The sequence below is a fragment of the Panthera pardus genome, unplaced genomic scaffold (genome assembly GCF_024362965.1).
Source record: "Panthera pardus isolate Hobbes unplaced genomic scaffold, ASM2436296v1 HiC_scaffold_20, whole genome shotgun sequence".
Taxonomy (NCBI): Eukaryota; Metazoa; Chordata; class Mammalia; order Carnivora; family Felidae; genus Panthera; species Panthera pardus.
Window position 1 is genome coordinate 2,971,383 of NW_026526766.1, and position 60,948 is coordinate 3,032,330.

Below are 60,948 nucleotides of genomic sequence, written 5' to 3' on the forward strand. Positions count from 1 at the left end.
AATCGTACTGAGTTTTTTTAAATGTCTTACTTCCAAATGATTTCAAATTTATGGGAAAAGTCGCAGTAATGATTCAGAGAACGCTCTCACAACCTTCATCGCTGATTGACCAATATTTTACATACTGCACCATTCACTTTATCGTTTCCTCCCTGCCTCTCTCTTTCTCTGTACACTCACAGGCACGTGTATTGGAACGGCCTCGTCCGAGGACATACTGTGTGTGTGTGTGTGTGTGCGCACACGTAGCGATTTTTAATATGTGATGACTCAGCGCCTGTGAGGACCACGGACACGTACACGCTGTTCCTTCACCCTTCACACCCAAGCGTGTACTTGGTAAGAATGCGGACACTCTCACCCAGCCGCGGTGCGCTTAGCAAATTCAGGAAATTTCACACTGACATTTCATCCAATCCGCCGTCCCCTGGATGTCTCAAAAAATGTCTTCCGTGTCCTTTATAAATGTCGTCTTCTGGGTGCTTCGGATTCTGTGTAACTGCATTTAGTTACATCCCCGTGGCCTCCTTCAATGGGGAGTTGTCCCTCAGCCTTTGTCTTTCCTGTTAATAGACTACTCCTCTTCTCCAATGTTGCCTCGCGGTGAGATTGACGTTACACATTCGCGGCTTAAGTGGTGGTATGGCTTCTCAGGGTCGCATCTGAAGGCACAGGACTGTCGTCTGCCCCACAGGGGCCACGTGAATTTTCATCACTTGGTTCAGGTGTCGTCCGGTTTTCCTCTTTACGATTTTTCCCTTTTGTAATCCATTAACTTATCTGTCCGGGAAATTGTCATACATCCTACTGAACTATCAGAAGAAGGTGAAGACATTCTCTGCAAGTGATTTGGCATACAAAAACTACTTCCCAAAATATTTAACAGGATCAGGACTGGGGACATCATGGCACTCCACGGTCATATGAGGTTATATTGTTGCATCCACACGACTCCTGAAACAGAATGCTACGGGCACCAGTGACAGTTACAACAAAGTTTATTACAATGAAAGGCAAGGCCGACCGATCCGGACCAACACCCTTGATAAGAGGGCGGCCCGGAACAGCCAGGGTACAGAGTTTTTATAACCGATCACATCGTTTTATCATCACCTGGGAACAGAACAAAGAAACAGTTTCCAGGTGAGTTAGAAACAGTTGCCTAATGAGGTGTTTACTTTAGACTTTCTGCCTCTAAGTTGCAACCAGTGGATCTCCTTGACCCTGCCTCTGATGCTCTTTTCTTTGAACTTTTGTTTCCTTAATTGGTGAAGCCTGATTTACAAGAGTATGAGGCCTAGTTTACAAGAGCAAAGCAAGGCTGCTATCTCTTAGCCTTCAGTGTCAACACAAAGCTGTTATTTTTCAAGCTAAGCATTAGCCCTACACTACAATTTAACCCTTACAATGTGACAGAGGTCCGTCGCTCGGGGCCCCAGGATTAAGTCTTGTGTTTTTGAGGCTGTATGCTGATCCAGAATTTTCATCCTGTTTGGCAGATTCCCTCCCTTTCCTTGAGAATCTCCAGACATGCAGACACTTCCTCCATGGAATCTTCTTCAGGCAGGCCTCTCTCTCCTCCAGTGAAATTGATGTACTCCCTCTTTCCCCCTAAAAATCTGAGCCTCTGTCCATGGTGTGGTGCATTTTAGCGGTGAGCTCGTAGCAAAATGATGAAATGGAGTCAGTTCCTCAAGCTTCCAGCATCTGCGTTCTGCTAAAACTTTACTTTTCACCAAATAAACCTCTGAATGTTAGGCCTCTGGGTGAAATTTGTCCCCTTCAGGGGAAGGATTGTGTGACGTGTGGTGGAGGCAGCCGGGCCTCTGCACCCCTCCAGGGGGCGCTGCCCACCTGGACCTAAGGATGCCCCGTGGCTGCCCGGGCTGCACCCGCCAGTCCAGAGAGTTCCAAACAGATGTGTACAGATCACTTAAAGGGAAGTACGTCTCTCAGATCAGTTCAGTTCTGATTTTATATCCAATCCCCGCATTTTTATCATAATGTCACTTATAATAACGGAATAAGGTTTATCTCTTTTAAACAATTAAAAACAATAAAAAATATTAATTAGACACAAGCTAACTTTCAGTTTAAATACAAACTAAATTGGGGGTGCCTGGGCAGCTCAGTCAGTTAGGTGACTTCGACTTAGGTCATGATTTCGCAGTCCGCGGGTTTGAGCCCCGCGTGGGGATCTGTGCTGACAGCTCAGAGCCTGGAGCCTGCTTCGGATTCTGTGTCTCCCTCTTTCTCTGCCCCTCCCCTGCTAATGCTCTCTCTCTCTCTCTCTCTCTCTCTCTCTCCCTCTGAAAAATAAACATTAAAAAATTTAAATACAAACTAAATTGACTTAAATTTAATGTGATGGGCAATGTTGCTTTGCTGAAACCAGTCATAACCATCAACAGACATGTGGTAGAGTCTTAAGGGTGGGCTCTTTGGAGGCTGGCATGACTTACCATCACCTTTGGGCTTATTGATTGTTCAAATTGTGATATTGTGATTTACAATAAAAAAAAAAAATACATGCTTGGTCTAACCTAGTCCCAGCACAGAGCTCCAAAAATTCTGGGAATTTCCAAAGTGCAGAGAATGGAGAAGGTGTCTCTTGTTATGTTAATGAGGCACTTTTTGGAATGCCCCTGGGTCACCCGAGGGCGGGGGCTGGTTGCCCGGAGGACCAACCACGTGATTGGAGAGTCGGAACCTTCAGTCCCACCCCCTGACCTTTGGGTCAATGATTTAATCCTTAGGGCCTGAGTAAGGAAGCCTCGGTAAACCCACAAGAACTGGGTGTGGAGGGCTTCAGGGGTGGTGAACGTTTGGAGGTTTGGAGGGAGCCGTGCGCCCAGAGAGGGCGGGGAAGCTGGGCGTCCTTCCCCGTTGCTGGCTCTCCTTCTGGCTGTTCCTGACTTCTGTCCTTCTACGATAAACTGGTGACCTAGTAAGTAACCCGTTTCCCTGAGCTCTGGGAGCCGCTCTAGCAAACAGATGGAACCCTAGGAGGGGTTGTGGGAACCTGGGATCTGTAGCCCACCGGCCAGGAGCGCGGGTGACCGCGTGGCTTGTGATCTTCATCCTGAGTTGGAGGAGGCTGCTGGAGCCTCTATCCCATAGCCGGTTGGTCAGAAGCACAGGGGGGACAACCTGGGTTTGTGACCCGCAGGTGAAGTGAGGGTGGGAGGGGTGGGGGCAGTGGTCTCTTGGGATCTGATTCTGTGCCGTCGCTGGGTGGATGGTGTTGGACCCGAGTTGGGCTATAGGACAGACACCCAGCTGGCGTCTGAAAACGACTCGGTGGTGGGTGGGCACCCCTCCCTGCACGCTGGGACCGGTGACCAGGAACAAAGACAAATCTCTTCTTACTTTCTCGGACAACTGCAGACCTGCCCGTGGTCCACCTGTTGTTTTCATTAGTCATGGTCTGTGTTTGGTTCTCAACGGCCATACAATTAATAGGGACAAAAAACAAGCTGCAGTGGAGAAGTCCTACTGGTGACGCAGAATTAATTTGTTCATGGACCCACCCCAAATGGAAGCGGTCTGGCAGGGAGCCCGGGGAACCGCAGAACGACCGATGGGCGCTCTTTCCTAGCATCTTCTGTTCACATCTTAGAACACCTTTTATAAGAAAGATTCCATAGCCGGATAAGTAATTAATAAAAATCTTTTTCGCCTATGAGAAATTAACAGAAAATGTTACAACAACAGTAACAATTTGATCAGGTAGCCAGACCTTCAGTTTAGGGCCGGGGGTGGGGGGGGGGGGGGAACGTGTGTGGACCCGATGGGTGGAGAACTGAACTGCTCACACTTCTCAGGTGGTGGAACTGTGTTACCACTGGCCCGTGGGAATCCCCGTTATTGTGGTCCCACCACCCACCCTCTCTGCTCCCACTTCATTCTTCCCTGTAGGTACCCACGAGCATGTGTTCTAGATCGAACCTGGGGATATGAATATAAATCACATTTGTAAAATACATAATGTTACTTTCCATATATTTTCAGTATGGAAAAAATTATGGTTTTCATTTACAAAAGTGATTTTGAGTTGTACATTGAATTCTATTTTTTTTAAACTTTTTTTTGCTTAACTCTTTCTGGATCTAATTATGTTGGCATGTAGAGAGACAGGCAGATACAGAGATCTACACAGGTGTGAACCTTATGAATCTGGAATGTCGAACCTACAGTGGGTTTGCTGTGTCATAGGGAATACACAGCCCGAATTTCACTAAATACTGCCAGGCTGCTTCCAGAAGGGATGTATCAGCTTATACTCCACCAATGGACCAGGAGTGTTCCCACACCCTAACATCCTTACTAACACTTGGGCTTTATGATTTTCGCCCATACGATGGGTTTAAGGAGGCAGCTGTGGTTTTTCTAAATTGTATTTCTCTGATTATAGAGGAGTTTGGTCATATCTTGATATATTTTTGGCCAACTTTCTGTTGAATTTCTGTTTTTTTTTTATTCTATTGACGTTCTTAGTAGAATCTTGATATGAGTTTCATGTTTGATATGAGTTTCATGTTGGAATTGTATTGCAAATATCTTGTGCAAACACCTGATGAAGTTGATGTCAATGTATTTTGTCTCCTGTCTGATATTGTCCAATCTAGGTGTCCCTACTGAACAGAATTATTCACTCTTCTTGTAGTCAAAACCATCAATTGCTTGCTTATGGTTACTGTTGCATAAATCTTCTGCCTCTTGTGACCCCAAGGTCATAAAGACCTCCTCCAACATTTTTATCTTTAGCCTCATAGTTCACTTTTTTTTTTCACATTTTCTCCACACAGTGAAACAGTTTTGTCAACTGTATGGTTTCCCTGCTGCTGTATGGCACTATGTTTCCACTCCCACTGTACGTGGATCTATTTCCACATTCCTTAATCTGCTCCACTGTTTTGTTTTTCCCAGATTCCCCATCATTTCCAAAATTGATTTAGCTATTTGTGGATCTTTATTCCTCCATATAAATTTTATTTGTTTATTTATTTATTTTGAGAGAGAGAGAGTGCAAGCAAGCAGGGGAGTGGCAGGGGGAAGGAGAATCTTAAGCAGGCTCCACACTCAGCATGGAGCCCCCTGTAGGGACTGATCCCAGGACCCCAGGATTACGACTTGAGCCGAAATCAAGAGTTGGATACACAACTGGCTGAGCCACCCAGGCGCCCCCTCCTCCATATAAATTTTAGAAAACATTTTGCAGCTTCCCCAAAACCTCTGGAATTTTTATTGGGATGGCAATGAGGGTACAAATTTACTTGGGGAGTGCTGACGTCTCGCAGTGTTACGTTGGCAATAACCGTAATTGTGGTACTTTCCATTGGTATAGGTCTTCTGTTGTCTTCATAACGATCTTGTGCTTTCGTTGCTAGGTTGTCTTAGATATTTTGTAGCAGCGTTTTCAAATTTTCACGTCATGGCACCCCTAGGAAATGACCCACAGGTGGTGATCCAGGCATCCTTGTACTATTTCCAATCTTAAAGGGGACGTGTCCAAAGTGTCTCCTTTAAATATGTGTTTGTTGTAGGATTTTGGTATGTAGCTTCTATCACGTAGGGAAGTCTTCTGTGCTGGTAATTTGTTTTATAAATCAGGGCTCAACTTCATCAGATGATTTTTCTGCGTGTATTAACAGGGTGCTTTCTTTCCTTTTGTCCACTGTGTGTGAATTACATTCATAGATTGGCTCACTGCCATTAAACTCAGTGCTGTTTTGTTTTTGAGCCAAACTCTACTTAATGCGGTTTTGCATAAAACGTGAGGTTCACTCAGCCAAATTCACGTCCACATTCAAAATGGAACGACTCTCATTGTGCTTTCCTTGTTCTCTTATTACTCTTCTCCGATTCTTTTTTTTTTTTTTTTTAATTTTTTTTTTCAACGTTTTTTATTTATTTTTGGGACATAGAGAGACAGAGCATGAACGGGGGAGGGGCAGAGAGAGAGGGAGACACAGAATCGGAAACAGGCTCCAGGCTCCGAGCCATCAGCCCAGAGCCTGACGCGGGGCTCGAACTCACGGACCGCGAGATCGTGACCTGGCTGAAGTCGGACGCTTAACCGACTGCGCCACCCAGGCGCCCCTACTCTTCTCCGATTCTTGTGTGAAGGTTATGTTTGCTTTGTAAAATGAGTTTGATTATTTCCCCCCTTTTCTGGTATCTGGACTGATGTGCCTCAAGATCTATCTTACTTAGGTTTTCAAGTTAGTGTGTGGTTCAGAGTCTTGTTGATGTTTGCGACCACATCCTTCCAATGCAACCGGGGTTGGACAACTAAAAGCACCTCATGGATTTCATTGCACCTGTGATGCTGTATGTAATTTCGTTTTCTCTGATCAGATTGACTCACGTGAGACTTGAATCTAAAACAAAGGTAAAAGGGGAGACTGTCAGGTGACTACTGCTGCCTAGTAAACTACCTCCTCCCCCAAATTAGTGACTGACAACAATGATTGATTTTTTCCCAGGATTCCCCGGGGTGGGGGTTGGGCAGTTCCGTCCTCATTTTTCTTGTCTCACTCGGAGGCTGCGTTCAGCGCCTAAGGCACAGGTTTGGTGGCTGGTGCCAGTGGATGGCTGGGCCACTTATTTCTCTCCTGACCTGTTCACATGATGAAGCGCATCCCAGGGCAGCATTCCAAGAGGGAGAAGGCACAATCTGCCATCCTTCATAAGAACTAGCCTGAGAAGTCCCATAATGTCCCTTCCACCATGTTTTGCTCGGCAAAGCAAGTCACGAGACCAGACCAAGGGTGGAGAAGAGGACTCCACCTGTTGATGGGGGTCTAAAGAGAAAGTCATACTGTGAACCAAGGGCATGCATCCTGAGATGGGAGGTATTTGGGTCCATAAGTTAAGCTTTCCAACGTGGTACTGAAGCATCTAATTTTGCTACGGCAGTTGGTGGCAAGAAGAAAGCGATTGGAGCAGACCGTTCTGGTGATGGGTTCTCAATCTCTGCCACCTTCTGAAATTTTTCAACAGCTGCAAGGAAGTGTGTACTCACTTCCCTCCCGTCCTCCCTCTTCTGGGCAGGCTGGTTGCTGAGTTGTTAATAAGCGTTGTTTCAAATCCTCAGTCAGTTCCAACATATAGTGAACTTTGTCCAGACTTTGTTTCTAGTCCTTCATTCAACACTCTGTAAACAGCAACCCATTTTCTTCCTGAATGCAGTGCCGATTTTGAGACTGGCATTGTGCATCCTTCGTTGCTTTGTAGGAGCGATCTGGTTTCTCTCTGGAAGCTCCTAGAACTTTATGTTGTCTTTGGTGTTCCTGAATGCACTATAGTTTCTCTGTGGTTATATTTTCTTAAATTTTTTTAATGTTTATTTATTTCTGAGACAGAGAGAGACAGAGCATGAGTGGGGAAGGGGCAGAGAGAGAGGAGGGACACAGAATCGGAAGCAGGTTCCAGGCTCTGAGCTGTCAGCACAGAGCCCGACGCAGGACTTGAACTCCCAAACAGCAAGATCATGACCTGAGCCGGAGCCAGACGCCCAACCGACTGAGCCACCCAGGCGCCCCTTTGTGGTTATATTTTCTTAACGACACTGTTCTGCAATCTGCAAGCCCTTCCAGCCTGAAGTCTTTTATCTTCTTTCTTTAAAACTGGGGGATTCACATTATTTGTACTAGAATTTGCTGCTCTCTGTTTATTTTTTCTCCCCCTTTGGGACTCCTCTCCTCATGGCAATTACCTCATATCTGTCATCCCTTTGTCTTTTCCTGATGTTTCCCTGGACTGCTACCCAACCCGATCTTCCAGCTCGCTGATTTGTTCTTTAGTATCCACAGTGCTTTCAGTTTGTTGCATTTTTTTTTTTTTATTTGACTCATCCTTAAGGCTGCAGTTACTAATACCTTTTCATCTCTTTTACGGTATTTACCACTTATATTCATAATTCTAAAAAAGTCAGTCATAGGTACAAAAAAAGAAAGGTTGAAGTCTGATTAAATACAGTGTTTATGAGTAAAATTTAGCCAACTGGAGTGAAATAGCACATCCCCAGAATGGCGAAGGCTATCCATGACAGTGCGGGCGCGGGGAACATCACACTGGGCTGCCTGGCTCATCCCCAAGGCAGCTGGTCTACTTTGTACCATGGTGTTGCAGTTTCTATAAGCTACTGCCAAGTCTTCACGATCACAGTTTCTTCATAGATCACGATCTCTGTCAGAGTTGAGGACAGAAAAACTCTCTAAAGGCCTGAAATACAAGGGAAGTCATTTTAGGTTTCTAAGTCAGCATGACTGTACATAAACTTTGTTAAAACCAAATGACTGATCCAGGGGTCCTCAAGCATGCATTGTCCATCCGCTTTGTGTGAATGACTAGCCTGAAGAACATCTTGTCCTTAAGAAATTGATCAGGGTGCCTGGGTGGCTCAGTCAGTTAAGGGGCCGACTTGGGTTCAGGTCATGATCTCATGGTTTGTGAGTTCAAGCCCAGTATCGGGCTCTGTGCTGACAGCTCAGAGCCTGGAGCCTGCTTCGGATTCTGTGTCTCCCTCTCTTCTCTGCCCTTCCCCTGCTTGTACTCTTTCTCTCTCTCTGAAATAAATAAACATTTAAAAAGAAAATTTTTTTAAATAAAAAATGAAAGAAATTGATCAATGCGGGGCACCTGGGTGGCTCAGTCGGTTAGGTGTCCAACTCTTTTTTTTTTTTTTTTTTTTTTGAGAGAGAGACAGAGTGCAAGCAGGGGAGGGGCAGAGAGAGAGGGAGACACAGAATCCGAAGCAGGCTCCAGGCTCTGAGCTGTCAGCACAGAGCCCGACATGTGTCTTGAACTCATGAATGGTGAGATCATGACCTGAGCTGAAGTTGGACTTGATTTAAGCTCAGGTCATGATCCCAAGGTCATAGGATTGAGCCTTCTTTAGGGAGCCTACTTGGCTTTCTCTCCTTCTGCCCCTCCCCTGCACACTCCCTCTCCCTCTCTACAAAAACAACCCCCCCAAAACAAACAGTGCTCTTACTCCCTACTTTCCATGACGTTAAATAAAACTCATGATTCCTGCCTATGCATTAATCTATAGTCTTTTTTTGAACCTTTGCAAGAATGTACTTCTGACATATCGATTTATGGATCTTTATGCAAAAAAGCATATAGCCATGTAAAAACTGTTCCTTCACCAGGGCAGTGTCCTCCCTGTGAAGATCACATTTTCCAGACAGATGTCCTAATCTGGGCTCAAATAAAAGTGTTTTCTTCTTTTATTAGAGTGCTTTCTGGTCAGTTTGCATCAACAGAGTCCAGTGAAGTGTCTTTGCTATTCTTGGCCCTTTTCTCATCCAAGGAACTTACTCTCTGAATGTGGTGTTTTTATTGCAATTAGACTGACATTATGATCAGTTTGGAGAGAATTTGTGTTTTAACCACATTATGGCCTCCCAAGCATGAACACACTGTATCTCTCCAGTCACGTGTCTTTTTCTCTCTTAAAGGTTCACAATTTTGCTTATCAGGACTTTGTGTTTTATGTTGTTTTTTTTTCCCCCTTAGGCTTATCCCCAGTATGTGACATTTGATGCTAACGTAATCATATTTCTTTTTGCATGTCTTCTAGTTATTTGCTCTGGTATGTAGGAATACAATTGACTTATGCATTGATCTTACATCCAGATATAAAGATAAGTGTATCAGTTGCAAAGTTTTAGATCTTCCTTTCCAATTACTGTAACTTCAATTTCTCCTTTATTGTGCTGGCTCTGACTTCCAGCACATTGCTCAATATAATTGGAGATAATAGGAAATCTTAAAGAGAATACTTCTGATATTTCTTCGTAAGAATTCTGTTAAATGTTTTTTATAGCGGTCTCTATGAGGTTAACAAAGCTTCCTCCTACTTTTATCACTAAGAGAGGTATCACCAGTGAGTGGTGAGTTTACTAAGTTTATATTCTAAAAGCATGATGAATTTGTCAATTTTTTTTTTCTGCATATTGGAGAGGAGCATCTTTTTTCTCCTTTGTGCTAATTTTCTAACATTTCTAATATTACGCTACCTTTACATTTGTAGGATGGCAGGCTGTCTTTAAAAATGCAGTTGGGTGCAGTTGAGCAGCATTTTAGGGTGTTAACATGTATCTGTTTGTGTGAGGGGGCATTACTTTCCTTTCTCATATTGTCCACGTTTGGTTTTTCAATAAACATTTTCTTGCCTGATAGAACAGACTCTTCTGCAAAGTCGTGTGGGTCGTGTTTTCTTTAGAAGACTTTTAGTTACTGCTTCAGTGTAATGGATATAGGAACCTTCGGTCTTTCTTTGTTTCTTGAGCCAGTACAAGAAGAAAGTAAAGGGGAAGCAGAACACTGAAGAAGGAAAGACAGACACCAAGTAGAAAATATAATAAAATGGCAGACTTAAAGCCGAAAGTCAGTCATTACATGAAGTGTGAAAGGCCTTAAATACCAATTAAGAGATGGAAAATAGATAAAAATAGTTTACCTAACTATATGGTGCCTACAAGAAATTGACTTCAAATACAAAGATATAGGTAGGTTAAATGTAGAAGAATGGAAAAAGCTGTAGGATACAAACCCTGTTGAAAGGAAGGCTGAAGAGGTTATATTCGTGTCAGACGGGCAGACTTAAGAGTAAAGAGAATTACCAGGACAAGGAGGGACGTCACCTAATAAGATGGTCTACTTGCCATGGAGACAGAGCCGTCTTAAGTGCACCCAATTAACAGAGTCGCAAAATCCACGCGGCAAAACTCGGCAGAACCACAGGGAGCCGAGGACTGAGCCCTGTGGAGCTCCCTCAGGCAGAAGAGTCAACAGAGACCAGGAAGGGCCAGCATTGGTGGAAGGAGAGTCTTGAACACCCTTTCAACGGAACACTGAAGGCCTCAACAAGATCCCGGAAGTGATCATTCATGTTACCGGAGTCCCAGGAGGGTGAAAAAAACCCAAACTGTTGAATATTTTATAAAGTAGTATTGTATTTATTTAAAAAAAAATTTTTTTTTCAACGTTTTTTATTTATTTTTGGGACAGAGAGAGACAGAGCATGAACGGGGGAGGGGCAGAGAGAGAGGGAGACACAGAATCGGAAACAGGCTCCAGGCTCCGAGCCATCAGCCCAGAGCCTGACGCGGGGCTCGAACTCACGGACCGCGAGATCGTGACCTGGCTGAAGTCGGATGCTTAACCGACTGCGCCACCCAGGCGCCCCTAAAGTAGTATTGTATTTATAAAGAATTTATTATATTTATAAAGAATATTATAAACTAAGGATGTACAGATGAGTCCCTAATTCTGACACTGATACGTCTGTATTAAGTGTACAAAAAAGTCTATGTGGATAATCCACCACGGTGTTTAAATCAGTGGTTAAATCTGTGATACAGGATTGTTGAGAAAGGAACGAACAGACACCTTATTTCTTTTAATAAATATTTTTTACTTCTTTAATTGTCAAAGATAAATGGGATAAAACTTCCTAGGAAGAGCGCTTGGGAGTTTGGTGGGAATTGAGAATTACATTCAAAAGTACACGAACACTGAACAGCAGTGGGTGCGGTCGCTGAAGCTGGCATATGCATCTGATGCTTTCTCACGCATAATTATTCACAGAAAAGTCAAGAGGATGATGGAGAGTAAGCATTCAGAGCTCAAACTTGAGCTTTGTTCTATGTGCTGTCGGTCCTGAATGAGGTCATGACCTTGTGCTCGTATTAGTGGAACAGAGAGAAACTCGTATTTTAAATAATATACTTAGTCCTACTTACACACAGACTTGATCATCGGAAGCGTCTTCCACTGATGTGTTGAATAACTGCTTTTCATATAATATGTACATTTAAAATGTCAGCTTGTTTACAACGGGAAATTGGGGTCAAGGCAGGCTTTGTACTTGAACTGCTGTCCTTCATATGATTGATGTGGAGGCCCAGAAGGGACAAAGAAAAAACTGTTCATGCCAACTGTACGGTGCCTTCTAGACGGGCAGTTAATAACTGGAGCAGCCGAAAGGAAGAATGCATTCCCCAGGAGGAAGGCTCTCTTAGCACACTGCCTGGTCTGAATGACTGAATATGGACCGACGGGCTAGTTTCGCCCTTGACCTCTTTGTCACTGTGCTCAGTCCGTGAGCAGGGTACAGTAGCTTCCCTCTTCCTATCAAGCGAAGTCTCTTTCTAACGGGGAGCCCCTGGTGAGGTGGTTCCTTCCACCCCGTCCCCCCACTCCTCCCAGTTACCTTTATCACATCTCATCTGACCTGATCTTGCTGAGAACATCAGCCACCCCACAGTCATCAAAATGCCCAACCTTATCAGCAAGGAGTCCAAGAATCCCTTCCCAGTCTGGCCCAATTCAGTTAGTTTTCTACTGCTGTTTTTACAAATTACAACAAACTTAGTGTCTTAAAACAGCACAAATGTATTATCTGACAGTCACAGAGATCAGAAGTCTGAAATAGGTTTTCCTGGGCTCAAATCAAGGAGTCTGTAGAGCTGTGTTCTTTCTGGGACTTTCGGGGAGAAGCCACCCATTCCTTTTCCAGGCTCAAGGGGCCACCTGCGTTCGTGCCACTCTGACTTCTCCTTCTGGGACAGCTCCTCCTGTGGCCCTCTTGCCTCCCCTGTTAGGACCCTCGTGATACCCCTGGACCAGCCACTATAACGCAGGGTCATCGCACCATCTCAGACAAGGTAACATATCCACAGGTTCCGGGGATCGGGAACATCTCTGGGGCTGTTTTTGTCTATGACATCGATCCTCCCAGATTCACGTCCCATGGCTTTCCTTCCCTTGACCTCTGCATTCTACATTCCCAGCACATACCGGGTTTCCACCTGCAGGTCCCTGACAGTGCACAGTAGTGGTTAAGAGGCCAAACTCTGGAGTCTGACTGTTGGGGTTCAAATCAGGGTCTGCCACTTACTTGCTAAATGGATTTGGACAAGTAGTTATTGGTGTTGTTTTCACCTGGATCTAAATACGATTACAAGGGAAAAGGTAAAGGACACCACAAGGAAGCAGTTACCCAAATCCAGACTGCTTGCTGTTCCGCAGGCACCAATGGCCTGCTTTCTCATTGAAATCTCTATTATAAAGGATGGTGGGTCACCGTGTGCGTGTGGGGGGGGGGGGGGGAAGTGGGGGGTGAGGGATGGATCCAACCAAATTGCATGTTGGGGCCCAGGTCTGGATGTGGAGGTCAAAAGGGAGACAGTCAGGGAAATGTGACTCTAAACCAGCCCTCAGAGGATCATAAGAATTATATAAGTGTAATAGTGGCATGGTGCTAAATATTCTTAAAGTTTTTCTTAAGACCTACCCCATAAATACAGCGATATACTCAAAAGCACCCTTTCAAAGCGAAATGACATTATACCTGGGACTCTCCTTAAAGATGTGCAGGGAAAAAAGGAAGAGGGGAGTACATGAAACAAGATGGCCAGAACATTAACCGCTAAGCTCAGTGACTGGTACCCCGGACGTGATTATACTATTCCACTTTTCCACCTAAAATTTTCCTCAATACGTGTCTGTAAAAATAAATCTCCTAGAAAGCTACTCATTCCTAGGCTGTGCCAGAAAGTCAGAGATCCCCCTGTCCACCTCCCGTGACGGTTTATCACATCTTCACCATCACCGCACCTCATTACCCCCAATTATTCAGGCCTCCAGATGCTCGCCCGGTGCAGGGCACAGGTGGCCCGCAGAGGCGCTGGGCAGGGGGTGGGACCCAGCAGGTGCGGCGTGCAGGTGGGCGGCGGGGGCACCAGCAGGTGCGGGACCGGGTGGGATCCCCGCCCTTCGCCCGCCGATGCTCCTGCTCCAGCGGCGATCCACACCGGTCCCGAAGCGCAGGGCGTGTGCCCGGTGCGGAACGCGAGGCGTCAGTCACCACGAGGTCGCTCTGCCACCTACAGACAGCGGGTTCACGGGTCCGCGTACTTCCTCCGGCGACCTCAGTCTGCCCGACGTGGGCTCCGGACCGCGCCGCCCAGGGCCTGGCCAGGCCCGCCCGCCGCGGGCGCCGTTACCCTCCCTGTCCCGAGGCCAGGCCCGCGGCGGCCGGGAAGCTGGCTCCCCTCCCTCCCCACGCCCGGACTGCCTCACCACCCACGCTTCCAAAGCCCTTCTCGGGCCGCCCAGACTGCGCCTGCGCGAAGGCGGACGCTAGGCGCGCAACCCCACCGCGTTTCGCCAAGCCCCGCGATACCTCACCCCTCGCGCCGACCCGCCCACCCCAACGGCTCGGCGGACCTGGAACGTTCTAAACTTCTGCGCACGCGCTCTGCGGCCTTTAACATCCCGGCTCCGCCCTCCTCGGCCACGCCCCTTTCCTTCGGGGAGCTTTTCGTCCCCACGTCTTGCCAATCATCCACTTCTTCCCTGGAGCGACCTCGCAACAGGTCTCTGATTGGCTCACCATGGGAGCCAACGCCTAGGATGGGGGGGGTGCCGATAGGCTGTGAGCCGGTCTCACCTCCCGGCAGTTTGCGCGAAGCGTGATTGGCTGACGCCTCCGTCCAATCAGCGGTGGGCTGTCGGATTCAAACCGGGAGCGTTCGGCCTGCGGTCGGTTGGTCGCAGTCGAGTCGTTGGCTTGGCCCGACGTGGACGTGTGGTCCTGCTGCGCCCGCTCTTCGAGCCCCGTCGCTCCCGCCCGCCCGCAGGATGGCTCACAAGCAGATCTACTACTCGGACAAGTACTTCGACGAGCATTACGAGTACCGGTGAGGGGCCAGCCGGCCGGGCTCTGGGCGGAACCGAAGTCGGGGTCGCAGCGCGGCGGCCGGGGTTCGGGTCGGGGCCCGAGGTCGGAGGTTGGGTCGGGCCGGGGTTGAAGGACGGGGGGCCGGGGTCGAGGCCGGGTCGCCCCCGCCCGGGCGGGCGCGTGCGGCCCGCCGGCCTCCGCCCTTTGTTCGCGGAGGCGAGGAGGCCAAGCGGGCCAGGGGGCGAGCCGCCTGGCTGGGGTGTCGGGGTTCGGCGGACCGGGGCAGGCGGCGGGGCGCCTACCCCTCCCTCTAGTCAAGGCCGTGTCCCGCGGCCTCGGTGTGCCGGCCAGGGGCCCTTCGGCTCCCTAGTCGCCGTGAGACGCGCCCGGACTCCCCCCCCCCCCCCCCCCCCCCCCCCCGGCGGTGGGACAAGCAGCGAGGACGCGGCGGCTGGGAGGCGCTCGGCACTTCCGGCCGTGGCCGTGCGGGGGGCCGGCACCCTCCGGGCGGGGCTCGGGGGCGGGGCTCGAGGGGGCCCCGCGGCGGCTGGCCTCGAGTCGGTGTTTCTCCGCTCTCCTGGGTCTTAGAAATGTGTTTTCTGGGGAAAAACGGGGCGTGTTTCTGGGCAGCTCTACCGATTAGTCGTTCCTGCCCCGGCTAGAAAATGCGGTTTTCTTGCCACACTTCGATTTGAAGTCTGCCCGCCCAGTTTTGTAGAGGAAGAGCACAGACACGGTTCTCCCGTGGTGCGTGGGCCTAACGTGCAGTGACGCGCTGCGGGCGTCCGACGGCGGGCAGTCGAGGCTGGGACGGGGCGTCCTGCACCAGGGGGCCCCAAGTGGGGAAGGTACTTTCCGGGACTCGGGGCGGTACTTCCGCCCTTGGTTTCCGGACCCCGGCGCAGTTAGGGAGGAGCACCGCGCAAGGTAGACCCCCCCCCCCCCCCCGCCGCCCCCCCAGGCTCGTAGCCCAGTTAGCCGAGCGGTTCGTGGTGGGAGAGCGCAGCGGGAAATCGGGTCTGTTGGGTGTTTGGTTTGTGCTGTAGGTTCAGACGTGGTTTTTGCTAGTTTCCTTATGCTGAGGCTCCCCTGCGCCTGGACTTGCAGACCAGGTCCTGTCGGCAGTCGGCCGTCCGCCCTCCTCGGCCGTGTCTTGCTCCTCAGAGCCTCCCGCGTACCTGGCCTTGGCCTCTGCCCACGCGCCCGCGGCCGGGAAGGGAACGTTGGCTTTCGGCAGTGTTTTCTCGCACGGAGTTGGGAAGCGTCCCTGTGCAGTCAGCCGCGGTTCTCTCGGTGGAGCTGCTTCCACCGCCCGATGTTACCCGGCCGGAAACAGCCTGTTCCCGCGGTTGTGACTCGGGCCCGGTCAGCGGGGACGCAATTCCGTGGTTGTGCGTAGCGTGGCTACATTGCACTTCTCTGGGAGAAATGTAACAGCCGTTGCTGTAGAAGGCGGAGACGACATTTGTAGAGCCTCGAACGTGTCTGTCAAGGCAGCATTTCGAGGTAACACAAAATACACGTTTATTGGCTGGCTGTACTAGCAGGAAGGCTTCGGGTCGAAGGTTGGCTATCAGTAAGTATGAGGGCCTCATGTTACATGTGGGTTTTCAACCGCGCAGGGGGTCAGGGCCCGCGACCCCGTGTTGTTCAGGGGTCAACTGTAGTTCACTGGCACTGGTAAAAAGGGCATAATTGGATTCAGCAGCCTCATGGCAGGCCTGGCAACATAGTTGTTTTGAGGCTCATTTCTTTTTTGTAAATAATACGAAGCGGGTATTTAATTCACCAGTCACAGACTTAAGTTGATGACTGAGTGCTAATGGGCTGTGGGTTCCGTTTTCTCCCGTGCGGAAAAGGGTCACTGACCAGACTGCACCTTTCTCACCCCACCTGGCCACCGGACTCAGGTGGTAGATATTTTACACAGGCCAAGAAACGTGGTTATGGATGATTGTGCAACTTTACTGCTACTGGGAATGGTGATTTATAAAGATTTTTTTACTGTAATTAAGCAGGGTGCACATTTGTTCTTAAGTTGTATGAAGTTACAATTACGTTCTTGATGGTTTGACATTGGAGAGTATTGCAAGCCTTCCTGAAAAAACTTAGTAAGTTTTGGATATAGGTCATCTGGATAGAAATCTGTAACTTATGGAAAACTGAAGGTCATTGTGTAAGGTTGTCAGGTACATGTATATGTGGGACTTGGGTTTGTTTTTGATTTGGATTTGGAAAAAACTTCTAGGGTACATAAGGACTTGTGTGTACTGCAAATCTATAATGTTGAGTAGTGGGAAACCCAAATTAACAAATTAGTTTTTTTCCCTCTTCTGTAAAAGGCTGCATGGGTCTGGGACGACCATTCTACAGTCAGAAACCATCTCCAATTTACAAGGCATCTGTGGTCTTAGATGGCTTCTCTTGGCTCCCTGATCACATCAGTCGGCTTCATAACCAACAGGAAAGAACAAGGAAGAGAGTTGGGCACGTTCTTCCCTTTTGAAGACAGTTTCCATCAGTGGCATATTTTCTCCTTACACCCTATTGGCCAGGATTTAAGTCATCAGAGGTAGCTGTAGGGCTGGTTGGGACGTTTTGGAGAACCATGAGCCTGATTTCAGGTATGGGGCTTCTGTTCCTGAAGAACACAGGGACAGGTAGCAAGCAGTCTCTTGGAGAAGAAAAGAGGAGTCCTAAAAAAATGTCTTCTGCTTTTCGACCATATATTCTTCTCTCCCTATTTTGATTTTTTTTTTTTTTTCAACGTTTTTTATTTATTTTTGGGACAGAGAGAGACAGAGCATGAACGGGGGAGGGGCAGAGAGAGAGGGAGACACAGAATCGGAAACAGGCTCCAGGCTCCGAGCCATCAGCCCAGAGCCCGACGCGGGGCTCGAACTCACGGACCGCGAGATCGTGACCCGGCTGAAGTCGGACGCCTAACCGACTGCGCCACCCAGGCGCCCCTCTTCTCTCCCTATTTTGAACACAGGCCATCAAAAATCAGAATTAGAGATATTAGGTTGTTCTGAAGATTGATGCCAACAATAACATAACAAGAGTTGCTTGAAAAATCTTTATTTTGAACTCAGATTTTGAGTATCCTGAAAATGTATTTCTAAAGTGCTCATAATTGTAGGAAAGGTGTATTTACTAATTCTTGGCTGTGTCTTAACAGGCATGTCATGCTACCCAGAGAACTTTCCAAACAAGTACCAAAAACCCATCTGATGTCTGAAGAGGAGTGGAGGAGACTCGGTGTCCAGCAGAGTCTAGGCTGGGTCCACTACATGATTCATGAGCCGGGTAAGTTCTGCCATTTAGGAAGGCATTAACTGAGATAAAATAGTAGGGTTGCACTTGTTGAAAATTGTTTAGTAATATTTGATACTGAGTGATAATCCCAAAGTAACCAGTAAGTTTGAATGGCCGATTGCTTTCCTCCCTAGAAAGAATTTCCATTTTATAAAGTACATAATACATGAGTGAAAGTAACACGTTATTCTACCTGCAAAAAGATAAGGAGTAGAAGCATAGGCAATTCTGTTTTATTTTAAAATGTCTTTTTTTTAATGTGTTGTTATTAATAGTATCTAATTTTGCCAGGAGTATATTTATAATTCTGGTGTTCCCTCCCACCCCTGCCTTTGAAAACGAGGAACTTATTTTAAGATACTTTAAAGTGTCCTCAAATTCTATGCGTAGAAGTTAATGCCATTGGAAGTGATTTTGATGTGTCTTTTTGTTTAGCCTTCTAGTAAGGGATAATTGTTATCTACCACATTAAGATGAAATTAGATAACGTAGTGAACCGTGCTATGTGTGTGGTGCATTATGAGTGTTTGTGTTGATGTGTGGGGTTTTCCAGATACGAGATGGTAAAGTAAAACTTGTGGGGCTAAATTCTACCTTTGTGTTACTAATAAATCTAACTTAAACAACTTCTAATGCTTTCGACAAAATTTGAAGGCATGCTATAGCAGCTGAATTAGGTGAAACTGGGGCAGTCTTGTTTTCTGCTTGTTGAAGAAAATCCGCAGTAGCAGCATCAGAAACGGAATTAAAACTTTCTTAGGATTGGGGCATTTAATCGTATCCCAGTTCAAAAGCTCTTTCTCCAGCTAATACCAGAGCAACTGGGGAACTATGGAACCCGGGGCCCCCACTTACAAAGAAACAACCTTTGGGAATGGGCCCCAGGGATCTGTACTTTCTACAGGCCGGTGGGTTTTGATTATGGTATTCGGTGTCTTTTTCCCATGAAGAGAGGTAACCTTTCTCTTTTCCACCGGAATGGAGATTCTAAAGGTAGAAACCATTTTCCCCAAAGTGATTTCTCTACTTAGTTAGCATCTCTTTCTCCAGGGTAGGTAAAATTAAAAAAACATGGAGGGGAATATTGTCATTATCAGCTTGTTTTCTGTTTACAGTTGACAGTGACTTGAAGCAAAATGTATTTTGGATACTTCAATAAGGAACAGTTGATCATGGATTGATTTTATTTTGGTTCAATTCAGAATTTGAATTTCGGATTTAGTGAATGAAAATTTATCGTATTAAGATTATATAAAATATTTTGTTTCCACAGAACCACATATTCTTCTCTTTAGACGACCTCTTCCAAAAGAACAACAAAAATGAAGTATATCTGGGGATCGTCAATTAAATCTTTTTCAAATTTAATGTATATGTGTATATAAGGTAGTATTCAGTGAATACTTGAAAAATGTACAAATCGTTCATCCATACCTGTGCATAAGCTGTATTCTTCACAGCAACAGAGCTCAGTTAAATGCAACTGCAAGTAGGTTACTGTAAGGTATTCAAGATAAATTTCTTCTAGTCAGTTTTTCTCTTAATATAAGTGCCTGTTTGACTTTGCCTGTTATTTTTGTTAAATAAAGTTTATATGTTGCATTTATTTACTGGGGTTTGTTTATTTAAAACAATTTTTGTTTTAATGTTTATTCAGTCATTTTGAGAGAGAGTGCCAATGGGGGAGGGACAGAGAGAATCCCAAGCAGGCTCCTGGCTGTCAGGGGGGAGGGGCTGGGGGAGGGAGGCTTGATCTCATGAACCTTGAATCATGACTTGAGTAGAGATCAAGAGTCAGGCTTAACTGAGCCACCCAGGTGCCCCAAGGGGTTTTTCTTAAGGTTAATTGGTGTCTACTGAGGTGGTTAGATGATTTCAGTTTTACAATGTTGGTCTGGAGGAGATAAATGTAAAGAAATATTAAATGGGTTTAAAAAGGCTTGGTTTGATGAGGGTACCATGAGTTCACTTAAAAAGCAGGACTAAGTTTCATAGAGACATTAGATTTCACTGCTCTGCTGTTAGTTTAGTTCCTGGAGAACGGTCCAGTGTGTCTAAGAACTGTCACATCTGGTGGCCTTAAGGGAAACCACTGAATCCTATTCGGCTCCATTTACCAAGTAGGCGTAATGCTCCCCAGAAAATATCACCGCAGTTTTAAAGTTGAAAGGCACTGTGAAACACCTTTTATTCCATATACATGTTGTGTCTGTCAAATTGCCTTTAGCCGCTACGGTACTCTGGGGTGGATGCAAACACAGACTGTCTTTGCTGTGCTGGGGAACACTTTCAGATGACGGTCTGGTGGTCCCTCCTCTGCTCCTCTGTCTTCATACCTGGATGAGGACTGTAAATCCTACCAGTGGTGCTGAGCAGCAGCCTAGAACTCATTTCTGCCCCTGGGGGCCCAGGGTTAGCAAGCAAGATGACAGAATTGCTGTGTGAGCCTTGTTGCCCTGTGGGTAAGCCAAACAGTACAGTACAGAGTGAGAGGGGACACCGGCCTCCGCCTCCAGCAGTGGTGGCTGCCAGTTCCTAGGCCCAAACCTGGTGAACCTAGCCGTCCCCATTTCCCGCCTTAAATTCCTGTTGGTCCGCGAACCCAAGCGTCCATACTGGGGGCAGCAAACCTGCGGCTTGGCTCCTAATTAACCCCTACTGGCCAGATAGCCCGCGGGGGCGGGGGGGGGGGAGGGGGGGTGCCCAACCCAACCCCCAGGCCGCCCGCGCCCGCCACGGCCACACCACGCCACTTTCCCTGACTCCTTTCCCCGCGGTCATTGGCTGTCCGCCGGAAGGGACGCGGCAGCCGTGAATTGATTTTCCGTGCTCACTTCCGGGGCGCTGGAAGTCCGTGCTTTCCTCGGCCCCACACACCACGTGGTACGCGGCCCCTTCCCCCGCCTCCGGTGTCCCCCGCCCCGCCCCACGCGGGCCCTGCGCGGCCGCCTCCCTGCGCACTTCCGGCCGGGAGCGGGGCGGGGCCGGGCGCGTTTCTGTGACGCACTTCCCGGCGTCCTCTCCGAAGGCGGAAAAGCGGGGAGGAGGAGCGCAGCGCGTCCGTGCCACCAGCCGACGGGCCCGGCTGCTGGCCTCCAGGGCAGGGTCTCCCCCGAGCCGTGCGCCATGGCGTCGGAGGGGCCGCGGGAGCCCGCGGGCGAGGTGAGGACGGCGCCCCGCACTGGGGCGGCGGGGCGGCCTCCTAAGCGGGGGAGGACGCGGCCCCTGGAGGGAGGCCGTCCGGGTGCCCGGGGGAGGCGACCCCGCGCCGCCTCGCCGCGCTCGTGGAGGGGAGCGGCCGGCTTCCAGTAGCGGTGCGAACGTGTGCCGGAGCGGTAGCCGCCGCCGGCCCGCCGCGAAGGGAAGAGTGTGCTTTGTAAGCGCGGCCGCGGAAGTCAATGTTAGTGCGCTTCAAGAAACCGAAAGAGCGGCTTTTACGTCCACGTCCCAAGGGTGTGGGACGCTAGGACGATTTCTAGCAAAGCCTGCCTCTGCGTCCCCACAAGACAGCTCTTAATGGTTCGCCGAGCGAAAAGCAACGGGTTTATGTAACTTTTGAGACATTCGGTGGAGGTAAACTTGCGCGGTGCGTTTGTGTTTCCGTTGGCCGCTGGCGGGCGGTTGTGGGTTCTCCCGGACTCAGGCGGAGAGAGGTCGGAATCCCCGCACTGCGGGTGGGAGCGAAGGGGGCGCTGTCAGTTGTCCTCACTACGTGTTCTGGATGGGATTTTATTTCCGCTCTCACTGCCTGCGCTCCCCGCCCTTTGTAATATTTGGTAGAATACTTTTTTTTTTTAATATAAAAAGCGTTGGGGGAGAAGTTGTTAGCGAACAAATTATTATTTTTATGAGCGCGAGGTATTTGAACAACGGACGGTACTGGGATTAGCGTTTCTGGGGCTGCTAGAAGCGAGCCGCTTTCTTGGGTTTTTTTGGTTCACGTTTGGCTTGCCTCAGAATGTCTGTAGTTAACCACCCCTCCCCCTTTTTTTCCCCTCAGGGCATCAAGTTGTCAGCAGATGTCAAACCGTTTGTCCCCAAGTTTGCTGGGCTCAATGTGGTGTGGTCAGAGTCTTCGGAAGCTCGTGTGTTCCCTAGCTGTGCAGCCCCGTATTATCCGTGTGCTCAGGAGCTGCCGGGGCCTGAGTACGTACCCTTCTCAATGTCTTGTGGTACCTGGGGACCCAATGGAGGGAGGTTAGACTTCGAAATATACCGCACCTAACCTGTTTAAAGTTCTCGAAAGACTGGAGGATGCTCTTCAGCCGAGAAGGGTCTGAGCCAGTGGCACCACCTAACTGTGCCCTGCATCAAGACGGAAACCTCAACTCTCCCTTCCTTTCTCCACACTCATGCCATCATTTGGGGCAAAGAAAGTATGGGGATTGCGTTGCATTCGTTAGTAGGAAACTTAATTTCAGGGATCATTTGTGCATAGGGTTTGAAACTATATCGGGTATCTGATGGGAGAGGGAATGGGCGGCAGACAAAAGCCCAGACAAAGAAGCCTGCTCTTTGGGTTTAGAGTTTAACATTTTATTTTATTTATTTATTTTTTTTTTTTTAATTTTTTTTTCAACGTTTTTTATTTATTTTTGGGACAGAGAGAGACAGAGCATGAACGGGGGAGGGGCAGAGAGAGAGGGAGACACAGAATCGGAAACAGGCTCCAGGCTCCGAGCCATCAGCCCAGAGCCCGACTCGGGGCTCGAACTCATGGACCGCGACATCGTGACCTGGCTGAAGTCGGACGCTTAACCGACTGTGCCACCCAGGTGCCCCTAGAGTTTAACATTTTAAAATCATGCTTGGGGAGGAGTGGGGACTCTCAAACATGGCTGCTGCTTTGTGTGGATAGTACTTTGGAAATTGTTGAGTTTTGCTTGAACCATTTTTCTTTGTAAGCGTCCTGGGGAGAAGGATTCTTCGAGTTTGGGTTATAAAATTCTTCTACGTTTGAGTTGAAAGGAGGCTTATGTTGTTTTTTAAGTTTTCCTTTTCCTTCTTGAGATTTCATTCTTTAGGTATTTAGAAAATACCTAAAGATTTCTGTTATTAGCTGAGTTTAGAAAAATATGTATTAAACGTTTTGTGTTGTTCTGTAGAGTACTTGTAGATTTTACTTGCAAGGTATGCATCCCCTTTATGTGAGAATTGTCTTTACACTCCTTTAATGTGGGTCATACTTGTTTCTTTTCCATGTCTGCATAGTATGATTGAAAATAGTTTAAACTTCATATAAATTCTACAGTGGTATTCCCAAAGATGAAAATTGGAATAAATAATAAAATTATCAAGTTGTCTGATGTACTTAGGTTGTGTTTTTTTTAACGTTTATTTTTGACAGAGACAGTATGAGCGGGGGAGGGGCAGAGAGAGAGGGAGACACAGAATCCGAAGCAGGCTCCAGGCTGTGAGGTGTCAGCACAGAGCCCGACGCGGGGCTCGAACTCACAGGCTGCGAGATCATGACCTGAGCCGAAGTCGGACTCTCAACCGACTGAGCCACCCAGGCGCCCCTAGGTTGTATTTTTTTGACAGAGTTGGAGGTTCTACCTGTATGTGCTAGGGTAGGAATACCCAGGTTTTCCGTTGTAATTTCATCCTTTGTAAAGGGAAGGTTGGCATGGATCACGTTTGAGCTGTTCCATACCTTAGGTGGTTCACAAGATAAAGTAGGAGATATATTTCACTCAGTGGCAAGGATTCGAAGCCATGTACTGGGTGGGATTCCAGTTACCCAAAATAAAGGTGGAAAACATTCCTGCAGCTAAAGTAATGTTCTGGCAGTGGCATGAATGGAGATGAAATTGAGGCTTATAGGATTGCTAAGTTTAAAAATGAAGTTTCTTAATATCTTGTCCTTTTTTAGCTTTGATTTTTTTTTTTTTTTAAGTTCTTTATAAGCAAGGAAAAGATTGGCTGACAGTATTCCTTCCTGAGAAAAAAACAAGGACAAAGGCACGAAAGCAGAGGGGCGGGGTCAGGAAAGACAGGGGCCTTTGAAGGGGACAAAATGGGGATACACATATTTGAGAACTGATTATCTAGTCTGTTCTCATGGAGGTAAGAAGTCTTTGCATGAGCCAGATTTTGTGTAAATGGGGATTTCCTCTGATGAAAATAAGGATAGCATTTTCCATAAGGAACTTGTTTCCATACTCCTGTCCCAACCCATGGGTGGCGGGGAAGTGTAACGTTCTTTCTACACCTGAGAAACCGAGGCTAGAAACATGTGTTCAAAGTTATTCAGGTAGGTAGTGCCCAGACCAGAGTTAGAGTCTGTCCTGACCTGTGCTCATGCATAGTCCCCAAGCTGCTGTGATGTCGGCAAGTGTTGAGCCTTTCAGTGTGTTGCAGTATGCTGTGAGATGTGGGTGCTTTTTCCTTTTTTTTTTTTTAAGTAGGCTCCACACCCTGTGTGGAGTCCATTGAGGGGCTCAAACTCATGATCCTGAGATCAAGACCTGAGATGAGATCAGGAGTCGGATGCTTACCCGGCTGAACCACCCAGGTGCCCCATATGTGGGTGCTTTTAAGTTAAAATCTCTCAGCAGTGAGAACCTGTAGTCCTGGACAGAGTGTGGCTCAGGTCTGTCGGGTGGCTGGAGCGGTGGCTGGAGCCCGACACATCCTGGCCCGGCTGCAGGGACTGGGGGCAAGACTTTGCACGACCATCAAGGACAAAGGAGCAGGTGTAGGGCTTGGGAGAAGCCTGCATGGTTTAGGCAGGAGGTAGGGAACTGTTGGTTGTGTTTTAAATGGTGTTGTTATGCTCACTCCTGGATTCTTGTTCTACTCAGAGGGAGAGGGGTTTGAAGGCTTTGACTGGGTTGCAGGCACCGAAGCTAGAGAAGAAAATACGGGGAGCCCTGCTGCAAGGAGAACAGTCTTCAGTGGTCCGTGTGGGTGTTGGTGGGAGAGAAGCTGTGGTGATTTCTGGCTGAATGCGTGCACAGTGGTGGGGTCTCTCCTGGGGGTGTGGGTGGGAAGAGGGGCTGCTTGGGGACTAGCTGTACAGCTTGGTGCTCCAGTGCCACTTGGGGAAGAGTGAGCCATTCGGTGGGACAGCCTGTAGGTGGGAGAGCAGGGCCTGGAGTTGGCGAGGGTAAGGGCCTGCAGGTGCGGGTGAGGTCTTAGGGGGAAGGAGGACAGGTGTGGGCTCCCAAGTCTGGCTGGAGAGGAGGGAAAGTGCAGGGGAGCACCCTCCATGGACAAGCTTTTGGAAGGTGGGATGGGACCAGTGGAGCTGTTCAAGTGATGTGACAGAGGGCCAGACCCCGAGGATGGCGTGGCAAGGAGGTGACCGGGCTTGCAGGAAGGGTGTCCTGGAGACTCGGGACTGTTGGTAGGGACGGGGCAGGGAGCAGTGGGCAGGGAGCTCAGTGGGGATCGTGTGAGCATGGGGACTGGCGGGGGCAGACCAGCTGTAGAAGCACTGCCAGTGTAAAGGCGGGGGGTGGGATGGGACGGTGGGCGTGAGGGAGGTGTGTTCTGTGGTTTAGGGTCATCTGGGCAGTTTGTGGCAACTGGAGTTTTACACACAAGCCATTTTGAAGCCCCAACAGATGCCGTGGGATGTCTCTGTGACATCTTATTGTGTGGTGCTCTCTGCGCATAGTTGTACTGGGCTTGGATTGGAAGGAAAAATACCAACTTTCTGGTGGGAAGAAAGACCGATGGTGACCTGTGCAAAGTGGGACTAGATTGTGAGCAGAGGCGGGACCCGGACCAAGGTCTCTGGACTCCTGGATGGACATTTTCTGGATGACCACAGCCTTCAAAACCACCGGATCCTGTGTCCCTTTTTCTTCTTTACCTGTTTCATCACTCTTCTCATTTATCCTGTTTTGGGACTTGGGCCGTCATCTTTTTGACTATTTTTTTTGCTGTCAACCCGTCTTCTTTGCCCGTGTTCTCTTCTGAAGAACAGATTCTTCACTTTTATCTGCTCCCTGTTAGATTTTCTGAGCTTCAGATAAAATAAAACGGATTTGCATCTAGAGTTAGCATAGTGGAATGAAGCTTTGAATCTTTTTCTTTGCAGAGAACAGCACTAGACTAGGTGCACAGAGACAGGTACATGAGGAGTAGTTAATTGCTAGAATTAGTGGACGATCTTACAGGGTCTGAGCTTACTATAAAATGTCGTGGGTTCATAGACCGTGATAGCAGGCTGTCCACAGTTAGGTACCGTGTGGGCGTGAATGTAGTGAACATTCTGGTAAGTGTGTAGCAGGTCTAGCCTTGTCACCTGGGCGGTGACTCCCTTCTCCTGCAGCGCAGGCTCCTCCTTGCAGCAGAGCAGAACCCGTGCTTGAACCTTCTGGCCGTTGAACAGCGAGGAGGTGATGCAGGTGTGTCCTCGTCAGCTCTGATTTTCCCGCCTTTCAGTGGCCCCGCACACTCTGGGATTTCACTGATTTTCCACCAGAAAAGTTGCAGCTCTGGGAAGTCACAGACACATCTGGTGCTTATTTGTGGGATTCAGAAGGTCCTGTTTTGTGTCTTAACTCTTCTGCGTAGCATTTCGCCATTGTTCGGCTTTCACTGCAAGGTGGTTGAAACCCCTGGCTGAAAACCACGTTTGCTAAGAGTCAGCGTTAAGTCACATTTCGGCAGCCCGAGCAGATGGGGCGTCTGGTGCCCATGTCGTTGGCAGGGTTGCAGCTCCTGGGCCACCATTTGCCTGCAGGTTCTGGGTGGGGCTGGCAGATGGGTTTGGGCGGCAGGGCCTGTTAGAGGCCCCTCTGCAGGGAGAGTGGTCTGGATGGCCCTGCTGGCCAGCGTGGCTGTGGGAGTCTTGCCCCAGCATTTGACCCCCTGGGAGTGAGGAGCTGGGGCGTCCCTGGGCTTTGCCGGACGTGTGATACAGTCTGGTCACGGATGCCTCAGCGCTGCTGCGAGCACGTAGGACTGGGTCCGCATCTGTCCTTACAGGGCAAGAAAGAAATGCTGGGAGGTTTTATTTGGCTATTACAGATCTTTCAGTGCTAGAACAAATGACCTCAACAGTAGTGAGAAGTTGAAATGTGTCTAGTCCAGAAGTGCTCCTTGGTTTGTGGTACGAAATCTGTCACTGAATTTGCCCTTTTTATCTAGGCAGAAACTCTACACTGAAGATGTGGCCTTTGGAGCTTCAGCTTTTCCACCTCAGTATCTGTCCTCTGAGCTCGCTGTCCATCCGTGCAGCTACTCTCCTTACCCCGTGGAGTCTACACCGCGCGTGTGCCCGGTGCCCGGCGCCCCGTATGCTTACGGCCACCCCGGCTGTTACCGAGCATTTCAGACCGTGAAGCCACGGAGCGAGCAGGTGTGCGCTCTCCCTCAAGGCACAAGAACTGTGTTTAAGGTTCGCAGGTGCCATGGTGTGTCGGCTGCTTGCGCGTTTAAGACACAGAGTTGGTCGATTCTCACGTGATACTTAAGTGTCGCTTATCACTTTTGTGTCTTTAAGAATTGATTTTTGCTTAAGCTTTTTTGAAATGGTTGAGTTGTGAATAGTTACAGATTTGCAATTTTAAGCCTTTTATATGAGGGTAGGTTTCCTTAATTCATGTTAACTTTTTAATTTTTCCTGCAGAAAAAAACGTATGATGAACAAAAGTTTGATAGCAAGAAGGCTGACGGATCTCTGCCATCTGATCTAAAATCAGGTAGAGGCTCACATCCTACTTACATTCTCGCAGATGCTAATTTGAAATCAGGTGGTGGTGACAGACTCTCTGATGTTATATCGTCCTACCCCGTTCGCCCCAGAAACGCCACTGTCCTTTGTACACCGGTTCCTGCGAGCATGCTCGCTGAGAAGAGCAGAGGCCAGTGGGCTCCTGTGGGATCCTGGAGGCCTCTCCCCCTGGGGAAGGACCTGTTGTTGGGGAGGCTCCATGATGTGCCCTTTCCTGTGCAAGAACCCACTTGGCGAGTAGGTGACACCACAGGCCTCGGAACATGTCCTTAAGCAGATTGCAGCCACATCCTCTACTGTGTTTGACCGTGTTCGTTCTTGAAGTCGCTTCTCTACTGTTCATGTGGGACGCTTTTTAGTAGGTGGGAGAGTTTCCTGTTTACATCCCATCGAGAACAGTAGCAGACCTGGGTGGTGTAGTTACCCAGGGGACGTGTCTACTCTGGCCTTGGAAACTGCTGTTCCAGGCTGTGGCCGAAAGTTAGCGATTCTGCGTGGTGCTTTTTCCTGTAAATCATGTACCAGTGCAGTTAAATGGCTTATTTATATAGAGTCAAAGTCTTTTTTTTTTTAAGTTTATTTTGAGAAAGAGACAGCATGAGTAGGGGAAGGGCTGAGAGAGAGAGAGGGAGGGAAGAAGGGAGGAACAGAGAGAGAATCCCAAGCAGGCTCCACGCTGCCAGAGCAGAGTCCGACGCGGGGCTTGAACTCCCCAAACTGTGAGATCGTGACCTGAGCGGAAAACCAAGAGTTGAATGCTCAACTGACGGAGCCACCTGGGCATCCCAAGAGTTAAAGCCTTTGTAGTAGCTTTATTTTGTGGGAACGGTCAACTTCTTTACATGTGTAACTTACTTTACTTGGTATACAGACTTTTCTCTTTGTGTTGACTTTACTCCAAAACCATTTGGCACGTGGGAACGTGAAAGGGAAGTTGAACAGTTAACCGTAATGACTCTGGCCTCATGATTAAATGCAGGGGCTTCGTAGTGTCGCAGCCCACGTTAGGATTCATCTGTTTTGGAAGGAGAAAAATGGGAAAGAGGTTCCAAGTTTAATTTTACTTGCTGTGTTTCAAAATTCCTCTCTAGTGTGGAAGATTTGACACTGAAAAGAAAATTGTTGGCCTCCCTGTAAATTTTCAGAACTCTATAGGTGCAGCATAATTAGATTGAGGGAACTCTCTCATTGGCTTTAGAACTGGGCCCGATGTTTGCGGTGTGCTTTGCTTGTTTCTGCCCGTTGGTCCGGCCAGAGCAGCTGGCCCCTGCGGTCCCTTCCGTTTTCCACCGTCACGCAGGTGGGCAACACTAGCAAAAGCGAGGGCGTTTGGACGGTGCCGTGTCGCTGCCTCAGCCGCAGTAGACTTCCTGCTGTGCAGTTGAAGCGTGCGTGCGGGTCAGCGCACGGCCCCTCCATCTTTACCCCGCTTTTCATTCTGCAAACACAGATGGTTATCACAGACGAACGGACAGGAGATCCAGAATCATCGAGAAAAGTGCATCTGCCTCCAAACCAGAGTTTGAATTTACCAGGATGGATTTTCCTGAACTGCAGGGTCCAGAGAACAGGGAGATTGCAGAGACACGGAAGCAGCCCCGGTGGGGGCCTCTGCGCTCCGCCTCAGCTGACCTCTCTCTCCTGGGAGAGGTGGGGGAACCCGCCGCCGGGACAGCAGAGGTGAGTGCGGGGCCTCCTCTCCGTTCCATTCCTCTTCCCCCGTCGCCCCCGTGTGGCTGTCGCGGGCGGTGGGTCTTGGTGTGCGGGTCGCCAGAGGACCTTCTGTGCGGGCTGCGGCCCCGAGTGCAGCTGCTGTTCTAGAAGAATCCCCTAGTTAGCCGCTCTGTGTTTGCTGCCTGCTGCTGCAGCTGCGCTCGGTTCTGGTGAGCGTCCCGCTGCCCACACGGCTCCTCGAGAGCATCTGCGCCAGCGTGGCATTGGGCAGCTTGCTTAGCGGTACCGACAGAAGTCGTTGTAGTCAAACAGTAGTATCTCGGACCGCAGGGAGTAGCTTCCGATTTTTTCTGGCCTTTGACCCGTACCTCTCGCTGATGAGTCCGCAGACTCTGCAGAATGATGGCTGGAAGTGTGTTTTGTTTGCCGCTTAGTGACTTTAAAATATGCCGTGTTCCACATTCGGTCTCACGGTTTGAGTTCATCCAGGTTCCAGGAAAAACACGATCAGGTCAGTAGTCCCTAAGACGGCTTGTGGCAAATATCTGTTGTGGAGGGCGGGAAGGCCAGGAGAACGGACACCAGGAAGGGGGTGGCTCCCCCGTCCGCTTCCCCCTTGAGTGGAGCGGGCATTCTGCTTCCTCATACGCTCTTGGGTGCCGAGGCGGGCAGAAGAGCCACTGTTCCCCCACGTGGCCCCTGTCCCTGTCGCACCGCGGCGCTTTCCGGTGGCTCAGCCGTGACAGGGAGGGCCGGCTGGCCGCCTCACGTACAAGGCTCTCCGCTTGGTGTGGCCCCGGCTGGGTGTGTGTGATAGCTGAGCGTCCAGGGGCCCCCGTCTGCATCACCGCTGCTCTGTGCGTATCCGAGCCCGTGAGCACTCTAGGAAGTGGGACAGGGCTCCGGGGAGGGCCGCAGTGGGTAGGGTCTGACACGTTCTGCCGTGGTCACCTGCTCCTGCTTGAGCGCTGCGGATCTGGACGAAGTGAGGCACACGTGCTGTGTCAGGACATTTACAGACTCACGGCCTTCTGACGTGTTCACACTCAAATTACATGTGGAGTTTAAAATTTTTCCTTCTAGAAGGAAGATTTTCCTTAGTAGTAGATCTTTAAACACAAGAAAAAAACAATTAACCTTGAACAACACAGGTTTGAACTCCACTTAGTTGTGGAGTTTTTTTTTTTTCTTCCTTGATAAAATCAGTACAGTACTGTAAACTTACTTTCTTTTCGTTGTAATTCTCTAAAATGTTCTCTTGTCTCCAGCTCTCTTCGTCATAAGAATACAGCTTAATGTGGGATGTGCGTGTTAACCCTTCGTGTGGTCGATAATAATGCTTCCGGTCAATAGTAGGCTATTATTAGTAATTAAGTTTTGGGGGGAGTCCAGAGTTAACATGTGGATTTTTAACTGAACTCCAGGGGTGAGCACCCCAACCCTCAGGTTGCTCAACATCTGTATTTGTCTGAAGTTGTACAAGAGAAAACTGTGTTAAGCATTTAAATCTTTTTTTAATGGAACGTTGTGGGAACTAAGGGGATTCCCCTCAATTTGAAAGAGCGGGGGAAGGGCAGAGAGAGAGAATCCCAAGCAGACTCCGCTCTGTCAGCACAGAGCCCAACTCGGGGCTTGAACTCACAAACAGATCATGACCTGAGCCAAAATCACGAGTCGGATGCTTAAGTGAGCCACCCAGGCACCCATGTTTGAGTTTTTAAAACTTTGGGCATTTTTCCTTGTCATAAGTATTTTGTGAAAACCGGTGGCGCTGAATCTTTATTGATATGTGTAATTTACGTGATTGTTCTTGAAAGCTGTTTCTGGTGTTTCATTGGCCTCGGTGAGTGTGTAAGTTCTATTTATTAGAAGAACAGGTTGTGTTTAAGTAATTTTATTTTTTATTACTGGGCTCAGATTTAATGAAATGGCAAAGTGGGAAAATTTTTGAAGGATATGAGCTTTAGAATTTATTTTAAACCCATTCAGATTTGAATGTGTCACTTAGCTTTTGCCTTGAGCACTGCCTGTCACCTGGCAGTCTTCGTGTGCCCACCTGCCCCCGTGTCGCCTGCCGCCTCGTGCTCCGTGTGTGGCCCTTTTTGGCTTTACGGAAGGGTTGTGGGTTACAAGACGTACATTGGTTGTCTCTGGGCCTTCGGGTGGACTTTGGGTGTGGGGAACCGTGGCTCCCACCTTCTCTCGGGGGCCCCCGGCCGCAGGCGGTGTGGGCACTTGTGTGCTGGCGCGGAAGTCGTGTCACACTGATCTTTTACAAGGGGTGTGGTACGTGTGCTGCGATCCCCTTACTGGGTGCACGTAAAAGCAAGGCACAGGTGTTTGTCGCCTGGCAGCGAAGGGAGCTCTGGGGGCTCAGCTGAGCTCGGCGGGCAGCTTCTCCTGACAGGAGTGAGGTTTGGCATTTCGCACTTATTATTTGTTTGGATTTGTAAAAAAAAAAAAAAAAAAAAACATTTTAAGTTTATTTATTTTGAGAGAGACTGAGCGTGAGAGTGCAGAAGGGGCAGAGAGAGAGAGAGGAAGAGAGAGAGAATCCCGAATAGGCTCAGCACTGTCAGCACGGAGCCGGAGGCAGGGCTCGAACTCACAAACCATAAGATCGTGGCCTGAGCCGAAAACCAAGAGTCAGATGCCTAACAGAGCCACCCAGGCGCCTCACTTATCTGGAATTTTTCATTCGCGCGTATCTTGCAGATTTTAAGAACGGCAGGGGCCGCCGTATTTAGAAATGAAGCGATTGCTTTCACTTTGCAACAGCAGGAAAATGCCGGTTTGCCTTTTAGGGTGAAGGAGCGGCGAGAAGCCCGAGCGCGGCCGAGTCCGTGGCCGCCGGTGCCGCAGCCGGGCCCTCCTCGTGCGCCAGAGGTAAGAGTGGCCGCGGCCTCCGTCGGGTCCCGGGCCTCGGCTGCCGGGGCCCCTTCGGACGCCGTCCCGGAGACCTCGTGGGGGCGGGAGGCGGACGCCAGCCCCGAGCCCCCCGTGTCTGCGCGTGGGGCTGTGAAGCGGGAGCGGAGAATTCTAGAGAGATGCGTCCAGCGTGTCCGATGAAGTGAGACGTTATATGGACTCAGGAACACCTGCTTCCTGAACGATCACCTGCCCCGGTGGTTCTCCGAGGTTCTGGCTCCAGGACCCCTTACGACCCCTCACGACCCCTCCAGCCCCGGGGAGCTGCTGTGTGTGTGCCCGCTGTCCGGATCGGCAGTATTCTCGGTTCAAAATAGTCATTCCCTTACAAGTAACCCCGGTCCCCCGGTATCTGTTAACGTAGTGTATTTTTGTGAAAAATAACGTTTTCAAGATGAAAACCCTGCGGTGAGAAGAGCAGTCTCGTTTTACACTTGCGCAGCTCTCCACCGACCACCGGCTCCCCGCGGCTCGGCCTCAGCGTCGGGCCGTCGGGCGGGCTGAGCCAGCTCCCGGCTGTCCGGAAGCCCGGCCGTGGCCCGGAGGAGAGTGCGCGGGGAGGCACGGGGCCGCTGTGCGTGTCAGGGCGACGGTTCTGACCCCGCGGGCCCTGCCGGGGTCTTGGGAGCCTCAGACCCCACTGAGAGCTGCCGGCCTGTCCCAGAAGTGACATTCACGAAGAGTTCAGTAATTCTGCCTTCGGTTTGTCTAAGGAGCTTGTCCTGACCAAAGACGATTTTACGTTTCTCACGTCTGGGACGTGTGTGGTTCAGTAATGGCTTTCACTTAAGAGGTGACTCGGATGGCGTGCGGCTCAGTCTGGCGTCCTCGGGGCGGGGGCGGGGGTGGGGGGGAGCCACGGCCTGCCTGGCGCCTGTTGTGCCCGCACAGAGTCTGGTGGGCGCCTGAGGAGCGGCATTGCCGTACTTAGGCCTGAGACCTAAAAAGCAAGAAATCCCAGTTACCGTGGTGGCTCAGATCCGTGATCTTTGACCTGTGGTGTTAAAGGTCCATTTCGAGGTCAGAGCCAAGATTTTCTCTTTGCCTCGTTGATCTCCTGTGTTTACCGTATGGACTTAACTGTGGAGTAGTTTTTAATCAGAACTACAGTTTGTGTCCCCACCTGCACCCCCAAGTTGGAAATCCGGTTTCTGGGCAGAGCACCTAGGCTCACAAGTGAATTCAGCCCGCTCCAGGAAGAGAGCTTAGTGAGTACGGTCGTCTCCGGGAGAAGGTTTAGAGCTCTAGTCTGAGTGTAATTACGCCTGAGTAGTCGCCTCACATGATGACGTGTTTGCGGTTTCTGAGTCTTTTTATTTTACTGTTGAGATTGTTCAACGATTTTGGTTATCTTTGAGCAGAGTTATCTTGGACACCAATGGGTTATGTTGTTCGGCAGACATTATCTACAGAACGGCCACCGGCCCCTAAAAACGTTACTTCCATGATAAACCTAAAGACGGTTGCTTCATCAGCAGACCCCAAAAGCGCTAGTATGTCACCCTCGGAAGTTTTCTCTGCGGACCCTTCCTGCAAAGAGAAACACGTCCACCCTACTAAAAAGGTATGTGTCCCACTTGGGTTATGTTGGTCTTCTCTGCCCCTGACCGGGTAGTCTCGTCATCTCTTCTCAGCTCCTAGGGGAGTGTCCCATTCTGTACCGTAGTCCCGATCTGACTTGGTCCCACTTGCTCCTTGAGAGAAAGTCGAACCCCAGTCCGGGAACACGACTGGTGGAGAAGGTGGAACCCCAGTCCGGGAACATGAGCGGGAGCTTTTCGAGGGAGGGGCCCTGTCCGTTTCAGACCCGTGGTCTCCGTGGCCGTGAGCCGTCGTGAAGCCTCTGAGGGAGAGACGCCGGCAGAAGCTTAACGCTCTGGCGTGTAAAGGCTTGCTCTTTCGCCCCCTCGTCCTTCGTCTGTTGAATTCCAGCTGCTCTCCCTGTTTACTCAACAGTAAAACCGTTGAGTTCCACCCTGTGGGATCAGCTGCGTGTCAGTGATGCTTGGCTAACTGCAGCTTTCTTGTTGTAAGATAGCATTTCAGAATCCACGTTTCTCTCTCCTTTCAAATAATTTGAAGCTGTCATCTTTATTGGTCCCTTCGTTTCATTTCTTAAAGAGCCTTTTTTACGGGTCTAGATTGTGTTCTCGAATCTCACTGTGTACTGGTACGTTATTTCAGGTTGTAATATGGCCGTGTTTGTTTAGTGCAATGATGTCCCGTCTTTTTGAGGGCGGGGATACTCTCTCATACCCCTAGTGTCACAGACTGTCCCCCGCAAACGGGAGCTGTGCGTTGACGGTCAGTTTGAGGGAGACAAGGTGTGCTGGCGACAGGTGCGGTGAGGTCACAGCTGTGTGCCTGCCCTCACGGCTCTGCGAACCATGTGCAGGACTCCGGCGGAGCGGCCGAGTCCCCTCTGCACTCGGTGCCGCCAGCTCGGGGCGTGTGGGCACAGGCCGCAGGATGGGGCGCGTGGGCCTCTGGCTGCTGCTTCCCCTCTGCTGCCGTCTCGCCATCCGAACCAGTTTTCCTGGCGCTCAGTTAAATTCTTAGAGTGGAGAGGTTTTGTTTTCCCAGAATCTCTTTTAAAATTCTATTTTGATGATAGGCGCAAGGAAAGTTTTAGAAGTGTTCTAAGCCAAAGATGAGAAAATTGGGATCGCCTGTGGTCTGATAACCCAGAGGGCATGGTCTCGTGTGTAACGGAGATAACGGGGTCACAATGGTTTTTCCCTCTGAAGCCTTTTGCTGTGAATTTTTATTATCAAGATAATGTTACATCAGAACGTAATACCACAAAGACCTGCTTGTGAACAAGGTCATCTTCTCCTCCCTTTGTTGTTCCCTCCCAGGGAAGCCTGTGTCAACAGCCTGGTACGTGAGCTACCTCAGGGTCCCCAGAGCATCAACAAATAGAGATTTTTTTGTTTTGCTCTTTGAAGTTTTTTTCTTTTCGACAAAAATGGGGTTATTCTGTACACATCACCCTTCACAGTTGCCTTGTTCGCTAACGAGATTCCATGGACAGCTCCCGTGGGTCAGTAGGTAAACCTTCTTCTCGGTACCACTGGAGGCCAAGTCCCCGCTGGGGATGAAGCAGGACCCCAGATGCTCCATTGGAGCCCCTGCTCTGTTAGTGCTTCTGTCCTGACAGTCCGGCGCTGTGCAGACAGGTACTGTTAGTGCCTCGGAGGGGAAGAAGAGGGAGAGGCTCCGAGGAGATGCCATTGCTCTTGAGCTGGAGTGACGGTGCAGTCCTAGCCTACATCCAAGTGTGGGCGCGAGTGCAAAGGCCCTGAGGCCAAGGTGCATCTGACCTGATTGAAGAAAGGCCAAGGGACTGAGGGGGAGTGGGAACAGTGGCGTCACATCAGCCGGTGTGGGATGGGCCTAGGCAGTTGTCCCATCCGGAGGCTCCCCAGGGGGTTCCGATGTGTAGTTTAGGGACCACTGGGCCGTGGTGCCAGAAGGGGCACGCGAGTGTTTGAAAAGACTTCGAGTCGGTATTAGAGACATCTTTTTTGGCTCAGAAGTAGGTTTGTCCACGTCTACCGGTTTAAAAATAACCGGATGTGACAACTATTTCAGCAGACTTCTTTTCCTCGATTACTCTGCTGAACGCTGGCTCTCTGGAAAATAGGGACGAGGAGCCAAACTCGGAGCAGAGCTGCCCTGTGGTTGTACAACCTGATATCTCAAGTTTGCTGACTCATGGGAGGAAGCACTCTAGTGAATGTCTTAAAAACCCATGATTTTTGCTGTTTTTTGTTCTAGTCCAAAGCGTCACAAGGTGGCGATCCTGAGCAAAATGAAGCCTCAAGAAAGCATAAGAAAAAGAAAGAAAAGTCTAAGTCGAAATACGAAGTTTTGACCATTCAAGAGCCGCCAAGGATTGAAGTACATTTGTATTTATGACTCACCTCGTATGACGTAACAGTGGGTCTGTGGTGATAGAAACGTGGGTTCGTGCTGGCTTCCGAAGGGAAAGTCTCCATTATTTTCTTTAATAGTCTTTGCCCAGTGCTACAGAAAATAGTTGTCCCCCCTTCTCCTTCACTGTGGTGGCCCGGCGTGGTCCCCGAGTCGGCACGGGCGCCCAGCGAGCGCGAGAGTGCGCGAGCGGTCTAGACACGGACTGCCGCCTGGGGTCTGGTAGCGTGTGTACCGTGGGGCTCACGTTTACCCTCAGTATCTCGTTCACCTGGTCTTCCCTTGCCTTGACACGCTGGCTTTTGTGGGGTCTGCTTTTCTATCCAGCAGTGTTACTCCCGTGTGCTTTACTCTGGAGAGAAAGTTAGAGTGCCCTGACTCCATCGGGGGCCCTGGCCGAGGGAGTTACATCCAACTTCCAGCGTTGCTCTGTAGATTCTTTTCCTGTGGCGCCCCAAGAAAGCCCATGTCCTGCACGGAGTCGTGCTGGCTTCTGACTCAGTTCCAGAGTCAGTGTCCTGGCTCCTGGCGCTGGCAGAAGTGTGTCTCAGCATCCAGCGTAGGGCCAAACCTGACACTTTCCTGCATACTTAGGGGCTCCCGGGGCTCCTGGAACATCCCCCCGAGGACTTCGGGGTCGCACGTTTGAAGACCTACGACCCTGTAGAGCATGGTTTGTGCCAACGAGGAGCTCGTGTATTTGTGCCCTCGTTTCCCACATAACTTCTGCGACTCAGCTGAGATGTTAACAGAAGCACACAAGATGCTTTTAAATGGCGGGAACGTCGTTGTTAGAGGCCCCCTGCCCTATTTTCTAGCTTGGGGTCAGCACACGAGACAGGGAGGTTCTGTCTCCTGAGTCTAGACCAACACGCTTGCAGCCTGTGCCCAGGGGGTCAGGGGCCCCCGTGTCCTCGGGACCCTGCTCGCTCTCCTGCGGGGGGGGCGGGGGGGGGGGAGGATTACAACATTGCTCCGTAAATCTAAGAGTCAGACAGCGTGGGGCTGGTGTGGGTGCCCTTGAGGACTTGTGTGGGGCTCGTTACAGACAGAAGGACGTGAGCAAGGAAGGCCTTGCACGTAGGCACACTTGCTCGTGGTCCGCGGATGGCTAAAGGGTGTGTGGTTTGCTCAGGACGCCGAGGACTTTCCCAGCCTGGCTGCGGCGTCTGAGCGCAGGGACCGAGGGGCATCTCCGCGACTTCAATCCAGACAGCAGCCACAGGTAATGTTCCGGTCGAACCCATCACCGCTCCAGGCTGAACTTTTCTTGCTCGGCTAAACCTTATTTTCCAGATTTCTCTATGTACCAAGACAGGTGGTTTGTTGTGATTCATTCCTTCATTGGAGAATCACACCTAGCATGTTGACAGAAACGTGCTCTAAGCTCAAATGTTTTGTCATCTTTTTACCGAGACTTGGTCACTGACTGCCACTGCTGTGTCAGAAAGGAGGGGCACGGGCTGCTGAGGAAACTTGGACTTGAAGGGAATAAATTGACTCCGTTTATACGGGGGGACAAGAATTCCTTTGTGAGGCAGCAGTGTCTAACGGAACCAAAATAAGAGAGCCTCCAAGATTCATACAAAGTGAAGAGCTGGGTCCCCTTGAGGCGCGCCCCCCCCCCCCCCCCACCCCGGTGGATTCAGGGCTGAACTTGGGATTCGCCACCTAGATGGAGAGGTTGCACGTGGCCGGTGTCTTCTCTCGTCTTCAGCATCTTCGTTGTCCTTTTGCCTTTTGAGGTGGAATAATTTCACATTTGCGAGAAGTAAAGTTCTCAGCCCGTGTGCAAATTAACGGGATTCCTGCGTCATAACTGGGTCACCTTCCATCCCTGCCTGCGGAGGTCTCTGTAGCGGGTCTGTGGGGCCCTTTGTGTTCGCCCCTGACGTGGGCCCTCGTCCAGGCAGGATGGCAGGAGTGGGGGTGCTGGAGCGCATGCGTGCAGCAGTCTTCCAGACAGAGCTTACATTTGCTGAGTATATCCCACTCTGTGCCTAAATTTAATACTTACCTGCTGTGTGTATTTTGAATCCTTTCCCCATGACTTCACGGCATTCAGTTGACTCACCTGGGCAGTTGCAGACTGGATGGGTGAGTCAGTGACACCAGTCACTTAGCCTCACACAAACTTTTGTTGCCAGACTTCCTACAGGTCTTGGTTTTTTATCCATAAGTATGCACTCTTATTCACAGTGTAGCCGTAGACTGAAATGTTGCTGGTGTAATTATAAACCCAGGGCTCTGAGAGAAGGAGGAAATAAACAACCGTGGCAGTAATACTGAAAGATAATGTGGGGGGCCCCTGGGTGGCTCAGTCGGTTAAGCATCCGACTTCGACTCAGGTCATGATCTCACGGTTTGTGAGTTTGAGCCCCGTGTCGGGCTCTGTGCTGACAGCTCAGAGCCCGGAGCCTGCTTGGGATCTTCTGCCTCCCTCTCTCTCTGCTCCCCTCAGCTCATACTCTGTCTCTTTCTCAAAAAAACATTAAAAAAAAAAAGATAATGTGGCATCGTTTGGGATTCCTTTAATTTTTAGAAGATTTTTATGGTCTCTGAATCTGTTTCATTTTATCTTGTAGAGGATTGTCACAAAGTAAAGGGTTGTGAGAAGTAGTATTCTAAATAAACTTCTGATTTTTTAATTCCTTAGAATAATTTTAAAAACAGTGGAAAGAAGAGCCAGGTTCCAGTACAGCTGGATTTGGGGGGGATGCTGGCAGCCTTGGAAAAGAAGCAGCACGCCCAGAGTGCAAGAGCGTCCTCCAAGCCGGTGGTGTTCTCGGGTAAGGGTTTTTTCATCCCGACTGCTCTGTGACTGTTGTATCCTGTAATCAGAGGTATTTCTGTAGAATCCAGAGTGCATGGTAGTGGGATAAGGAGAAAGATAACCAGCAGGATGGATCGGGAGTCCAGAGATAAACCCACATATCTATGGGTGGTGAATCTTTGGCCAAATATGTTCATTAAAAGAACAGGGAACACTTTTAAAGATGGTGCTGGGACAGCTGGATTCCTACACACCACAGAAAACTGGGCTTCTGCCTCACGCCATATACATCATTTTCCTCAAAATGGGGCAGTGACCTAAGTGTGCGAACTAAACCCGTAAAAATGCTGGAAGAAATCAAAAGTCAGTTTCATGACTCGTAATTAGACCGCGAACAGGACCACGTAAATAAAAACCAACCAAGGACTTCTGTGTACCAGAGGATATTTTCAAGAAAGTGAAAAGATAATTTACTCGCAGAATGTGAGACCATGTTTGCAAGTCACGTATCTGATGAGGGTTTGATGTCCAAAGATCTACGAACTCTTCCTACAACTCAACGATAAACACCTGCTGAAAAACAGGCAGAGGCGTCGACTCGGCTCCGCAAGAAGATCCACACGGGACCAGTAACCCGTGAAAAGATGCTCCAAGGATCAGTCATCTCACAAATGCAAGCGAGCGCCTCAGCGAGCTGGCTCCTCTCACCTGCTGTGGTCGCCGCAGTCAGACACGGGAAATAGCAGGCGTTGGCGGGGATGTCGAGAGATGGGGGCCCCGGGGGACGTGAGATGCCGAGACTGACTTGGGAAGCCGGCTGGCAGCTCCTCAGAACGCTAAGTGGAGGTTGTCACGTGCCCGGCAATTCCATTCCTCTGTGCCCCCGGAAGAGTTGAAAATGGGCTCGGACGCGTGCAAGCCGGTGTTCGTAGCGGCTTTATCACCACAGTTAAAGGCGGAAGCCCCCGCCCCCCGGGTGTGTACCCGCGCAGACGGCTACTGAGCGGGGTCCAGGCGTCCGGTGGCCGCTCCTCAACCGTGGCAAGGAAGGCGGCCCTGCCACCCGCGCCCACGTGGGTGGACGTGACAACGGTGTGCTGACGAAACGAGCCAGCCTCCGCAGGGCACGTGGTACGGGAAGTATCCAGAGTAGACAAAGACGCAGAGAGTGGATTAGAGGGTCGTGGGGGTTGAGGGTACGTGGACTTCCTGTTGAGCGGGGACAGACTTTCCGTGGGGGCACGAACATCCTTGGGGAATGGGGAGCGATGATGGTCGCGCAACACTGTGCGTGATTGATGCCCCGGGTTGTGCGTTTCGGAATGGTTAAGAGACTAGATTTTTACAAGTTACTTAAACGTGATGACTTTGGAAGTGACGGTTAAATATTGCAACACTCAGATGCTCAGGGGCCTGAGATGTCTACTCTCTGGCCTTTTAAGAAAGGGACCCCAGCAGACCCTGGCCTGTCCGCCCATCATTTTTTTGTGTGTCGTTTTTGTTTTGTTTTTTGGCTGTATTCCCAAGTTGCACGTTGCCGACGTTGCCCCTGCCTGTGGGGGCGTGCACGTCATCACCTAGAGCTCAGCCTCCGTTTATGGGTCGTTTCTCTTTGGAGGCAAAGCGTGCATATAGTGAGGTGCGCACATCCTGGGTAGGCCCTCTGCAGGGTTTTGGCACACGCAGACCTGTGGGACCCAGACTCCCGTCAGCATCCTCGGGAGCTCCCTCCGGCCCCTCCCAGCCCGTCCCTGCCGCTGCCCCAGGCAGCCCCGTGTGGATTCTAGGTCTGCCACAGAATCGTTTTTCCTGTCCGAGAGCTTCGCGTGAAGGGACTTGGTGGTACACGCTCCTTCGTGTAAGGCTTCTTTCGTGCGTCAGGGTGTTTGAGATTTACTCACGTTGTATATGTCAGTTTCCTGGACTGTCTCAGTGATGCTGGTAGTTGTATTCTTACCAGGATCCACGCTTGGATCCGTCACCAGTCTGGGTACATACACACCAACGCCCGGGACCGCTGCCCCTCGGATAGCCCTCCCTGAGCCTTACTTGTCTCAACTCGTCTGTTTGGGAAAGGTCTGCAGGGCTCTGACTGTGTGTCTCAGACCAACCCAGGTGCTTTGGTAGAAGTTGGTAATTTGTTTTTACCTTTACATGTGGGCAAAGTCCGCTTTTCCTCGGCAGTTAGCTTTGGGCTTGTTCTGTATTTTTTAATGGGATGGTGAGTCAGGTGTGGCCACAGGAGGAGACAGAGGAGAGGCTCAGGAGAACACAGTTTTATTGTACTCCCAGGTTCTTAGAGACAGGAGGTGTGGCCTTGGCTGGCAACAGGGTAGACGGCAGGCACAGGGCAGGAGCAAAGGGAGGGCTTTTAGAGGCCTGATGATTAGTGATGTTGAGCATCTTTTCATGCACCTGTTGGCCATCTGAATGTCGTCTTTGGAGAAGTGTCTGTTCATGTCTTTTGTCTTTTTTTTTTTTATTAAAAAATTTTTTAATGTTTTTATTTATTTTAGAGACAGAGCATGAGCAGGGGAGGGGTAGAGAGAGAGGAAGGCACAGAATCCAAAGCAGGCTCCAGGCTTTGAGCTATTAGCACAGAGCCTGACGTGGGGCTCAGACCCACAGACTGAGATCATGACCTGAGCCGAAGTTGGACGCTCAACCAACTGAGCCACCCAGGCGCTCCTTTTGTCTGTTTTTAATTGGATTGTTTGGTTTTTTGGTTTTTGTTTGTTTTGTTTTTTTGGTGTTGAGTTGTGTAAGTTATTTATGTGTTTTGGATACTAATCCTTTATTGCCTATGTCATTTGCATGTAACTTCTCCCATTCAGAAGGTTGTCTTTAAGTTTGATTGCTTCCTTCACTGGGCAGAAGCTTTTTATTTTGATAAAGTCTCAGTAGTTTTGTTTGTATTTCCCTAATCTCAGGAGACATATCTAGAAAAATTCTGCTACAGCCAGTGTCAGAGAAATTAGTGCCTGTGCCCTCTTCTGGGATTTTTATGGTTTCAGGTCTCGAATTTAGGTCTTTAATCAGTTTTCAACTTGTTTCTGTGTAAGAAAGCAGTTGTTTCATTACTTTGCGTGTAACTGCCCGGTTTTCCCAGCACCATTTGTTGAAGAGACTTTTTCCCATTATGTATTCTTGTCTCCACTGTTGAAGGTCAGTGAACCATACAATTGTGGGTTTATTTCTAGCTTCTTGATTCTGTTCCATTGATCTATGTGTCCGTTTTTGTGCTGGTTCGATTGCTACAGTTTTGTGGTAGAGCTTGAAGTCTGGGATTATGATACCTCCAGTTTTATTCTTCTTAAGATTGCTTTGGCTATTCGGGGTCTTCTGTTGTTCCATTCAGATTTTAGGGTTATTCTAGTTCTGTGAAAAATGCTTCGATGTTTTGATAGGGGTTGCATTAAATCTGTAGATTGCTTTGGGTAGTATGCACGTCTTAACGATATTTGTTCTCCCCACCCATGAGCATGGAATATCTTTCCATTTGTGTGTGTTATGTTCAGTTTCTTCTACTGGGGTTGTATAGTTTTCAGAGTACGTGTCTTTCACCTCCTTGGTTAACTTTATTCCTAGGTATTTTATTATCTTTGGTGCAGTTGTAAATGGGACTGTTCTTAATTTCTCTTCAGTCTATTTCGTTCTTAGTGCGTAGAAATACAGCAAATTTCTGTACATTGATTTTGTATCCTGTGACTTTACTGAATTCATTTATCAGTTCTAGTAGTTTTTGGTGGAGTCTTTAGAGTTTTCTGTATATGGTATCATATCTAAAAATAGTGAAATTTTGACTTTTTCCTTACAGTTTGGAAGCCTTTTCTTTCTTTTTGTTGTCTGATTAACGTGTCTGGGACTTCCAGTACTTTGTTGAATAAAAGTGGTGAGAGCGGACATCCTTGTCTTGTTCCTGACCTTAGGGGAAAGCCCACAGTTTTTCACCGTTGAGGATGATGTGAGCTGTGGATTTTTCACATGTGGCCTTTATTATGCTGAAGTGTGTTTCCTGTAGATCTACTTTGTTAAGGCTTTTTAACATGAATGGTGGTTGTAGTTTGTCAGATGTTTTTTCTGCATTCGTTGAAATGATCATATGGTTCTTATCCTTTCTCTTGTTGATGTGTTGTATCACATTCATTGATTTGCAAATATTGAGCCCCACTTACATCCCAGGAATAAGCCCCGCTTGATCGTGGTGAATGATTTTTTTAATGTGTTGTTGAATTTAGTTTGCTCATATTTTCTTGAGAGTTTTTGCATCTGTGTTCATCAGTGATGGAGGTCTGCAGTTCTCTTTTATTGTAGTGTCTTTATCTGGTTTTGGTGTCAGGATAATGCTGGCCTCATGGAATGAATTTGGAAGCTTTCCTTCCTCTTTTATATTTTGGAATAGTTTGAGAAGAATAGGTGTTAACTCTTCTTTAAATGCTTGGTAGAATCCACCTATGAGGCCCTCTCTGGTCCTGGACTTGAGTTTGTTGGGAGGTTTTTGATGAGTGATGCAATTTCCTTGCTGGTAATTGGTCTGTTCAAATTTTGTATTTTTTTCCTGATTCAGTTTAGTGGAGGTTATATGTTAGTAGAAATCTATCCTTTCTTCCAGGTTGTACAGTTTATTGGCATATAATTTTCAGTAATATTCTTGTATAATTCTCTGTGTTTCTGTGGTGTTAGTTATTTTTCCTCGTTCATTTCTGATTTTGTTGATTTCAGTCCTCTGTTTTTTTTTCCATGAGTCCGGCTAAAAGTTTATCGCTTCTGTTGATCTTTGCAAAGAATCAGCTCTTGGTTTCATTGATCTGTTCTATTGTTTTGTTTTGTTTTTTGTTTAGTTCCCATATCATTTATTTCTCCTATAATCTTTATGATTTTTTTCCTTCTACTGGTTTGGGGGTTGGTTGGTTCTTTTTCCACCTCCTTTAGGTGTAAGGTTAGGTTGTTTATTTTAGACTTTGCTTGTTTCTTAAGGTAGGCCTGTATTGCTGTAAACTTTGCTTTTAAAACCACTTTTGCTGCATCCCAAAGGTTTTGGACTGTCATGTTTTCATTTTCATTTGTTTCCACGTGCTTTTTGATTTCTTAGTTGACCCATTCATTGTTTAGTAGTATGTTGTTTAACCTCCAGTTATTTTTGGTCTTTCCAAATTTTTCTTTGTGATTCTTGGTTTCATAGTGCTGTGGTTAGAAAAGATGAATGGAATGACTTCTCTCTTTTTGAATTCGATGAGACTGGTTATGTGACCTAATCTGTGATCTCTTCCAGAGAATGTTCCATGTGCGCTTCGAAAAGTGTGTACACTCTGTTTTATGATGAAATGTTCTAAATATATCTGTTGGATCCATCTGGTCAAATGTGTCATTCAAAGCCATTGTTTCCTTGCTGATTTCCTGCTTGGATTGTCTGCCCATTGCCGTAAGTGGAGCGTTAAAGTCCCCTACTGTTAACGTGTTACTATTGATTACTCCCTTTATGTTTTTTAGTAGCTGCTTTGTGTCTGGGCCACCTTCACGTTGGGTGCGTACATGTTTACAGTTATTGTCTTGTTGCATTGTCCCCTTTATGAGTATAGGGTGTCCTTCTTTGTTTCTTGTTTTAGTCTTTGTCGTAAAGTTTATTTTGTCTGATAAAAGCATTGCTACGCTGGCTATCTTTTCATTTCTCTTTGCAGGATAAACACTCTTCCATCCCTTCCCTTTCAATCTGCATGTGGCTTTAGGTCTGAAATGAGGCTTTTGTAGGCAACATTTAAGTGTTTTGTTTTAGTTCATTCTGTCTTATGTCTTTTGACTGGAGCGTTTAGTCGTTTACATCCAAAGTAACTATTTATAGAAACATATTCGTTGTCATTTTGTTACTTGTTCTATGATTCTTTTTTGTAGATCGTCTCTGTTCCTTCTCTTGCTCTCTTCTCTCATGGTTTGCTGGCTTTCTTTAGTGATATACTTACAGTTCTTTTTTTTTTATTTTTGCATATGTGTTACCAGTGTTTGATTTGTGGTTGTCATTAGGTTTCCATATCATATCTTTATACATAGTTTGTATTGAGTTGTTGGTCATTTAAGTTTGAATCCATTCTAAAAGCACTAAATTTTTACTCCTTTCCCACTGTGTTTTGGGTATATGGTGTCATAGTTTACATCCTTTTATTTTGTGAATTCCTTGACTGAGTTTTATAGATAACGCTTAATTTTACTGCTTTTGTGCTCCCTGCCTTTCTTACTCATGCTTATGTGGTTTTTCCTTTCCACTTACAGAGGCTCCTTTAAAATTTCTTGTAGGGCTCGGTTAGTGGTGATGAATTTTAACTTTAACTTTTGTTTGTTTGGGAAACTCTTCATCTCTCATTCTATTCTGAATGACAGCCTTGCTGGCTAGAGTGTTGTCAGCTGCAAGTTTTTTCCTTTCAGCATCTTGACTAGATCGTGCCACACTCCCTTCTGGCTTGCAGAGCTTCTGCTGAAAAATCAGCTGATGACCTTATGGGGTTTCCCTGGTATGTAACTGTTTTCTCCCTCACTGGTTTTAAAATTGTCCCTTTATCAGTAATTTCTGCCATTTTAAGTTTTTTGTTTTTTATACATTTATGTATTTTGAGAGACAGCGAGAGACAGAGTGTGAGCAGGGGAGGGGCAGAGAGGGGGGAGACACAGAATCCGAAGGAGGCTCCAGGCTCCGAGCTGTCAGCACAGAGCCCGACACGGGGCTCAAACCCACAAACTGTGAGATCATGACCTGAGCCGAAGTCAGACGCTCAACGGACTGAGCCACACAGTGCCCCTCTGCCATTTTAGTTACTAAGTATTTTGGGGTGGACCTCCTTGGGTTTATTTTGTGTGTATGGCAGGGGAGCTCTGTGCCTCCTGCATCTGGATTTTTGTTTCTTTCCCCAGATTTGGGAAGTTTTCACCTATTATTTCTTTAAATTAGCTTTCTGCCCTCCTTTCTCTTCTGGAACTCCTATAATATGAATGTTATGACACTTGATGGTACTGCTAAGTTCCTTCCCTTAGTCTTTTTTCATTTTTTTTTCTTTTTCTCTCTCCTTTTCTACTTGATGGTTTTCGTTTTCCATTGTTACGTTCCCCGGGTCACTGATCGGTTCTTTCTTCTGCTTCCTCTAGTCTACAGTTTATTCCATCTCGTGCACTTTAATCCAGTTATTAAGTTCTTTGTCTCTGATTGGTTCTTTATTTACATTTTCTCTCTCTTTGTCAAGGGTGTCACTGAGGTCCTCCCCTCTTTTCTCAAGTCCACTGAGTTTTTTTTATGACCATTACTTTAAATCTCTGTCAAGAATATCATTTAACTCCATTTCGCTTAGCTCTCTTGCTCCGATTTTGCCGTGTTCTTTCTTTGGGACATACTCTTCTGTCTCCTCATTTTGTCTGATTCTCTGTTTCTGTGTGTTAGGAAAGTCAGCTGTGTCTCCTGCTCTTGGAAGTCGTGGCCTTATGAGGAAGAGGTGCTGCAGTGCCCTGTGGTGCAGCGTCCCCTGTTCCCTAGGGCCTGGCGTTTCAGGGACGTCACCTGCATGTGTTGCATGTGCCCTCCTGTTGTGGCCTAGGCACTTTTTTCCTTCAGTCTGCAATGGCTCTCTGTGCCTGTTTTGGGCAGTGTTTGGTCCCGTGTTGTGAGCTCACCAGTCAGGGGCTGCTGTAGGCTTGAGTCAGACCGGATGTTTGCGGGCAATGTGGTAGCACCGACCGAAACTGCAGGGAGCTTTCCCTGTGTTGTCTCCTGAGAAGCTTGTGTTGGTGGGTGGGTCCTGCAATCAGACCACATGTCCGACCCCTGCCCACTGCTGGGGCCACAGTCGGACCGGTGTGTGTGGTGATTGTCCCCTATCCTGGGGCAGGAGTCACTTGGGAGTGGTGCTGGGCTCTTGTGGAGTTGCTTGCTCACTGCCTGGCTTGTGGCACTGGTTTGGATGGGCTTGGGCCCAGGGCACATTGGAGGGGGAGATTGACAGGAGAGCTCTGGGGCGGAGCTCCTGATACCAGCAAGGTCCCCTGCTGGTCCGCTGCCACTGGGGACCTGCGGTGCACAAGGAAAACTCCCGGAGGCAGGCCTGGATGCAGGGGGTAGGGCTGCAGAAGAGCATGGGAGTGAGGGGCACAGTGCTGGCAAGGTCCAGTCCACTGTGGGAGGGGGCCTGCCGCTCTGCCCCAGAAAGCTGCCGAGGCCAGGGTAGGGGGGCAGGTCCTCAGGAGAGTGCAGGGCTGGGGTGTGGGGCAGGACACAGTGTTACCAAGCAAGGTGGAGAGTGTTCACTCTGTGCTGGTTCCCACAGGTTCCTGGGTGTCTCGGCTGGGGGGTGGGGGAGGGAAATGGCACCTGCCAGCTCTTTTGTTCTGGGAGAAGTCTTCCGAGGATCCCTGCCCCTCCGGCCCATGCTCTGAGGTCAGTAAACATATCTTCCTCCCGCATACCCCAGGGCCTGTTTTCAGCCTGCTGCTTGTAGGCTGTACCTCAGCAAGGCTAGCGTGCTGTCTCTGTGAGGGTGGGTCTCCGTTTCCCGTAGCCCTCCAGTTCTCCCGGCGCAGAGTTATTGATTCTTAACGTTTTCAGGTGCCTATGCCCTGCTTGACTAAGAACCCACAGTGTTAGACCTGTCCGGTTTTCAAAGCCGAGTATGGTGATTCATCTTCCCACTGTGGGTTCTGGGTGTCTGGTGTGGGGTCTCCCCTTCTCCACTCTGCACCTGCTGTGCTGCATTTTCTCCCTCCTGTGGACGGTCCTACAGGTCCCATTTGGCTCCAGGCCGTGTCTCCCCCCCTTCCTATCATCTTTGATGTGGCCTCTTCCATACATTTAGCTGGGAGAGTCTGTTCTGCCTGTCAGGTCCTTTTCTGGGTTATTTACACTCACGTGGCTGTTATCTAGGTGTAACCATGGGATGGGCTGAGCCTAGGACCCTCCTACTCTGCTGTCTTCCCCAGAAGTAGATTTAGACTTAAAAGACCCTAGATTTTCAAAATGGTCAATGAGCATTGGCTTCAACTTAAAGTCACCAGCCGTATTAGCCCCGATGAGACGGCCGGCCCGCCTTTGGAAGCTTTGAAGCCAGGCGCCGACTTCTCCTCTCCAGCCACGGAAAGTCCTGGGTGGCATCTTCTTCCTACGGGAGGCTCTGGCCTCGGCCCCGAACACCTGCCGGTGAGTGCGGCCGCCGTCGTGATCCCCTCAGCCGGATGCTCTAGAGAACTTGCCGCAGCTGCCCCTTCCAGCACTTCCACGTCGGGGCGACGGCCTCCTTCCTCAGTCCTCCCGAAACCACCTCCGCTCGCTTCAGACTCGTCCTCTGCAGGCTCCTCACCTCTGTCAGCCTTCACGGGACTGAAGAGTCAGGGCCTCGCTCTGGGTTAGGCTTCTCCGAAGGGAAGGCTGCGGCCGGTTTCATCTTCTGGCCAGGCCACTAAAACGTTCTCCACGTCAGCAATAAGGCTGTTTTCCCTTTTTTTTTTTTTTTCTGTTAAGAACTAGAGGGGCACCTGGGTGGCTCTGTCAGTTAAGTGTCCGACTTCGGCTCAGGTCACGATCTCTCGGTTCATGGGTTTGAGCCCCACGTTGGCTTTGTCCTGACAGCTCAGAGCCTGGAGGCTGCTTCGGATTCTCTGTCTCCCCCCCCTCTCTGCACCTCCCCCTTTCCGAATACCCTAGGCCTGTTTTCAGCCAGCCTGCTAGGGCGTGCGCGCTCTCAAAAATAAACAGTAAAAAAAATTTAGAAAGGGTGGGCGAGCATGCAAGTGGTGGAGGGCAGGGGGGAGAGAGAATCTTGAGCGGGTCCCAGCACAGAGCCTGATGCGGGGCTTGATCTCGTGACTGTGAGATGGTGACGTGGACCGAAATCAAGAGTCGGACGCTTTACCGGCCTAGCCACCCAGGCTCTCCCGCTTCTACTTTCTTACTGCCCGTGCGTTCGCCGGAGTGGCAGTTAGCGCCCTTCAGGAACCTCCGTGGCGGTCACAAGAGCTTTGGCTTTGGCCGGTCTCGGCTTTCACCGGGCCGCCTCGTGGCTGAGCACGTAGAGGCCATTGGCGGGACTGTCAGCTGGCTTGATTTCAGTGCCGCTGTGTCTCGGGGCCTGGGGGGGCCCAAGGAAGGGGACAGAGACCGGGGAACGGCCGGTCAGTAGAGCAGTCCGTGCATAACACTTACCGATTAGGTTCCGCGTCTTACACGCGCGTGGCTCGTGGGGCTCCGGACAGTTGCGGTGGGAAGTCCCGAGATCACTGGTCACAGATCACCACGAGCAGTAATAATGATGAAAAAGATTAAGATCTTGTGCAAATTGCTGCAGAGAGACACAGGGTGCGAATCTGACTGGAAAAAGGGCGCCGGGACACTGGCCAACACACGTGCCTGTGCTCCGGGTGCCGTCGCGCTCTGGCCTCCACTGTCGTCCGCAAGACGGCAGGTGCCCCTGGTCCCGCTCCCGTTGTGCTGAGCTGCTGTCCCCCTGCTCTCTGTGGTCGACCTTCAGCACTGGGCCCGGGCGCGTGCGCTGTGCATCTGTCTCCGTGCGCCCTGCCTTGGCTGTGCCTTGGCTCTGGGCACCGATGCTCTCCTCGGACTCGGGAACTTTCAGGCCTGTTTCTCTCGTCCCCCTCACCCCACGTTATGCGTGCATCAGTCTGCGGGCCGTCGCCCCACTGTCCTCGGGTCGGGTCGCGTTTCTTAATCCCTCTGAGTGTTTTCTTGGGACTGAATCGCTTGTATTGATTCCTCTGCGTCCTCACTGGCGTTTCTGCCGTGTCAGGTCTACTGCGGGGCCCCCTCTACGGTTTCTTGTCATCGAATCCCTGGCTTCAGATGTGCTCACACATTTGCCTCGAGTCCCTCGTCGGCCCTGTCCCGCAGCTAGCAGCGCTCCCCCGGCTTCTCTTCTCATCCTTTTCTGAAAGCCTCAGGATTTCTTGAGAATAGTGAACATTTTAGTTAGCATGTTGTCGCAGCTCGGGGTTCGGAATCCCGCCACCCCCCACCCCCACCCCCACCCCCCGAGAGCAGTGATGGCAGTGGTTTCGTTGGGGATTTTTTAGTAGCTGCGCAGGTCTGGATCTGAGAGCTCGCTGGTGTCTCAGCTCGGTGGCTTTTCCCTGTTCCTACTGTCCGTGGCGCTCCAGGGGTCACTCCTGCATCTGCACGGCACACACGCCGGAGGTTGTGCTCAAACGCGTGGAGATCGCACAGGCGCCTCCGCCCGTGTGGTCGCAGGTGTGTGTTCGCTTGCGGGCCGTGCTCAGGCCGGCCGTGGCTCGGGGCCCTGGGACTCGTGTGATGCCCGCACACGCACGAGGGCTCTGTCGCCGGCAGGGATGTGGGCGGCCTGGCTCTCGCCCTGCTGCTTGCCCGCAGACGACCACCGCCGAGGCTGCCTGCCCGGCCTGCTGCCGGGTCACCTCTCTGAACGCTCACGCTCTGATTCCAGCAGCCCCTTCCGGCAGAGACCGTGAAGCTGCAGGTTTTCACAGGTGCTCCTCCGCCCTGCTGCAGCCAGCTGTCGGCAGGGAGAGAATGGGAGCACCCCGGACGGGATGCCCCAGACCGTGCTGTTCCCACCGGACTTCGATGGAGCACCGGTAGAGCTGTGTCGTTTGCTGTCAGCCTTTGGTCGCGTCCGAGGGGGCTGACGTGATGTGTCATGACAGCTGTGTCCCGCCTGGTGGCTGCTCTTTGGGCTGGGGGTTGGCGTCTTCACTGTGCGTGTGGGAGGGATCCCAGGCAACCCGCTCATGCCGTGTGTAGAGAGTCGCCTGGCAGAGGGCAGACGGGAGGGGCCCAGGCGGCGGGAGTCACAGGAGCCCGGCGGAGGTCCTGCCTTGGGAGGTGGCGTTAGGGACAGAGCGAGTGGATGTGAGCAGGGTCAGCACGGGGGGTGGGGGGTGGGGGGTGGTTCAAGAACGGCTCGTCGCCTGTATGTCTCAAACCGACCGTGGGAGCACAGCTTCGGAGATCCCAGCAGCTGTGCGGGGCTGGCGGTGGCTTGGAGCCGGAGTACAGACCCGTTGTGGGCCGAAGCAGGGCACCCGGCGTGCCGCCAGGGAAGACGCCAGTAACCTCTGTATTCCAGACCCGAGGAGGGCAGGGAGATAGTGGGGTCCTTGACGCTGTATGGTGGGGACGTGGGGGGTGTTGTCCCGTTCTCTTTTCTGGGGTGTGTGTGTGGAAATGGTCCCCGAGAGAGGGAAGAGAGGGTTTCCTCGGAGCCGGAACGAGCTGGGAAGGGGAGCAGGATGGGAAAGCGCAGCGGAAACGGCAAGGCGCGACTGTGATCTTGTGAGGATGGTGGGGCGCTTGTCACCAGCTGCACAGGAGCTGATCGAGGAGAGTGTATTTTTGTCTGGAAAACTCAAGAATCCGCTAGAAGAATTCCTAGAATCTTATAAGCTAGGGAGGGAGGAGGGATGTGTGGAAACCCGTGGCCCCTTCTGCAGAGGCAGGGTCAGCTGGAAATGGGGAGGCACTCCTTGGGAGAGCTGTCGTGAGTACGCGCTGTCTGGAAATACCTAGTGTCAGGAGGGTGGGGGGGTGGGGGCCCACCCCACCCCCAGTCTACCCTCTCCCGGGCAGTGTGCAGGTGCCATCACAGGGATAGGACGACGCTTCTCCCCAGATCAGTTGATGGCTCTTTTGGATCTCCCCCAGAAGACACTAAACTCCCCTGAGAGCCGTTGCCCATGACAGGGCTGTGTGAGCATCCGTTTGATGAGGACGAGGGAGGTCACGGGCGGACGGGCAGTGTGGCGGTGTCCTGATGAGTGCGTCCCCTCCGTGTGGCAGTTGGGGCGGTGCCGGTTCTCTCCAGAGACCCCGTGTCGGGGAAGAAGGGCCACTTCAGCCAGGTGAAGACCCCACACAACCCCTTGGACTCCAGCGCCCCGCTGATGAAGAAGGGGAAGCAGAGGGAGGTCCCCAAAGCCAAGAAGCCGACGTCGTTGAAGAAGGTACAGGGTGGCCATTTGAAACGGGGTGCGGAAAAACCTAGGACTCTCCTGTGTGTGCGTTACGTCTTCCGGCTCCTAGCGTTTTACGTGTGGATGTGGACTCCCCTTGCATGTGCCCTGTGAAGAGGCGTGTGTGGTTCTCTGACGAGCGGTCCCCCCCTGGGTGACAGGGCAGAGGGGACGCGGCAGGGCGCCCCTGCTGCTGCAGGCGGGGAGTGCTTGGCCGTGACGTCCTCCTTCTCACCCCACCCGGGGTCATCTGCCTGCCGTTCAGATTCCATGGATACGGGTCCCGTTGGGGCTGTCGCGGCCGGCGGAGGGTGGCCCGGGTCCAGTGTGCCCGGCTCTGCAGGCCCTGGGGAGGCGCGGCGTCCGTGAGCTGACGTCGGGTGGCGTGTTTTGCAGGAGAGCTTTTCACTTAAGAGGACAAGCGTGTAGGTGTTTTAATCGCTTCTTTAATTTTAAAGATTATTTTGAAAGAACGGCAGGAGAGAAAGCAGCAGCGTCTCCAAGAAAACACTGTGAGCCCGGCTCCCGCCAGTGACGCCGCGCTGGACGGGGAGAGCGGTGGCGACGAGGCCCTGGAACAGGCCGAGCCCTCAGGTACGGAGCGCGTTTGCTGCCCCGCGGGCTCTGGCGGGGGCGGCCGTGTGCAGGGCCGTCGGGAGCCCGGTCGTGACGGCCGGTCGTTGTCGGAGCCCCCTTGGGCGGACACATCTCCTGGCGCCTGCGCTCCAGACTCTGGGGACAGCGGGGCGAGGCCCCCAGGGCGATCCGTGAGTCCTCAAACGGTTCCCGCGACCTGAAGTGGCCGTGACGGTGACCGCCAGTAAGTGCAGGGCAGTTCTCCCAGCAGCGTGGGTCGTGGTGCCGTGTGGAGAACACGCTCGGGAGCTTCTACTGAGCTACGCGCTCAGAGCAGGACACGGAGCGTGAGCCTGCGGTTCGCGGACTTCTCACAGAGGGAGCACGGCGCCCGGCTCGGAAGCACAGCAGCCCCCGTGCCCTCGGCCCGGGGCCTCGCCCAGACTTTGTTCCAGGGGAATCCTGCCACCTGTGCCCCTCCAGCCCGCGGCGTGTCTGTGGCCTGTGGCGGTAGTCCCCTGCCGTGTAGCCCTGGGGTGTGTTCACAGGCCACGTGGCAGGTGGGCGTCCAGGGAGTTTCCCCTCTGGGGTCACCAGAAGCAGGGGCACCGGCAATGTGTGTGCGTGTGTGTGTGTGTGTGTGTGTGTGTGTGTGTGTGTAGGACGTGGGCACCCCCTCCTGTCAGCATGTGCCTGGAGGGGCTCTGGGCTTGGGGGTCCACTGCCATCCACCCTTAGACGCCTTCTGCCAGGCGGGCTTCCCGGGGCTTTTCTGGGTCCGCCCCCCAGACGTCCGTCACGTGCTGTCCTGGTGGGCAGACTCCTCTGGTTATGTGTCCCCTCCCGTGTACTTGGAAGTCTCCAGAAGTCACGGGGGGACCATGAGCTTGAAGCTCGTAGTTGGGATGTTTGAGTTTGGATCTCATCAAAGGGTCATTTGCTGAAGAAGCGGTCTGAACCGTTATATATGAAGAGTCAAGGACTGTGTAAAACTGCTTTTAAAACTGGGCGATAGGAACTTCAGGTTAAATATCAAAATTAAATCTGGCAACTGAACTGCCCATTTCGGGACGGCTAAAATGGTAAATTGTAGGAGTGTCCCTCCAGCGATCGACAGTGGCTAAGTCGGGTTGGGGAGGGAGCAGAGCGGGAGGTGGTCCTTCTGTTTCTCCCAAGCCGTCAGCACGCGTCCCGTCACCGCGGTGGCGTTGTGACGGGGCTGCTCTGGAGACCCCACCCCGCAGGTGCGTGCCACGGCCTCTTTCTCTGTGGCGTCGCAGAGGGGACGGAGGAGTCGGCGGCCCCCACTCCCGCGGGGCAACGCAAGTCAGAAGAGCCGCCGAGAACCGAGCCCCAGAAGGAGGCGGACGGCCTCTGCCTGGTCCCCGACGGCGCTGGCTGCCCCAGGATCCACAGCCGGAGATTCCGGGAGTGAGTGACCGTCCGGGGCGGGCGGTGCTTGCTCTGGCGTTGAGCACCGGGCCCTCCTGTCGTGATGTGCCCCGGCCGTGGGGCCAGGCCCGGTTTCCGTCCTCGTCCTGTCCCCACATCCGGCCACTTGATCTGCAGGGCGTTTGTCCTGCTGGTGTGAAGGCAGAGGCCCTCTGCAGTCGAGGTTGGTATTGTGGGGGGATGAGTGGGGAGCGGCCGGCTCCGTCTCGTGCTCTGCTTTCTCGGGAGCTCTGCCTCCTTCCAGGGCACAGTTCACACTCGGGGTGTGGGTTTTGTGAGCAGCAGCTGCCGTGGGGCAGCAGTGCCGTGGGGCTCAGTGGCGGGCCGCTGGGGGAGCTGGGCACAGTGGCTCTGTCCCTTATGGTCGGGGCTCAGGGAGGACACGAAACCCAGTGGGCCGGGAGCCCCATGTCTTTGGCCCCCAGAGGGCTGTGCGGTTGCCGCAGCTGCCTCGGCCCTTTTCTTTCAGTTACTGCAGCCAGATGCTGAGCAAGGAGGTGGACGCCTGCGTCACGGACCTGCTCAGAGAGCTGGTGCGCTTCCAAGACCGGATGTACCAGAAGGATCCGGTCAAGGCCAAGACCAAGCGCCGGCTGGTGCTGGGGCTGAGGGAGGTGCTCAAGCACCTGAAGCTCAGGAAGCTGAAGTGCATCATCATCTCCCCCAACTGTGAGAAGATTCAGTCGAAAGGTAACGAGCTGGTCTGTGTTGTCCCTGCACGGCCGCAGCCGGGGCGGCTTCTCCCCGCCTGTAATCGGTGGCCATTTCCAGGGGCCACCTGCCCACCCGGGGCCCCGCTCTGTGTTCCCGCCGAGGCTGCGGCCTCTTTGCTTTGAGGCCAAAGGAACTTACTACATCTCGTCAGTGTGTCCGCGGAGAAGGGAGCCGGCGGCTTGCGGTCATTTTACAGGGACAGCTTGGTAAGGCGGCCTGGGACTGTGCGAGTGCCGCGTCTGCTCAAGGGGCCTTTCGTCTGTCGATTCTGAACTTGAGTTTTAAGTGGCAGCTGTCTGAGCGTTCTGTTTGTCTCGGTTGCCTCGTCTGAGCACTGGGAGGTCACACCTGAGGGGGCTCTCTGCTCTCGCGGACACTGAGGGCTGGGAGCAGCGGACCCTCCCAGAGTCTCTCCCGGGGAGTCACATGGGACGCACGCGTGGGGTGTCGTCCACCCGGGAAGCCCATTCACCATCCGCGCCCAGGGGTGTCCCTTCCAGGGGATTTATGGGCGGCTGGTTGTGGACACCCTGTGCCCAGCCTGACTCACAGAGGGCGGTGGTGTTCAGCATGAACCCCCTCGTGCCCGCCCCATAGCCCCTTTCACAGCGGTGTGTGGGGAGCCCTCCAGAAACCCAAGTTGTGGCTCTGGCCATGGGTCCCCTGAGAAGCAGCCCTTTGAAGGGACAGTGGCCATGGTGCCGCTGCTCACATAGCATTTGTGGTCAATGCCGGGTGTGGGGGACAGGGACATGAGCCAAAGGGGCCCCGCATTTGTGGTCAGCTCTGGGGGTGGGGGACATGGATCAGAGGGGCCCTGGCATTTGTGGTCAGCTCTGGGGGTGGGGGACACAGGCCAGAGGGGAGCCCCGGCATTTGTGGTCAGCCCTGGGGGTGGGGGACACGGGGCCAAGGGGCCCTGGCATTTGTGGTCAGCTCTGGGGGTGAGGGACACAGGCCAGAGGGGAGCCCCGGCATTTGTGGTCAGCCCTGGGGGTGGGGGACACGGGGCCAAGGGGCCCTGGCATTTGTGGTCAGCTCTGGGGGTGAGGGACACGGGCCAGAGGGGGCCCCTGCAGTTTCTAGCAGTAAGTGGGGAATAGCTCCCTGTGGTTGTGGCTAAGGAGCACGCCCGCCTCCCCTCCTGTGCGCTCACCTCCTGTCGGCCCAGAAGTGCTAGTCCTTGGATGGTTCTGCGCCCAGAGCATGCTTCCCTGGTCCCCGCATGCATCTGGGCCAGGGTCTAGGCAGGATGGAGGGATGTGGAGCTTAAATGTTAAACCCCGAACAGACTGGTTGCAGATTGACCCGGTTCCCAGCGCAGCGGCCTATGCTTTCAAGAAGTTTCTCTCTCGGAAGAAAATCAAATAGTTCTACATAACTAGGGGCCAGGTGCTGGGGGACATGGGCAACGTTTTCTCCCCAGGCAGATATTAGGTGCTCCACATGGGGGTCTGTCTGTGCACAGAGGGGCTGGGCCAGGACCCCGCAGCAAGCCCGGTACCAGCAGCGCTCCTTTCTTTTGAGGAGTAAGCCCTCCAGATTCCTCCCGACCCCCAGAGGAGCCACCATTCCCACATTTGACATGTCCTTTATGGTGTCTGCGTGTGTGTGTGTGTGTGTGTGTGTGTTTGTGTGTATGTGTGTAAGAGAGAGAGAGAGAGAGAGAGAGAGAGAGAGATTTGGTCCTGGCCCTGTTGGCACCTTGGTTTTTAGCTTGATGGTCTGTCTGGGGAGCCAGCTCGTAACTCTGCACACACTTGTGTTGCTCAGACGGGACTTAGGGATGTTCTGGTGGTTTCTGGACGTCTCTAGCAACGCACAGGGATGCGCTGTGCATGCTGTCCTTTCTGGTGGGGACATCTCGAGGACGAAAGGGCTGGTGCATTTGGGGGTCGTGTGGGTTACGCACCTGCACCCAGAACCTTCTGTGTAGGTGGGGGGCAGCTTTGCACTTTCCTGGGAACTGTTGGCTCCTGTTCTTTGCCCACTCGTGTTTGGGGATATTGATCTTTTTAATACCGACGTGTGCCTTTTTATATAATAGGAAAGCTCCTCGGGTAAGAGTTGTACTTTCCTGGTTTGTTATTTGCCTGTTTTCAAAACATCGTTTTGGCCACGCGAAGATCCTGGGTGTTGTTATCATGTTGGTGTTTTTTATTCTTGTTTCTTTAATTGGTTCTAGGTTTTATGCTATTTCTCAACCATAGCACTCCAAGGTTATTAAAGGTTTTTTTATATCCGTTTTCTTAGTTCTCCCACGTTTTCATTTTTGTGTTTAGGTAGACTATATTTCATTTCAGATGGGTCTTTCCAGAGGCCGACCCAGTTGTCCTCTTTCTGCTGCTTCACAGTGCTCCCCCCGACAGCGCTCAGTCCCACACGGTAGGGTCGCTTCTGGAACCCACCTTATTACAGCAAGCTCTCCTACCTGGTGAGGCTAGCCTGACGGTAGTTCCCTTTTTCAAAAGGCTTCTTCTCAGTTGCGTATTTCTGTCGTGTTATTTTTCCTCAAAAAAAAAAAAAATCCTAACTGTAGTGAGAGTATTTCAGAAGTTTCAGGTGGACACGGAAGTGGTGTGTGGTCCCGGGACCACTGTGTCCCAGAGCACAGGCCCCTTTGTGATCTTTGTTCCCGGAGCACCTTGAAGCTGCTCTGTAGATCTTGATAAACCTGGTCCTACCTGCTGTGGTCTTTGGTGGCTGTCCACACCCACCCTTGCTGGCGCTGCTGGCCTTCGTGAGGACTCGTTAGGTGTGTGTGACTTGTGCACAGACACCCACGTGCAACTGTCTTGTAGTAAAGGTTTTGGGGTGGCGGGCGCGTCACCTGCACGCAGAGTCCTTGGCGCCTCGCTCGGAGGCAGGGTGGGTGGTGAGCCCGCGGCCCGCCCGTTGGTGTAGGACCCTCAGTGACCTCTGTATGTGGGGTGCAGCCCGTTAATACACAGGGGACAGGTGACCAGTGGCCTGAGACGCAGTGAGTGTTGAGTGAACACTAAGCGCAGTTGGCTCGTTCACGTGACCAGAATAGATTTCTCCTTCCTGTTTGGCCTTTGTCCATGGTTTCCGGCTCACAGTTCCCCACATCCTTGGAGTTTCCCAGGACCACAAGAAAGGTGTTTTGTTACGTTAATGAGGTGATTTTTGGACCCCGCCCAAGCTGGGGCTGGTTGCCAAGAGAGCCAGCCGAGAAATGAGAGGGTTGGAACTTGGGTCCCTGTCCGGCCCCTACCCCCGGCCCCCAGGGAGGGGGTGGGGGTGGAGCCCACGACTTAGTGGATCCTGTGACTAGTCTGGAAGCCTCCACACAGTCCGGCCCGGACTGGGGTAGGGGAGCTTCCCGGTCGGTGCACAGGAGACGCCAGGGTAGTGGCGCACCCGGAGTGGGCACGGCCTCCCCGTGCGTCTCTTCCCGCGCTGGCGACTCGAGATCTTTGTCACGTCCTTTAATAAACTGGGCAAATGTGAGCAAGGCTTTTCTGGGGTGAGCGCTGTGAGCCTCTAGCAACTTAGAAGAACGGAAGGAGAGGGTGTGGGGCCCCGCAGCGTGTCGCCCCTTGGTCCGGAGCTCGGGGAACGCAAGGACGTGTGCAGGCACCAGAGGTGGGGCCCGGGGGAGGGGGGTCTCCTGGGACAGACCCACCCTGTGCGGTCTGACACGCTCTCCAGGCAAGAGTGTCGGGAGGGGCGGAATTCTTGCACAGCCAGTGGTGTCTCAGAATTGCTTGGTGGCGTGGCCCCCGCCCATGTGGGAACTGGGTCCAGAGACACTTCTAGAAGGCTGAGACTTCACCGTCCGTTAGGATGACGACGCAGACGTGTTTTAGTACGTTGAGGGAGTGCCTCTTTTGGAGAGTTGCACTCTGCCTCGTGTGCACTGCCCTGGCAGTGACCGGCTCGTCTCCCGGTGACGTGGACCCCGCTTGAGAGTGGCTGGGCCGTGTTGCTGTCTGTAGAAAAAAGCCCTTTGCGACCAGGGTCACTGCCACGCTGTGTGTGACGCGTTTCCCTTCGGTTGTTGTCCCTGACCAGGCGGGCTGGACGATACCCTGCACACCATCATCGGTTATGCCTGCGAGCAGAACATCCCTTTCGTGTTCGCTCTCAACCGCAAGGCTCTGGGGCGCAGTTTGAACAAGGCCGTCCCTGTCAGCGTGGTGGGCATCTTCAGCTACGACGGGGCCCAGGTGAGCCGGGCGTCCCCGGCAGGGCAGCCCCGAGCCCGGGGCCCACAGGGCACGTGCGGCGATTCTGAATCGGCTCCGAGCTCGCCGCTGCTCAGAGACGCCTCACGTGGCCAGCGTCCCCGCCAGCCGTCCCCCTGCTTCCCCGGGGAGGGCGCCGTCCCGACGGGCAGAGACCCTTAGTCCCCCCCCGTGGGGAGGGGCGTCACCTGTGCCCTCGCTTCTGTCCCAGGACCAGTTCCACAGGATGGTGGAGCTGACGATGGCCGCCCGGCAGGCGTACAAGACCATGCTGGAGAACGCACGCCAGGAGCCGGCGGGGGAGCCTGGGCCCCCCGCCCCGGGCAGCCCGCCCCCGCAGGGCCCCCCTGCTCCTGCCGCCGGGAGAGACGAGCCGCGCTACAGTGAGTGCGGGGGCGGGGGGGGTCGGGGGCGGAGATGTGCGGGACGTAGCGGGGGGGAGGTGGGGAATGGGCGGAGCGCCCAGGACAGCAGCACGGCCACCCCGCGGCAGGGCCCGCTGCTGAAGGCCGGGTCGGGTCCCACCTGGTGTCCCGAGAGCTGGTCCCACACAGACCTCGGGGCAGACGGCACCTGAGTGGAGCTGGCCGTGAGGACAGCGCTGTCACGAGGCCAGCGTGTGCTGATGGCCGGCTGGGGGAGTCCGTGCCAGGCCCGAGTGGGGACTGAGCCCCGGGCGGCACGCCTCCCGGAGGAGCCTGTCCCTTAGCTGTGCCGCTGTCTCCCTTCTAGTGGAAATCTGGAGAGAACACCTGGAAGCCTACAGTCGGGGTGCCCTGGAGCTGGAGGACTCTCTGGAGGCTTCAACCTCGCAGATGATGAACCTGAACTTATAGGAAGACTCCTCGGGGTGTGTCGTGTATTTGGGGTGAGGAAGGGGGGTGTGGAAGACTCTGGGGCCTTCTTCACAGTTCTTCTTGGCCTCATGTATTCTGTGTGGCTGTTCGATTGGGAGGCGATTCTGAGATGTGCATCCCGGGGACGGGCGTTCGGGCGTGCTGGCGGGAACCTTTCCAAAAATTCTGAAGTCGTGGCTTTGGGTCTCTGAGCACGTGGAGTCTGGAAAGGACTGGAACGTGTGTGCTGCTCGGAGTTCTTTGCCATGAAGGAACCGCCTCCGATGTGGCAGAGCTGAGCCACGTTCGTTTGTGGAAAGAGCCGCGGGGTCACGGCCGGGCCGCTGCTCTTGGCCGCTGACCCAGCAGGGCCGAAAAGCAGTAGCCGGGCGGGGCCGCTTTTGAGGCAGGGGACTTGCTGGGGACCTGGCTTTCTGGCTGGAAGATGTGGGGATACTTGGAGGGTTTGCTAAAATGAGCCTCAGAGGGAAAATTGGTTCTTTAATCTGTGACCTCTTGATATGGATTATTCCTTTTTGTCTTTATTTTTCAAAGAAGCGATGTATATTGAAGTTTCTAAATTTCAGTTTTGATAATCTACAAATCCTTTCTTTCTCTCGTAAACGAACGTGTTGTGACTGTGGTTTCTGTCTGGAAGGCCAGCAGGATGTTGCCCGCATGCTCTCCTGTAGGAGGGCGTATTTATTTGGAATAAAGAGCGATGATTTGAGAGCCTTGCACCTCTGGCCGGCTCAGGCTCGTGGGGCCCCTGCGGCCTGGCCCGCGCCCCTCGGTGCTGTGGCTTGAATGGCAGGGGCCCGAGCGGGGCAGGGTTTGTGTGCCCAGACCCTGCCCGGCCTGCTCCTCTCCTGTCACACAGCAAGCGGCACAGGCGGGGCTTCACTGGTGCTCAGCTCAGCAACGGCTCGCGTTGGCTTTGCAAACACTTTTAGGTGAGATCGGTCACGTCACGTGCTGTACCCGAGAGGCGAGTGGCTTGTGGCGAGCCAGAGTGAGTGACGACAGAAGTGGCCTGTGGTGTGGACGTGTCAGACACCAGGCTGTCCTGTCTTGACACTGGCTGCTCCTAGTGTGTGTCTGCTTCTCTGTTTGCGTCCTGAGCTATTTAAACGGGGGGCTTGGTCGGCTTAGCGACCGCTCTTGATTTCGGCTCAGGG

At 51.4% G+C, this 60,948-nt stretch overlaps 2 protein-coding genes and 2 long non-coding RNA genes across 13 annotated transcripts; 2 read left to right on the forward strand and 2 right to left on the reverse strand.

Moving 5' to 3' along the window:
* Positions 1-12,387: 12,387 nt before the first annotated feature.
* On the reverse strand, positions 12,388-14,414 carry LOC109275535 (uncharacterized). Its single transcript, XR_002084222.2, has 2 exons — positions 14,248-14,414; positions 12,388-13,904 (listed from the first exon to the last, which is right to left on the reverse strand). It is a non-coding gene; the product is annotated as an uncharacterized LOC109275535 (long non-coding RNA).
* A 122-nt stretch (positions 14,415-14,536) lies between these two features.
* Positions 14,537-19,625, forward strand: CKS2 (CDC28 protein kinase regulatory subunit 2). The gene is made up of 3 exons (XM_019463780.2): positions 14,537-14,720; positions 17,883-18,010; positions 19,293-19,625. Exons 1-3 carry the CDS (start codon positions 14,662-14,664, stop codon positions 19,343-19,345), a joined length of 240 nt encoding a protein of 79 aa, XP_019319325.1. The 5' UTR covers positions 14,537-14,661; the 3' UTR covers positions 19,346-19,625.
* A 565-nt stretch (positions 19,626-20,190) lies between these two features.
* LOC109275534 (uncharacterized) lies at positions 20,191-20,937 on the reverse strand. Its single transcript, XR_002084221.2, has 2 exons — positions 20,854-20,937; positions 20,191-20,475 (listed from the first exon to the last, which is right to left on the reverse strand). It is a non-coding gene; the product is annotated as an uncharacterized LOC109275534 (long non-coding RNA).
* A 77-nt stretch (positions 20,938-21,014) lies between these two features.
* On the forward strand, positions 21,015-60,510 carry SECISBP2 (SECIS binding protein 2). Of its 10 annotated transcripts, none has more exons than XM_019463777.2 (17): positions 21,021-21,181; positions 22,020-22,165; positions 27,122-27,371; positions 27,603-27,726; positions 29,158-29,387; positions 32,097-32,267; positions 33,709-33,873; positions 36,090-36,212; positions 37,381-37,470; positions 38,902-39,034; positions 51,812-51,975; positions 52,443-52,578; positions 53,841-53,991; positions 54,482-54,702; positions 58,762-58,916; positions 59,146-59,317; positions 59,667-60,510. In XM_019463777.2, the coding sequence occupies exons 1-17, from the start codon at positions 21,146-21,148 to the stop codon at positions 59,768-59,770; spliced, it is 2,571 nt and encodes an 856-aa protein (XP_019319322.2). In that variant the 5' UTR covers positions 21,021-21,145; the 3' UTR covers positions 59,771-60,510. The 10 variants fall into 10 exon arrangements, with proteins under 10 accessions (XP_053763709.1, XP_019319322.2, XP_019319324.2 ...); XM_019463772.2 differs by having other exon boundaries at positions 21,023-21,181; positions 32,186-32,267; positions 33,671-33,873; XM_053907731.1 differs by having other exon boundaries at positions 21,023-21,181; positions 27,603-27,675; positions 32,186-32,267; positions 33,671-33,873.
* The last annotated feature ends 438 nt before the right edge of the window (positions 60,511-60,948 follow it).

Bases quoted from the DNA above. Each gene is read 5' to 3' on its own strand.
- SECISBP2 (XM_019463777.2), top strand. From the start codon at position 21,146: ATGGCGTCGGAGGGGCCGCGGGAGCCCGCGGGCGAG. The intron at 27,372-27,602 runs GTTCGCAGGTGC...TTTTTCCTGCAG, and splicing joins GCACAAGAACTGTGTTTAAG to AAAAAAACGTATGATGAACA. The intron at 52,579-53,840 runs GTACGGAGCGCG...GTGGCGTCGCAG, and splicing joins GGAACAGGCCGAGCCCTCAG to AGGGGACGGAGGAGTCGGCG.
- CKS2 (XM_019463780.2), top strand. From the start codon at position 14,662: ATGGCTCACAAGCAGATCTACTACTCGGACAAGTACTTCGACGAGCAT. The intron at 14,721-17,882 runs GTGAGGGGCCAG...GTGTCTTAACAG, and splicing joins GACGAGCATTACGAGTACCG to GCATGTCATGCTACCCAGAG. The intron at 18,011-19,292 runs GTAAGTTCTGCC...TTGTTTCCACAG, and splicing joins CTACATGATTCATGAGCCGG to AACCACATATTCTTCTCTTT.